At 57.3% G+C, this 69,224-nt stretch overlaps 1 protein-coding gene across 5 annotated transcripts; it reads left to right on the forward strand.

Annotated features, from left to right (window-relative positions):
• Nucleotides 1-3,578: 3,578 nt before the first annotated feature.
• On the forward strand, nt 3,579-49,150 carry AMPD2 (adenosine monophosphate deaminase 2). Of its 5 annotated transcripts, none has more exons than XM_075122099.1 (19): nt 3,579-3,728; nt 17,016-17,208; nt 18,767-18,897; nt 23,432-23,562; nt 24,414-24,482; nt 25,746-25,857; nt 33,380-33,566; nt 34,183-34,324; nt 35,283-35,372; nt 35,769-35,898; nt 37,071-37,265; nt 37,808-37,939; nt 38,756-38,919; nt 39,536-39,662; nt 40,036-40,199; nt 40,643-40,763; nt 42,891-43,064; nt 44,164-44,274; nt 46,337-49,150. In XM_075122099.1, the coding sequence occupies exons 3-19, from the start codon at nt 18,868-18,870 to the stop codon at nt 46,550-46,552; spliced, it is 2,295 nt and encodes a 764-aa protein (XP_074978200.1). In that variant the 5' UTR covers nt 3,579-3,728; nt 17,016-17,208; nt 18,767-18,867; the 3' UTR covers nt 46,553-49,150. The 5 variants fall into 5 exon arrangements, with proteins under 5 accessions (XP_074978200.1, XP_048682585.2, XP_074978201.1 ...); XM_075122100.1 differs by lacking the exon at nt 3,579-3,728 and adding an exon at nt 13,315-13,442; XM_048826628.2 differs by lacking the exon at nt 17,016-17,208.
• The last annotated feature ends 20,074 nt before the right edge of the window (nt 49,151-69,224 follow it).

A 69,224-nucleotide genomic window follows, 5' to 3' on the forward strand; every position in this document is an offset into this window, starting at 1 on the left:
GGCCCTTCCCCCTCCCGCCGTCGAGCCTCCCTCCCCCAGCCGGCCGCTGCTCTTCGCCCCTCCCGCGGCGGCTTTGCAGCCGGGGGGGGCTGCGGTCGGCCCCCCCGGCGGAGCTCGGCTCCTGGCGGAGCGTGTTCGGTTCCCCTTCGTCTTTCCGCCTCGCTTGTGCGCGGACACGCGGCGGGGGGGCTGGTCTCCAGCTCCCCCCGGCGAGAACGGAGGCGCTAAGGCCGGGGGCGTGTTGGTCCCACCGGCTCAGCCCAGGCGCTGCCCTCCGCCCGCCCGCCCGGCCGGGCCATGGCGCGCCGCCGAGGGGGCCGAGCTCTCCCCCGGGGCAGGGGGGCTGCCCAGTACCCGCGGGTCTGGGTCACGTTTCCGGCTCCTCGGTCACACCTCGCTGGGAATGATCCGCAGCTCTCCTGCAGCGGCTTGGAAATGGCCCTTCAAATCGCAGGGGCTCCTTGCTCCAGCCAAAGGCCCTGGCCGACTCCGCCCCTGCGCGGGGCTCGGCACAAGGGGCGGTGAAGAAATGTGCAAATAGAAACATTTCCCCCCGGGGCACCAAGGTTCCCAGAGGAGCTGAGCAGAGCCCGGCTGCTGGCAATTCCCCGAGCCAAAGGTGACGCAACCGGCTGTTGTGAAATCTCCAAGCCCCAGGCTGGAGCCAGAATCAGCATCTAGGCAGAGCGCCAGATTCTTCCTTTTATTGTTGTTTCTGTTAGGGCAGCGTGATGCTTTTTGGGGTGACCTGAGGTGTCTGGGGCAAATCACTCCCCTCTGCTTACAGAGGGCGAGGGCCTTGTCTGTGCCCACCAGGGGAAAATCTCCCAGTTCTGCTGGCTACTGGTACCGCAAGCAGTGGGCTCTGGGCGCCCTGAGCCCCCCTCTGTCCGCGGGCTAGCAATTAACATATCCCACTGTTACTTGAGAGCCTGGTTCCTTTGCCTTCTGGACACCCGCAAGGCACACCCATCCACTGCTCCCTGGATGCCCTGCACCTGGTTCCCCAGCCTCCCCTCAGCTCCCTGCTCTCCTTAGCTCACAGCACTGAGATGTGGCTATTCTAGAACCAAACAGGTTTATTTAACAGAGCTTGAGTTAAAGATTCAAATAAAAGGACACACTATGTCAAAGGAAAGGTAACATGCAGTCTACAGCCCACATGTATTAACAACTAAGGAGTCTCTTTCCTGGAATAAGGTATTCCTCAACCAAAGCTGAGTGCTTGTTCGGTTCACAAAGCTGAGATCCACCTTTCATAAGATGCTCCGGCTGGCAGAGTGTCTCCTCCATAATGGATAACTACTGGGGCTCTTCATCTCCAGCACAGTTACAGACTGGCTCTTCCCCCAGAGGTCCCCTGTTCAGAGACATTTCTTGGGGTTCTTTTGTCTCTGTAAATCTTCAAGCTTGCACCTGGTCCAGACAGTAAACACAGGGCTGGCTCCCCTGATGTCCATTGTTCTCAGTGTTGATTGAGTGGGACCTGCCTCGCCTCAGGTGACAAGTTTCATTTTGACAGGCCTGAAACCCAGCACCCTGCAGGTTACATGCTCTAAAACTCTCCCGTACAAATATCCTGCAATACCCCAGAAATCAGCTAGTGCTCGGCACCCAACCCCCTTCGGTGAAATAGCCAGAGGATGGTCAGACCCGGGGTACTATACCTGCCTGGGCATGTCGGTATGACAGGTGGTGCCACGGGTGGCACACACAGCAACAGACAGTCCTTGCCCCAAAGAGCCGACAGTCGAAGTCAGTCCCCAAACTTTTAAGGATCACACCCTCCTGTCCACACCCACCCACCCCCTGGAGCCAGTGGGGCCGCAGCTCCAGGAAGGGAGGAGGGACTCGGTAAGGGGGCTGCAGCTGGGGGTGGGTCTAGGGCTGGAGTGGGGCTGTGGCTGGGGGCTGGCAGTGGGGCCTGTGGCCGGGCGCAGCTCCACTCCTGGCCTTGCCCCCAGCCTCAGCCCCAGAATGGAGCTGCGGCCAGTGGTGAGACTGGGGGCTGGTGCAGGACCGTCAACGGAGCCTCACTGAGGCTAGGGCCAGGGCCAGGGCCGGGAGCAGGGCTGGGAGCTGGGGACGCAGCTGGGAGCGGGACTGGAGCACAGCTGGGGGTGGAGAGGGGATGGGTGTCACTCCCCCCCTACCCTTGTGGGGGCTGGCCTGGGTCCCACTGCGCTCCCCCAGACATTCCTCTGCACCCCCTTAGGGGAGCGTGCCACACACTTGGGGGACCTCTGGTCTAAATAGATATGACAGTCAAAGGGGGGGGAAACCGAGGCAGAAATGGGTGAAGTGTTGCCCATGGTCACCCAGTGGCAGAGTCAGCAAGAGAATTCCTAGTCCAGTGCTCTCTCCACTAGGCCATGCTGCCTTTTCCAGAGTATTTTTACTGATGATGACGCAGGTGGGGAGGACCTGTCCCAGCTGTAGCTCAGTGGTTTGAGCATTGGCCTGCTAGACCCAGGGTTGTGAGTTCAATCCTTGAGGGGGCCATTTAGGGATTGGGGGCAAAAATTAGGGATTGGTCCTGCTTTGAGCAAGGGGATTGGACTAGATGACTTTCTGAGGTCCCTTCCAACCCTGATAGTCTATGATTGATTGTTCCTATTCCACAGTGGATCCCCTTTTCATGACTCTTGTTCTAGCACTGCTCGGAGCAGAATGTATGGGATGGGGCTGACGCCCTCTGAAAATACCCTTTGGGGAAAGCAGAACATAAAGCGGTGTAAATCGTTGCCTGTCCTGCAGGTCAGGATGGGAGTGTGACTCCGTGGTTAGCACAAGGGGTGGAGGTGGCAGGACGACTGGGTTCCGATTCTGGCTCTGATGCCGATGCACTGCTGTGTGTGACCCCTCTGCGTCCCCAGGGAATGGAGTCTATCAGGGTGGGTTGGAAAGCGCAATGGCTGTGGGGCACGCCAGGATCCTCAGAGGAAATATACTGTTCTGTGGGGAGACCCCTGGCAGGGGGGCCTGGATTGCTCCTCTCCTGCTCCAATCCCTGTCTCAGTGTGGATGTGACTATCTGCCTGTAAGTGCCACCTAGGGCAAAGATACACCCCTGAGGCATGTGTTTGTGGAGGTGGGCAGGCACCAGGGTGGGGTGGGGTGCCAGGAGCCCCCATATTCCACAAGTGCCCATTGCAGAGTTCTTTCTCCTCTCCTCTGAAGCTGCTGGCCCTGGCCCCTGGCAAAGCCCAGAGACGGGGCTACAGGGACCCCGGGGCTCAGCGGGCCTGGAAACAGCTGTGATCAGACAGGCCTGGGTGGGGAAGCTGCGGGGGAGCCCCCCAGGGGCGCTGGAGCTTTCTTGCAGTGGGGGGTGCTGCCGATGGAAACCCTGGAAACCATGTATTTGGTGTCTGTTATTTCTACTTCGGCACCCCTAGTTCCAGCAGCACTGACCCCATCTCCATGCAGGCATTGCTCCAGACCATGCACCTCCCCTGGGAGCAGGGGGGCGCCACTTCTCGGCCGCCGGGGCCTGGAGGCGCGCGGGTTTCGCTCCAGCCCCGAGCTCGCCGCATCAATCACCAGCCAGGGGAGGGGCGAGCGGGCCGCGCAAGCTCTGGGGCGCCGCGGCAGGAAGAGCCGCCGCCGGCTCCGCAGCTCCGCCTCGCCGGCCGCGCACGGAAGCGGAATGTCGGCGGGCGCCGCGGCCCCCCGGGGCAAGCCCCCCTTCCAGAAGCGGGGCAGCCTGCAGGCCCCCGCCGCCGCAGGTGAGCGCCGGCCGGGCCCCACGCCCGCGGGCGGCGCCTTTGTTCCGCGCGGGGGGCCGGCGCTCTCCGCTCGCCCAGGGGCCGCGGGGACGGGCGGACGGGGGTCGCTGGTTCCCCTCGTGGCCGTGTGGGCCCGGGCGCCGCCGCCGCGGGGGATCTGGTGGTCGTGGGCGTCTGGCTGGGGGCGCCGCTGCGGGGAGGGGAGCAGCGGTGGCAAAGGCCAGGGATGGATCCGGGCGCGGGGAGGAAAAGGGGACCCCCGCACCCCCCTTTGCGCGCGAGTGTGGGGCCGGGAGCTGTGCAGGCACGTGTGTGGACGTGTGGCGCCGCCTGCGGGGGGAGCGGGCAGGAGGCAGTGACTGTCGTGTTGGGGGCCGGGGTTCCCTGCCTGGCTCTGGGCAGGAGTGCGCTGTCATGGTTAGAGCGGGGTCCGGGGTTCCCTGGCTGGCTCTGGGCAGGAGTGCGCTGTCATGGTTAGAGCGGGGTCCGGGGTTCCCTGGCTGGCTCTGGGCAGGAGTGCGCTGTCATGGTTAGAGCGGGGTCCGGGGTTCCCTGGCTGGCTCTGGGCAGGAGTGCGCTGTCATGGTTAGAGCGGGGTCCGGGGTTCCCTGCCTGGCTCTGGGCAGGAGTGCGCTGTCATGGTTAGAGCGGGGTCCGGGGTTCCCTGGCTGGCTCTGGGCAGGAGTGCGCTGTCATGGTTAGAGCGGGGTCCGGGGTTCCCTGGCTGGCTCTGGGCAGGAGTGCGCTGTCATGGTTAGAGCGGGGTCCGGGGTTCCCTGGCTGGCTCTGGGCAGGAGTGCGCTGTCATGGTTAGAGCGGGGTCCGGGGTTCCCTGGCTGGCTCTGGGCAGGAGTGCGCTGTCATGGTTAGAGCGGGGGCCGGGGTTCCCTGGCTGGCTCTGGGCAGGAGTGCGCTGTCATGGTTAGAGCGGGGGCCGGGGTTCCCTGCCTGGCTCTGGGCAGGAGTGCGCTGTCATGGTTAGAGCGGGGTCCGGGGTTCCCTGCCTGGCTCTGGGCAGGAGTGCGCTGTCATGGTTAGAGCGGGGTCCGGGGTTCCCTGCCTGGCTCTGGGCAGGAGTGCGCTGTCATGGTTAGAGCGGGGTCCGGGGTTCCCTGCCTGGCTCTGGGCAGGAGTGCGCTGTCATGGTTAGAGCGGGGTCCGGGGTTCCCTGCCTGGCTCTGGGCAGGAGTGCGCTGTCATGGTTAGAGCGGGGTCCGGGGTTCCCTGGCTGGCTCTGGGCAGGAGTGCGCTGTCATGGTTAGAGCGGGGTCCGGGGTTCCCTGCCTGGCTCTGGGCAGGAGTGCGCTGTCATGGTTAGAGCGGGGTCCGGGGTTCCCTGCCTGGCTCTGGGCAGGAGTGCGCTGTCATGGTTAGAGCGGGGTCCGGGGTTCCCTGCCTGGCTCTGGGCAGGAGTGCGCTGTCATGGTTAGAGTGGGGGCTGGGGTCCGGGGTTCCCTGGCTGGCTCTGGGCAGGAGTGCGCTGTCATGGTTAGAGCGGGGTCCGGGGTTCCCTGCCTGGCTCTGGGCAGGAGTGCGCTGTCATGGTTAGAGCAGGGGGGTGGGGGCCAGGGTGCCTGGGTTCCTTCTGTTCCTAGCTTTGAGCCATCCCCAATGAGTTAGTGGCTGTTTCCCCATTTGTGAAATGGGTGTGATGCTCCTCGCCTGCCTTCAGCGAGTGCTTTGAGATCCTGGGCTGAAAGCTGCCATGGAAGAGCCAAGTGTTATGTCCCTGTGAGCCCTGTCTGGTCTGTGGGGGTGTGTGTGTGGCATGGATCTGTGGGCACAGAATATATGGACCAAACCAAAATTTGGGGTCATCTCTGAGGCCTGGAACACAGCCACCACTACTTTTGGGGGCCACACAACATTCTCCCTCCATTGTATTCCAGGTCCCCCAGTCTGCAAAGGCAGGTTGCTGCGGAGATCCCAAGCCTTGGGCACACCTGGCTTGCGGGGCCCTGGGCAGCATCCTCTAATGTTGGGGGACCTGGTCCCTGACTTTGATGTCAGCTCTGCAGGCCAGGTAACCCTGGGTCCTGTTCTCTGGCTACAGGATACTAGTGATGCCTGTTATAGTCAGTGGGGGCTGCTTGTATCTTGCGGTGTGAGAATCATGCCACTTCAGCACAGACTTCAAAACTTGACCCCTAGGGGGACTGTGAATGTTGGGTGGGTCCCTGACACTTTTGGGTGTCAGGGACCCACCCAACTTGTCAGGTGTGGGTGCCCCACCGCGAATGCCTTGCACCCAGCTTGTCAGGTGTGGGTGCCCCACAGCGAATGCCTTTGTAGGTTAGATGAAATTCAGCTTAATACTGAATCTGGCCATTGTGCCATCTAGTTCACTGTCCTATGTCAGTCTTGGGCACCGTAGTATCTGAGCGCCTAAGCAGCTGGTATCCTAATGTGTCAGAGGCAGGCGGGGAGGGAAAAGCCCATAATGCACCTAGCTAATCTGCAAGTGAGTGTTGTGTTGTGCCCTCATGGTGCTGTGTTGCATGGACACATTATTCTTATTCATTTATTTATCATCTGTTACCATCGCGCCTAGAAGCCCAGCTGATGCTGATCAGCATGCTATGTCTTTGGGGGAGCGTGTATTCATATGGCTGTGTCAGATGGACACCCTGATGCTAACCTGTGTCTGTGTGTATGGGCGTGCGTGTATGTGCTGATTGCCCTGGCCGCATGGGGATAGAGATGTGTGTAATTCTGCGTGTGGATCAATACCTTGTTTTTCTTGCCTGTAATTATAATTCCTGAAATGGGTAGCAACCTCCTTAGTGACATGCCTGGCAGGCCGCAGCCCGACAGCGCTTGGTGAGGCATGTCACTGCTTTCCCCGCTGTCAGCTCCTTCGCATGGGGAGGTCAGGTTACAGAACCTGCACGGCTCCCACGAGACAGAGCCACCTGGGCCGGGGGAGTGGAGAGGCTGACTAGAGGAGGAGGAGGTCAAGGCAGACAGGATTCCAGCAGAGGAAGAGTCACTGGGTTGCACCATCCCTCTAGGGTGTGAGGAAGGTGGTGAAATCAGCATATCTGTGATGCAGCTGGTTCTGGGACTCAGAGCCGGTATGGACAGGGCACTGCTGTGAGGAAGCTCATGCTGGTGAGAGCCTACTGCCAAGGACACACTTTGCCTCATGCAGACAGCTGAGGTGGGTTCTGCGAGTCCCCTGGGCTGTGGGAGGCATCCTGCAGACAGGGAGCTGACTCTGACTTGTGGGGCTATAGATGTTCAGGTTTGGTCTGGAGTCCGGACTCTAGGACCCTGTGAAGTGTCTACACTACAGTTAAACAGCCCCTTAGCCTGAGCCCTGCGGGTCAAGAGTCAGCTGGCACAGGCCAGCTGCGGGTGTCTAATTGCAGTGTAGACACACCCTTAGAGGAGATTCCAGCTTGGCTGCGCCTCGGTGTGAAGCTGAGACCTGCAGCCCAGGGATGCTGGGCTTGGGCAGAAGTCACATGAGCTCCAGGGTAACTGAGGAGATGGGGTAAGGGTTGATGGCTGACCCAGGTCTTTGGGGCGCCTATTTGATATTTGCTGGCAGGTTCCTGGAGAGTCAGTGCCTAGGTGCTGTCTGTTCCCATGCATTGCGTGGATCCGTGGCCCCCGCTCCCCGAGGACGCAGCAGCAGAGCTATGTCACCTGCTGCCTAGACTCTGCCCCTACGCCCACCCCAGCCTGGGGAAGTGTGGGTTTGTGCCAGGCCCAGGGAGTCTGCTGGTTTCTGCTGAGCAGATGGTGGGCTCGAGCCCCACATTTGTGGTTGTTCTTAATTACAGGTTTCTCGGTGCCAATTCACCCTTCAGGACCCTAAATCTGAGCCTCTCCTTGTCCTGCTTCCTCCCTGTGCTCCCCTGAGATCCCTTCCCTGCCACCCTCCTGCCATAGTGCAGTCTCTGGCAAGCATTGCTCCTTGCCAGATTCCATCCACCTCCCCTCCCTTCACTGCCACTTCCCAGCATGAGATATGAGGGGGTGATAGGCAGCAGGGAGTGCATGAGGGGGGCCAGGAGCTGCACTGCTGCCTACTGGTCAGAGATGCCAGCTTTCACTCTAGGACAATGACTGCCCTTCGAGGTGTACAATGCCTTAGGCCTTAGTGGGGGATTGGTCCTGCTTTGAGCAGGGGGTTGGACTAGGTGACCTCCTGAGGTCCCTTCCAACCCTGAGATTCTAGGATTCTAAGGCATTTTATGAAGGGTTAAGGCCATTGGTTACTGACACAGCCTGGATTAGTAGAGAATTCTTTGCCGCATTCTCAGTGAGCAAACCCCGCTGGATGGTAATTATTCCAGGAACTGTTAATCAGATGCTGCCAGCGCTCTAGAAAGCGTGGGCTCCCAAGAGCAGGAGCACGCTAATATCACAGCTACCTGCTCGCCAGCTTGGGTTAAAGGTGCCGATGGGAAGCCTTCATGAGAAGATGTCCTGGGGTTTCTGGGACTTGGATCCTGTAGTCATAAGAACACTTAGCACTTATTAATTTCTCAGCCGCAGCTCTCAAAGCACTATGCGAATCGTAGGCAAGTAGCACTGTCCCCTTGTTTACCTGGTAGGGAAACTGAGGCACAGGGAAGCGATTCATCCCAGGACACACAGGTAGTTTGGAGCAGTGCCAGGAGTTGAACCCCAGGACCTGATTCTCTGTCGCTCTACAGCTCATGCAGACACTGGGTGTAGAACATTACTGTTCTGATTCACACTTATGTTGAACTGATGTAAATGATGGCACAAGGGAAGTGGGAATAATTGGGTGGATGGTCTTGTGACTACTAGTGGATAGGGAGTGGTCTAGTCGAATCCTGTGATACCCGAATGCTGCAGAGATGCTTTAAAGTGTCCCATAAACCCCTCACAGGCACTTCAAGCTATCCCAGATCAGCCTGTGGGGGAATCCCACACCCTACACACACGGTGCATGGGGACCCTACTGAAAGGCCTGTGGTGAACTTGCTCTGGTACAGTAAGCCTGCTGACTTGATTGGCCTATTGCTACGCTTCTGTGTTAGAAAGTTTTTCTCCCTGGCAGGAGGGCATGTTAGTAGCTACTTAGGCAGTGCAACCCCACAGTTAGTAACAAGGAACTGGAATCCAGGACTCCTGGCTCTGTCACTGGCTTGCGGTGTGACTGGGCGAGTCACTCATCTTTGCCTCAGTTTCTCAGTGACTTGCCTACCTCCCAGTGATGACATCATCGAGGAAGAAAACAATTGGAAAATGAAAAAAAAGAGTCTGTCTGCCAATGCTACTTGCAAGGCTGCCAAAGGGAGACAGAACATTAAGACCTGGGGTCAGGTCCTGGTTTGTTTGTAAAGTGGGCAGTGAAAGTTTAATAATCACACTTGAGTTCCGCTTGCAGCCATTTACTTGGCCAGTGATTTTCCACTGACTCAAGGGCTGGAAAAGACCCCTCAGGCTTCCCTGCTCCAGGATAGTCTCCTATGGCCTAGCCACCCATGGGATGGAATGGGAAGGGGAGGGGTAATTAGCTGTGTAGGATTTGGACTGTTACAAATCAAAGGTGTCGGGGGCAATGGCTGACAGGGGACTAGATTTTAGCTCTTTTAGGATTGGGGGGATTGTTGGATATTCTCCCCTGCAGCTGTGACAGCTACAATGGTTCACAGCTGCCCACCCCCACCCCGCAGTCCTTATCTGAAGCAAGGCAGGATTCAGTGTCTGGGATCAGTTTTCAAACATTGGCACCTAAATGGAAATCTCCATCCCACCCTTCAATGTTCCCACCTTGCGCAGTCAAAAATTATGGGAATTCCAGCCTAGCCTCTCTTCCTACTGGGTCCCACCTTCTGATGGAGAGATCTCTGGGGTCCCTTCCACCACATGACACCCCACTCCCCCTTACTCCAGCCTGTAGCTTCAGGATCTAGCAGCCTGGCTGAAACTTGATCTGTGCATGGCTATGAGACCTCTCGAAAGCTAAGGGCTCTGCAAGGACCCGGAGACTTTCCTTCTGGAACAGGGGAGGCCAGACGCTCCATGTGATTATATGCAAACCCTCTTCCCCTTGATGGCTGATACCAGCTGGAGTGGCCCGAGCACAGGATTGGGAGTTGGGAATGCCCCTGGCTCTGCCACTGACTCACTGGGATGTTGAGCAAGTCACATCCCTCCTCTGGGCCTCAGTGTCCTCATCTGTGCCATGGGGATGGCTACACTGGCTCTTTTTTGGAAAGGGCTATGAGACCACTGGCTGAAAGACCCTGTAGAAAGGCAAAATATACATGGAGCCTTCCTGGTTGTTGCTAGCACAGTGTAAACTGTAGCATGGGTAGGAGGCAGGAAGGGGACCATTCTGTCTGCACAGCCCTCCCTGAGCTGGAGCGCTGCAGAGCGTCATTTGAGGAACCTGACCTTGTGCAAGGGGCTGCAGCAGGAGGTTGCAGCTGGGTTGCATAACGGGGCTCCTTCCCCACTCTCTTTGCAGGAGTGGATTTGCGTGTGTGCTGCAAGCAACCGCTCCTGAGCTGGGGACCCCTGCCAGCTGGGCCCGGAGGCCAGCGAAAGAATCTGCTGAGAGAGGAAGAGGGGAATAGCCCAGGGGGACTGGGTTGGGGAGGGAGAGTGGGCATCTCCCATCGGGGAAACCCTCCTGGAAAAGAGGGTTTGGAGGGTGCCCTAAGGTGACTCTCATAAGGAGACAGGCTTGGCTCAGGGACGCTAACAGGGGCAGAATGGGAGCAGAGTTTGAGCCTATAAGGGGGGTCCTGCTTTGAGCAGGGGGTTGGACTAGATGATCTCCTGAGGTCCCTTCCAACCCTGATATTCTATAATTCTATATAGGCTGGAGTGAGAGGGAGGAGCTGGCGACCGAGGGCTCCAGGTGCAGCAGAGAGGCGTAGGATTTGTGGTGCGCCCCTTTGGTGGTGATGTGCTGCGGCCCCTTGGCTAGGCTCCAGGCAGGCTGCTTCTCAGCACCAGCCTGTTCCATCTCCGGGGACAGAAGCTGTTGTCCTTAATCCCTGCGTGGAGATAAACCAGCCATCTGGGAGCGGAGCCGAGGCCGCAGTTGCAGCGATGTGGTCCCAGCCAGGGCTCCAAACGCTGGCACTGGGTCCGGAGGGCCTCAGGAGCTGGGAGCCCAACTGGAATCACTGGAAAGGGGCCCGATTGTCACAAAAGATGAACACCTGCAACTCAGGTGTTCACTCCCTGGAACACCTGGGCCCTTTATGGTATCCCCAGATGGACACCCCAAATGTATCAGGGGAGCTGTGTTAGCAGTGGCTGCCACCTGCTTCCAGCTATCAGGGTCCCCCCAGACCTGTGTTTGTTCTGTGAACAAACAGAGCTGGAGCTGGGGCGTGGCTGCCAGGGTGGGGAGAGGGAACTCCTGTCTGTGACTCATTGCTTGCACCCCAGTGCTGATGGCCAGACTTGTTTGCCAGGATGTGAGGCAATAATCTCACCTCACAGGTGCTGAGCCTGGGGCTGTCCCAGCTGGTGCTTCCTCAGGGCTGCCCATTCTCTCTGACATGTGTACCTCAGTTTCCCCATGTGTTCAGTGACTTGCCTACCTCCCAGTGTGGACTGCAATGAATGAATGTTTATGAAGCCGTGTGAGAGCCTTGCAGTAGGTAAGAGAAGGGCAGTGTATTATTTTAATAGCATCTTTTTGCACAAAATGATGTCATTGCCAGGGGTGCTTGCTGCAGCCGCGCCTGATCGGCTCCCCAGGGGCTGTCCCCCGTGAGCTGTGCTCAGGTAGGAGGCGATGGGATGCTCTGTTGGGAAACAGTGGCACCTGACGTCCCAGCTCTGGGTCCTCCTCACCTGAGGGCAGTATCTTGGCATGGCTGCCCCGCCTCCCTCACCACTGTTGCTGGCTGTTGCTCTCCCAGCCCTGGCTGTCTCCCCTCCCTGTCTTGTTAATAAGCAAGTAGCGGCATGCTTGAAGGACAAATCTAAAGGCAGGGCCTGAGGCCAAGCGCTGCCTGATCTAGGCTGTTCAGAGCCCACTCGGGGTGCAGAGAGCAAAGGATGAATCTGTCCTGATATTTCCTTACCCTAGATATTGGGTAGATCATCCGATCCCAGCCCAGCCACTTCTCACCAATCCCCTGCCCCCTGCTTGGACCAAAAGATGCTAAATTAGAGCCAAATGCTGAGCACCTGAGACTCCCATCAGCTGAAGTCCAGGTGCTTCGCATCCCCTGCCCCCGGAGCTGAGCCTCTGTTCTTCCCTGGCTGTAACATGTGGGGGGGGGTCCAGCCGGGTTTAGGAGCTGTTGCCAGGTGTTGGGAGCAGGCAGTGGTGGAGTGCTGTGTCATCGGGGCGCCCCAAGGCCTCCCTCTCGCCATCCGGAAGGGAAGATGCCGCCCTAGGCTGGAGTCCAGCCCAGCTGCTGGGGAGCAGGGAGCTATGTAATAAAAGGCCTGTCCCTAGCTCCTCTGTAGCTTTACAGCTTTACATCTCGGGGACAGAGCGAAGTGTGGGCTGGGCACGTCCATTCCCTCCGCAGGGAGGGAGGCAGCAGCTGCTCCTTCTAGGTCCGTGTGAGTGTTTCATTGGTAGGTGGCTGCAGCACCAAGAGCCAGCCCTGGTAGCCAGCCTCACCCAGCAGTAGCCCCCACCCCCTTCAGCTACTGGGCCTCAGCCCTACAGGGAGAGCATTAAACCATACAATCAGAGTGAGACTTAATCTCCTCTCCTAACGCTAGCCCTGCCCTTGGCTTGTTCACTGCCTCCCTCAGTAACTCCAAGCCCCTGGGGGCTAGGGGAAGCCAGTGAGGTCAGACTTTGCCTTGTTCTGACTTGGGAGGAAATGGTGAGAGCAGGGTCGGGGCTGGGAGCCAGGACTCCTGGGTTCTGTTCCCAGCTCTGGGCAGGTAGGAGGATCTAATGGTCAGAGCAGGGAGGATGGGAGTCAGGACTCCTGGGTTCGACCCCAGCCCAAGGACGGAAGTGGAGTCTAGTGGTTAGAGTGGGACGGGCTGGGAGCCAGGACTCCTGGGTTCTGTTCCCAGCTCTGGGAGAGGAGTGGGGTCTAGTGCATCAGAGCAAGGGGTGTGGGAGTCAGGACTCCTGGCTCTTTGCTCTGGCTACAGGATAGGGTTTGGGGGTCAGATCGTTCTGTGAGTTGCACGCCCACCACTGGCCGGCAAGTGAGCCTGTGCTGAGGTAGCATGTTCTTGTGCCCCAGGCCTGGCCCGGCCCGGCCCTCCCGCCTGGGTAGCCTTGGCCAAGCTGGGACACAGAGCCGCACAGGCTGAGCCAGATGCTCCAGCGCTGGGTGCTGCCAGGCTGGAGATGGGCTAAGCTGGCACTGTGGGCTCAGGGCAGCAACCTTGGCGCTGGCAGGAGGGATCCTTGGGTATCGATGCTGCTTCATGGGTGAGCCAGGCCACGCATGCTGGCTCTGTGCCCAGTTCGCAACCCAGTGCTTCCGCCGCCTTGGGAGACAATGTCTCAGGGCTTTGTCTGCCTCTTGTACGGGGCTGAAATATTTCTGGTCTCCGCCCCCCGGCGCGTGGCTACGTTTGGTACAGCCCAAGCCGGCTTCAGAGCTGGAATCCTGTGGGATTGCAGCTGCACGGAGGAGGCTGTGAAACGCCGGCTGCAGCCGTGGCCGGAGCCGTGTCCAGCCCATGCCCCTTGTCTGCGCAAGGCTCCCCCCGGGGCCCGCGCTTGCTGCAGCTGCGCCTGATCGGCCCCCCTGGGGGCTGTCCCCCATGAGCCGTGCTCAGGTAGGAGGCGATGGGATGCTCTGCTGGGAAGCAGTGGCTCAGAGAGGCCCTGATGTCGCAGCTCTGGATTGTGTCTGAGCAGAGGAGCCTGCAGGTTTTGGGGGGTACCAGGTGTGAGGAGGGATGGGAGATGAAGCCCTGCTGGGGCACTGTGCTGTGGATGCTGGGGAGGAAGCCCTTCTAGCAGAGCCAGCCATGTAGGCAAAGGAGTGCGGGTGGGGGGCCGGGGTCTAGGAGTGGGGTATTTGCAGGGGCGGTAAGTCCCATGGGGGGGAGAGGCTCTGTTCAGTGTCATTGCATGGGTGGTACCAGGCTTCTGGAGCTGGACAATTATTTTTGGAGGGTGGTGGGGGCAGCCCATCCTTCCCAAGGGGCGGGGGTCGAGCAGGCAACAGCCGACAGACCCAGCTGCATTGGCTGCTGGAAGCCAGGAGCTTCTTGCGTGGAGTAGGTCTGTGCTGGGGGTGGCCTGCGCCCCGCAGCCGTGAGGGCTGAAGGACCATGGGGGTGCTCAGCAAAGGCAGCTTCTCTCACCACCCCACCCCCCGCCAAGATGGAGGCTGGGAGAGGGGAGCGTGGGTGGGGAGATGCAGCTGCATAGGGCAGGACTGGGTGCGGGGAACAGTGCAGGAGCATTCAGGTGTGTTTGGAGCAGTGGCGGAGGGCTGGGGGGGAAGGAGTTTGGGTTGCTGACACAGCTGAGGCTCTGCTGCAACACTGCAGGGCCTCCCAGGCGAGGCGGCTGCACTAGGATTTGGGATCCCCAAAGACTGATGGTGGAGATTTGAAGGAGTCCAGTGGATCTGGAGACCCTTGCCTGGAGGCTCTCTGAGCTGCAGCCCCTACCTGGCCCAGTGGCACACTCATTAGCTAACGACATGTTTGCTCTCTCTGGGCTTCCCAAGTGCGTGCTCGCAACCTAACGCAGGCACTGTCCACGTGCTATTGCCCTGGGGGGCAGAGCCAGGGGTTGCCAGGAGTCAGGAGAGCCTGGCCCTCATTGGCTTGCATTAGCCAAGCCCTGTCCTTGGGGCTGGCCCCACTGTGGCTGCCCAACACCAACTGGTTCACCGAATGAATTGATGGCGCGTGCTGTGCATGGAGACCATTAGGAGACACGTGAAGCCATTGACAGCTGGAAGAGGAGCTTTTCCTTTCAGCCAGTGCCAGGGTTGGCCATGGGGCCTGAAAGGAGAACTCCAGTGGGGTCCTTTGCAAATACCCCTCACCCACCCTGGCCAGCACTGAGCTAAAGCCCAGGGAGCACTCTGGGTTGGAGGTCTGATTTAACCCTTTCAGCAGCCCCAAAGGGGCATCTCCAGGGCCGCCCCATGCACAAATACACCCCCATTGAGCGATAATCTGGCTATGAAGCAAAGTCCAGATATAAAGGGGTTAATGGGTCTAAGGGCTCAGCCTTTTGGCATGAGAGAGCCTAGTTTCCCAATGAGCCCTGACTTATATCCAGAGTGGTGATCTCAGAAGCTGAGTAACTTCAAAGGGATTAAACCGATCCTCCTCTCGCCACCCAGACCTGCTAAATCAGTGCAGTGGTTTCAAAACCCACTGGATAGTTAAGAGGGGTAGGAAGTGTCCCTGGCTTAGGAGCGAGACACACTGAGCTGGTAGCCCAGGGGGACGCTGGCTACTGCATGCTAATAGCACCTTCCGTCCCCAAGGACCCCACAGCACTTGACATGAGGTATAAACAAGAATTGCCCACCCCCCCCACCCCCATCCCCCCGCCCATGCCGCTGCAATGCAGCCACCTGTTGGGTGGCTCAAAGCAGCCGTTTCCGGTGCAGGGCAATGTCACAGCCGCTGAGGACAGGAAATGAAAAAGAGTTGAAACTGAGAAGGGGGGAAGGACAATGGAGCTCCAGGCAGCCAGGGTTTCAGCTTCATTTCTTATCTGAAAGATGTTGCCCTAGGGACACAGCGCACCCCCCCCCCCCCCAGGTGTGGATTCCTCTGTTTGCAGGGGGAGGGATAGCTCAATGCTTTGAACATTGGCCTGCTAAACCCAGGGTTGTGAGTTCAATCCTTGGGGGGCCATTTAGGGATCTGGGGCAAAAATTGGGGATTGGTCCTGCTTTGAGCAGGGGATTGGACTTGATGACCTCCTGAGGTGCCTTCCAACCCTGAGATTCTGTGGTTCTATGACAGGGGCGGGGCGGGGAGGGAATCTCTTCCCAGTGGCAGCATCTCTCCTTGCACACTTCTGCATATTGTGCCGCCTTTTTTTCTTAACTCCCTCCCATCCATCTTCTCTGTTGAGCAGTTAAATATCCTTTCAGCCGCTCCCCAGCAGCACTGGAGATCAAATTAGTCCGCGCCTCAGCAGCGAGTAGGAGTTTCCCCAGAGAGCTTGGAGGAGAAACCAACTTCTGTAGAATTTAAGCTTTCATTTATAGTGTGTGTATTATTTCTAGCTATGGAACGAACCCCCCTTGAGTGGAACGTGGATGCACGGACAGAGGCCGACAGCTCCAGCTTCTCTGCCCCTGCTCAGAACTTTGCCTACCAGCCTCAGAGTGAAATTAACAAGACTTTAGTCAGTTCCATGGCTGCCCTTCAGAGTCCTATGCAGGGGGAGAATCAGGGCCATTTTGTGCTGCTGTTTGGGGAAGCTCTGAGCAGAGGCAGGTGCTGGAGTGGATCAGCTGAGGGCTGGGTAGAGTAGAACAGTAGCTGTCTCCCATCTCCCTTGCTCCCCCCACCTACACCTCACTGGCCACAGGGAGAATGGCAGAACTGCCTCAGCAGTCAGGAGGGTCTCAGGGGAGGGTGGAAAAGAGGTAATACACTTTTCTCCCTGCCAGAGGCCAGGCAGTGTCTGCCCCTCTAGTGAGAGACTGGAAAGAAAGAGGAGGCTCCATGAGGGGAACCTAGGACAGCCTCTCCGGCCGGGCTCTGGCCAGTCTCAGGCGATGGGGTTCCCATTCCTTTCCTTGGGGAGACTGTGCTGTTTTCCTTACTCTGTTGTGTGATGGTCCTTCTGCCTTTTGCAGGTGGGCATGTGACTCCAAGTGGCGTGAGGAAGCTGCTGCTGCACTAGTATTATCCCTTCCTTCTCCCTGTGCTGCATGGCACCTTCATGTTCAAGGAATTTAGAGTTTGATCCATGAGATCAGCCCATTAGCCGAGGGAGCTCAGCATCCACTGCCTAGCAGCAGTGCACCTGGCTAATTAACACAGGGCGGTAGATTAGGTGTAGGGGGATGGGTGGGAAAACCTTCCTGTCTGGAACTGTTTATAGCTTTCCTCTGCACTGCCCTCTCTGCGTGTGGAGTGGGAGCTAGAGGTGGCTGCACTATCTCAGCCCAGGACACAGGGAGGTGACTCCTGTTCCCATGAAATCCCAAGGCCGGCGAGTTTTAGCCAGTTCACCCATTAAAACAGACCCTCAGGTTTCTCTGTGGTTCGGTGCTTGCTTTTCCCTGGTGTGGGAGCTGACTGCTGGGTTTATATTCGTTCGGACAGGCTGAGACAGGAGAGAGTTCTCTCCCCGGGCCTGTCCTGGGTAGCAGAACAGAGACCAGGTTGTTCTTGTTACGCTCTCATTCTCTCCAGGGACCCTTGCAGTGAGCTCAGTGCCGGCTCAACAGCCCTGGAGCCTGAAGGTCCAAAACAGAAGCCCAGGGCAAGCTTCGTCCTCCACGACATCTAAACTGACCTGGTGGGACCAGCTGTAGGGAAGAGAGGAGACTTCGCTCTCAGCGTGCTGCTCAGTTCCTGGCCTCTCTGGGAGATGTTAGATGATCTGGTGGGTTTGGCAGTGGTCTGGCCCTAGGCCCTATTCCTGCCTCTGCCACGGAGTCCCTGTGTGATCTTGGGCCAGTCATCTCTCTGCTCGAGCCAGCGGCTTCCAAAGGGTCCATCCCTCACAGGAACTCAGGACACCGGGCACCTGCTGGGCTCTGGAATCACTGGCCTGTATTGAGCACTGGAGAATGCAGCCTCTGCCTCGGGCTCACCATCTGTGAGACAGGAGCGACGCTGAACTAACTCAAGGGGGCTGTGAGGTTAAATAGATGCTGGGATCCTGGTGCTGAGTGCTATTGCGGCCTGTCAGTGACCGTTGTCAGGTGGGGGCTGGTTAGTGCTGGTTAATGTGCTGTGGGCGTCTGTTCTCCCCAGGGGTTGGGCTAAGACCCACCACCCATTTCATGCTGGCCACTGACCCAGCCATTAGAAGGTAACATTGTCCCAGTCCTGCCAGGCTGGACTGGATTTGGAGCAGCAGCCCAGCAGCGAGAGCCTCCTTCTCCTATTACCCCTCTGCCATAGGTTTTTATATAGCCTCTATTACCATGGTGGCTGAACTGCCAGTTCTCTGAGCTATCCAGTGCCCTGGAGCCGTCCTGCAGTTTACTGCTGAGGGAAAGGAACAGCTTTAGGAAAAGCACTGGCTCCTCTGACAACGGGGCCGGGGACAGCATGTACTGAGATATTTCTGGGTGCTTTGTTGCTCACTCACACACCTCAGCCTGGATGCTTTAGATGTCTGAATTGCTGCCTCATGCGGGAGGTCAGAGTGAGGTACTAGGAATCAGGCCTCCTGGGTTCTCCTTTGCTGCCATGATCTGGAGCAAGTCACTCCGTGCCTCAGTTTCCCGAGCTGTAAAATGAGGATGACACCTCCCTCTCTCTCTTTCTCACCCGCTGTGTGGCTGTGAAGTGCATTGAGGCCTTAAAAAGCTAAGGAAGTGAAGGGTAGTACCATTGTTATTGCCCCACATTGACCCAGATGCCTCCTCCCCTCCCCCATCCACCCCAGCAAAGAAACAAAGCCAAACCGTGAAACAAAGAAATAAAATCCCATCCTTACTCCAGCCGAGCTGTTACCCCAAAATAGGGAGGCGTGCCAGAGACTCCATGGCATCTGCTAGGGGCTTTGCTGGTGCTGTTGATTTGATGTGGAAGGTGCCCAGATGCCACGGTGATGGGTAGGGAACCCTACTTTACACCGACAGATTGCAGTGACAGCAGGCAAAGGACCTAGGGGAGCCGGGCAGGGTTGTAGCACTATCGTTTATCTATTATTACAGTAGTGCTTAGGAGCTGCGGCTGGGACCCCTCTGTGGCAGGCGCGTTACAGACACAGAGACCCTCCTCGCTGATCTGCACTGTGCTAACTCCGGGGTCGGTGCTTTTCCCCCCCATTGTTAAGTGTATTTTTCCTCCACCCCACCCCACCCTTTTTTTTTTTTTAACTCTGACCAAAGTCTGCCCCTTTGTGTGGCTGGCGTCTGCTGCTCGCTGGGCCGTGAAGCCCACACTCTCCCTTCCCTGGCTGACTGGTCTGAATTGTGTTTCCACAGAGATCCATGGTGGGCTGGGGCCTCGAGCGCTGCAGTCTGCCCACTCCCTGCCAGGGACTCTGCATTGTCTGAAGCACTTCCCTGTCGACCTGCGCACCTCCATGGATGGCAAGTACAAGGAAATCGCTGAGGTAGCTGTCTGTCCTTCCTGTTCCATCTCATGCAACCCCCCATCTATTTACCCATCCCATCCCATGCATCTCTCTCTCTCCCATCCCATGCACACTTATCCATTCATCTACCCTCTGTCACCCACCCCACCCCACCCCACCCCACCCCAGTCTCCAGGCCCAGCCATCCATTCCACCCTATTCTACAGGCCTATCTATCTATCCATCCCTATACACCTCCATCCATCATCTTTTTGTGTTCCTTCTCTTCCCTTCCATCCCACTGCCTCCCATTTGTAGTCCCCTTAAAGAAAAGCCAGGGAGGGCTCCCCAAATCAGTGGAATGAGCAGGAGCCCACTTTCCATCAGCCTCTGTCTCCCAGGGTCTCAGTGCATTGAGTTGCCAGGGCTCAGCCTGATGGATCAGGTTTTCAGAAGTGTGGGTGACTCCTCAGCAGCCACGAGCTATTGGGACATTTCTGCCCGTCTGGATTAAGTTTAGAAGTGTGAGCAACAGGAGTGATGTAGTGGTGGGAGTCTGCTATAGACCACCGGACCAGGGGGATGAGGTGGATGAGGCTTTTTTCCGGCAGCTCGCGGAAACTATTAGATCACATGCCCTGGTTCTCATGGGTGACTTTAATTTTCCTGATATCTGCTGGGAGAGCAATACAGCGGTGCATAGACAATCCAGGACGTTTTTGGAAAGCGTAGGGGACAATTTCCTGGCGCAAGTGCTAGAGGAGCCAACTAGGGGGGGAGCTTTTCTTGACCTGCTGCTCACAAACCGGGTAGAATTAGTGGGGGAAGCAAAACTGGACGGGAATCTGGGAGGCAGTGACCATGAGTTGGTTGAGTTCAGGATCCTGACGCAGGGAAGAAAGGTAAGCAGCAGGATATGGACCCTGGACTTCAGGAAAGCAGACTTCGACTCCCTCAGGGAACGGATGGGTAGGATCCCCTGGGGGACTAACATGAAGGGGAAAGGAGTCCAGAAGAGCTGGCTGTATTTCAAGGAATCCCTGTTGAGGTTACAGGGACAAACCATCCCGATGTGTAGAAAGAATAGTAAATATGGCAGGCGACCAGCTTGGCTTAACGGTGAAATCCTAGCGGATCTTAAGCATAAAAAAGAAGCTTACAAGAAGTGGAAGGTTGGACATATGACCAGGGAAGAGTATAAAAATATTGCTCGGGCATGTAGGAATGAAATTAGGAGGGCCAAATCGCACCTGGAGCTGCAGCTAGCGAGAGATGTTGAGGGTAACAAGAAGGGTTTCTTCAGGTGTGTTGGCAACAAGAAGAAAGCCAAGGAAAGTGTGGGCCCCTTACTGAATGAGGGAGGCAACCTAGTGACGGAGGATGTGGAAAAAGCTAATGTACTCAATGCTTTTTTTGCCTCTGTCTTCACGAACAAGGTCAGCTCCCAGACTGCTGTGCTGGGCATCACAACATGGGGAATAGATGGCCAGCCCTCTGTGGAGAAAGAGGTGGTTAGGGACTATTTAGAAAAACTGGACGTGCACAAGTCCATGGGGCCAGACGAGTTGCATCTGAGAGTGCTAAAGGAATTGGCGGCTGTGATTGCAGAGCCATTGGCCATTATCTTTGAAAACTCGTGGCGAATGGGGGAAATCCCGGATGACTGGAAAAAGGCTAATGTAGTGCCAATCTTTAAAAAAGGGAAGAAGGAGGATCCTGGGAACTACAGGCCAGTCAGCCTCACTTCAGTCCCCGGAAAAATCATGGAGCAGGTCCTCAAAGAATCAATCCTGAAGCACTTACATGAGAGGAAAGTGATCAGGAACAGTCAGCATGGATTCACCAAGGGAAGGTCATGCCTGACTAATCTAATCGCCTTCTATGATGAGATTACTGGTTCTGTGGATGAAGGGAAAGCAGTGGATGTATTGTATCTTGACTTTAGCAAAGCTTTTGACACGGTCTCCCACAGTATTCTTGTCAGCAAGTTAAGGAAGTATGGGCTGGATGAATGCACCATAAGGTGGGTAGAAAGTTGGCTAGATTGTCGGGCTCAACGGGTAGTTATCAATGGCTCCATGTCTAGTTGGCAGCTGGTGTCAAGTGGAGTGCCCCAAGGGTCGGTCCTGGGGCCGGTTTTGTTCAATATCTTCATAAATGATCTGGAGGGTGGTGTGGATTGCACTCTCAGGAAATTTGCGGATGATACTAAACTGGGAGGAGTGGTAGATACTCTGGAGGGCAGGGATAGGATACAGAGGGACCTAGACAAATTGGAGGATTGGGCCAAAAGAAATCTGATGAGGTTCAATAAGGATAAGTACAGGGTCCTGCACTTAGGACGGAAGAACCCAATGCACAGCTACAGACTAGGGACCGAATGGCTAGGCAGCAGTTCTGCGGAAAAGGACCTAGGGGTGACAGTGGACGAGAAGCTGGATATGAGCCAGCAGTGTGCCCTTGTTGCCAAGAAGGCCAATGGCATTTTGGGATGTATAAGTAGGGGCATAGCGAGCAGATCGAGGGACGTGATTGTTCCCCTCTATTCGACATTGGTGAGGCCTCATCTGGAGTACTGTGTCCAGTTTTGGGCCCCACACTACAAGAAGGATGTGGATAAATTGGAGAGAGACCAGCGAAGGGCAACAAAAATGATTAGGGGTCTAGAACACATGACTTATGAGGAGAGGCTGAGGGAACTGGGATTGTTTAGTCTGCAGAAGAGAAGAATGAGGGGGGATTTGATAGCTGCTTTCAACTACCTGAGAGGTGGTTCCAGAGAGGATGGTTCTAGACTATTCTCAGTGGTGGAAGAGGACAGGACAAGGAGTAATGGTCTCAAGTTGCAGTGGGGGAGGTTTAGGTTGGATATTAGGAAAAACTTTTTCACTAAGAGGGTGGTGAAACACTGGAATGCGTTGCCTAGGGAGGTGGTGGAATCTCCTTCCTTAGAAGTTTTTAAGGTCAGGCTTGACATCCTGGCTGGGATGATTTAATTGGGGATTGGTCCTGCTTTTGAGCAGGGGTTGGACTAGATGACCTCCTGAGGTCCCTTCCAACCCTGATATTCTATGATTCCTGTCAGGACTGTTTGGTACGAGCCCCTCGGGCACGTCAGGGAGCCCTCTTGCCCCATGCTGGCTCGGCCAAAACATTCGCCTTGACCCCAGTGGCTTCTGGGAAGCGGTGGCGGAGCGTGGGATGGCGCTCCTCCCGAGTGGAGCCAGTGCAGGCAGGCGTCAGCTGGCTGGTTAGGAGGAGAGTCAGACCTGGGGCTCTTTGGGGGACATTTGCAAACTGCGGGGCTGCTGGCCTCTGTGGCTGTTGCTGGGACTGAGGGGCTCTGGTGCTAGCACCTGCAGGGAAGAGAGCAGTAAGGGAGCAAGGGAAGGCAGCAGCTCCGGCCCTGCAGGCTCCTGCAGGATTGCTCCAGCTTGGACGCTGCGCTGGTCTTTGATGAGTCCTTGGAGACCTTGCGCGTCAACGGAAATGATCGGCCTTTGTGCCTGGGCTCAGGGAAGAGCCTCTCGAGTGTCCAGCCAATATCTCCCCATCTCCTTTCTGGATGAGGCCCAGTATGTCTTGGGGAGCCCAGCACCTCCCCGCCCCAAAGCATTTCTGAGGCACCAGGGACATCCCTGCAGAGCAGGCCCCACTCAGCCTGGAGCTGCTTTTCTCTCCGCTCAGGGCACCTCTCTCAGTGGGGAGAAGCGTCCCTAAGCGAGCGCTCTCGTGGCATCCATCGCTGACCATGTTCCCTCGCACGGCCAGGTCCCGATGCTGGGCCGAGAATCTGCTGAGGCACGTCCATGGGGATCGGTAACACGCTGACCCCCGGGGGCAGATTTATCATCATCCAGATGAGAGGGATCAACGATCCTGTCAGGAGCCTGGATCCTGAAGGCAACTGGGCTGGGCAGGCAGCACGTGGGGGAAGAGGAGGGGAATGCTGAGAGGCCCTGCCCCAGCCCTGTCCCCTCCGTATTGAGCCTCCCAGGCAAACCACACCAACTCCACTCTGCTTTGAACAAGCGTCCTGAGCAGGTTGAGTGCCAGCCTGTGACCCCCGCTGGATTGGCAGCCCTGGGCTCTGAAGATGCAGCAGCAGTTGGTGGCTTCCTCCGTGCTTCCCCACTCCAGAGAGGCCACTTCTTGGGGTCGAGGGCCCCGCGTGGGCCATGCTACCTGTGCCCTTCCGCCAACAGATGGACATTCACTCGCCGGCACCTGCACGGAGGCTACCAGTCAGTGCTGGCCTTCCCTGGCTTTGAGCTACTCTGCTGTGGCTGGTTCCCATTGCCCTGAGCCAGGCAATCTCTGCTTGCTCATCTGTTTCCTTTTCCACCCCTTTTGCGGACTCACCTCTCGCGCCTCGGGGCATGACTTCCCTGCTGCTGGGAAATCTGGTGTCCCCTGGGAAGCCTCCGGCAGCTTCCCTGCGCCAGCTGAGGATGGGAGGAATTCGTCACACTGCTGCACACCAGCGATCGGCCACGGTGCACCAGGCGGGGATGACTGGAAGGCTGCACTGGCAGCTCCCTTCATGGCTTGTCCTGTGCTGCTTTGCCCCCAGGAGCTGTTCTCCCGCTCGCTGGTGGAGAGCGACATGCGCAGCGCCCCCTACGAGTTCCCCGAGGACAGCCCCATTGAGCAGTTGGAGGAGAGGCGCCAGCGGCTGGAGCGGCAGATCAGCCAGGACGTGAAGTAAGGCGATTCCCCCTCTCTGTCCCCATCTCCCCACGTCTCTCTAGGTCCTGACCCCATTGGGCCCCGCTTGGGGCAGAGCAGAGGGAGTATCATGGAGTTAACGGGCTAACCGGCTCCACCAGGGAGCTGGGACTAGACAAGGTGGGAGGGTCCCTTCCAGGGCCAGCTCTGAGCTGTGCTGGTCAGAGGCCTGAGAAACTCACTGCACCCCAGCCAGGAGCACTCACACACGCCCAGGTCCCTCAGGATTGTTCTTAGACCCACCTGCTTGGTCTTCAGGCCAGGTCTGCTGTCATGGAGGCCAGCAGGGCAGCTGATGGGCAACCCAGGAGCAGGGTGAGCCTCTGGCTGGAGCGGGTGCTTGTGCAGGGCTGGCAGTGCCAGGCTGCCCTATCCTGCCTGGAGTTTGTGCAGCCGGAAGCATCCTGGGCTTCCTTGGGGTCCCCGCTAGGGGAATAGCTGAACACGCTGCCCCCACCCCGTCCGTCAGGCAGAGCAGGCTCTGTCTCTCCACCTCGCTCAGGCCTCAGGATTGCCAGCGCCCCGAAGAGCAGAGCTGGGTTGAGTTTGGGGGAGGAGGGGCTGGGCTCTAGGGTTGCTATGGGTCTCCTGGGTCCCCCAGCCCTGGTCCTTCTCTGGTCTCCCAGGCACCCCGGGCTCTTTTGGGTCTCTTCACTCTGGGGTCCCCTTCCCCATCCCGGTGAGTTTCACTTGGTTGCGTCGGTGGTGCCTGGTGTTGGTTTCTGCATTAACACCCGTGTTTTCTTTCTTCCTCTCTCCTCCCTGTCTGTCTCTGTCCGTCCATCCGTCCGCCCCTGGCTCTGCCTCTGCTTCCCGTTTGTCCTCAGACTAGAACCCGACATTTTACTCAGAGCCAAACAGGACTTCCTGAAAATTGACAGTGCCGCTGACTTACAGTGAGTGTCTGGCTTTTCCCCTCGGCCAGGGACGTGGGGTGAGCTGGGAGCACCCTGGGGCTGCGGCTCCACCCGATCCCAGCCCGGCCTGGGAGCAGCATCCTCTAGGGGACCCACCAGGATGGTGCGGGATATCACAAATGAGCTCTGGGCGCTCCGGTCCCTCCTGCAGTAACTGCTCAGCTGGTGCCAAAGGGGCCAACCTGGGGGCTTTCCTGCACCCCCTCCCATTCCTGAGTGATGGTGTGTACTGGGGGCTCTGCAGGTAGCTCGGCGTGGGTGGGGGAACGGAAGAGGAAGGGATGGGGCCATGCATATCCTTCTGGGGAGCTGCTAAGCAGGGCGCTCTCTCTAGGGTGGGGAAGAAGGGGCCCAGCTAGGGGAGAAGAGGTGTGAGCTGGCTTCCCCTTCTGGAGGAGAAGGGGGAAGGGTGGGGTGTCCCCTCTGGACAGTGGCTAAGGAGGGCGCTTCCTCTAGGGTGAGGAAGGCAGGCAGACCTGGCATCCCTGTGATGGAAGCTTGTGATCCCATAGCTCTAGCAGCAGCCAGGCCAGCTGGTGCAGTGGGGTGGGTTTTGCTCCTGTGCCCTTTGGGGAAGGTGCCCGCCTCAGGGAGGCCGGGCTGGAGAGCTGGTGCTGGCCGGATCACTCGTCCCGCCGGGCACTCGCCCTCACTCTGAGCTCCCTTCCCACCTGCCTTTGCTTCCAGATGCTGCGGATGAGGCCAGTGGTGCCTCTTGTCTCTGTTGCGGTTTGTTTCTGTCCCCCTCGTTGCTCGTGCGTTCCTGGGCTGAGCTGCATGGGGCAGGGGGCTCAGTCAGAACCAGGTTCCCAGGAACCCAACCTCCAGCAGCCAAGCTGAGTCCCGATGCCCGGTGAATGGGACCCTCTTGAGTGCCATCTTCGCTACAGGCTGCTGCCCGGGAGATGGCACCCGTCTGGGCACTGGCTTCTCTCTTCAGCTGAGTGCCACCCCCTGGTGCACAGCGTGGCTGAGCTGTGAATCGGGTACTGGGTAACAGTGGTCGCACCTTTGCTGCTGTGTGGCTGCTGAGATCCCAGGGGAGCTCCCCCTGCCCTGCGCTTACCCCAGCTGTCCCCCCGCGGTGGGGGCCGAGTCCATGTTGCACATCCCCATGTGCCGTGTGTCTGTCTCTGGATAGCTCCACGGGCCTGTGTGCAAGTGATGGGGAGCAGAGGCGTGGCCAGGGCCAGACACCCGCCGTTGCCCCCTGACCCATCTTTTCCCCCCTCCCTCCCCCAGGCTGTACAAGGAGCAGAATGAGGACCTGGTGGATCATCTCCCCAAGGAGCGGGATGCGTTGCTGGAGCGGGAGTTCCAGAGGGTCACCATCTCCGGGGAAGAGACGTGTGGGGTGAGTTTGCCTGGCACAAGGGGCTGCCTAGGGGGAGTGGGAACTAAGGGTTACTTGGGTTACCCTTCCTCTCTCTCAAAGACCCCAGGAGCCAGCCACTCCCCTCTGTCTTGGGGCTGGATCAGAGCCAGTGCCCCCTAGAGGGGAAAGGCTCCTTGTCACAGGCATTGGCTGGCTAATGGGACTTGGGGTGGGATTGGAACTGGCACCCCCTGTGTTGCATTCTCTGGTCTCCCTGAGCCCACCAGTCCCTCTCCCCTCTCTGAGGTATATCTGTGCTGCAGGCAAAGGTCTGACCACACCTGTGATCTAGCGCGGGTAACAATAACAGTGAAGATCTGAAAACACAGACCCTGACACGGGCCAGCAACCCAAATACATCCCCCGAGTCTCTGGTGGGCTTGTAGAGGCGGCTAGCCCACACCACCATGTCCTCGCTGCGCTGTTCGCTCTAATCCCGCTGGCGCAGGCCATGCTGGTATGCCAGCCCATGCCGCAGTGACGCCTTCACCTTCATGTCACCGGGCACCTCGCTGCACCTGGTCTCGAGGACTGGGCCACAGCATCTGTCCCCAAATCCCCTCGTCTTGGGTGACGGGCAGCACACCTGCCCCTGAGTACCCGAGCCAGGGGCTGGCCTTCCCCTCTCCAGAACCAACAGAGTCCAGTGAGATCCTCGTGGGATCCCCTTGAACCCCATTCAGGGTCACCACTCCCCAGCTGGAGTCAATTGGCACAGTCCCATTGGAATCCACAGAGTGATGCTAGTTTACATCAGTTGAGGATGTGGCCCATTCTTCTCTCTCCCTGTCTCACTGGATCAAGGTGACATCTAAAAGTAGTTCCCAGCACAGTTCTCCGTGCTGAAATAGCAATGGGGACTCATCGGCCGAGCGTCTTCCCTTCCACAGCGTATCGCTGTGCAGCAGTGTGATCTGGCTAAGGAGTTCTGACCTGTACGGTGCCAGCTGCTTTCGTCTGGGAGAATCCATTGCTCCTTTATTAGCCCGTTAGTATTGCGGAAAGGGACCTGGCCCCCACTGTAATGGCTTTTACCAAACCTGCTCTAGATTGGATGTGTTCCTGTATTTAAAAGGTCGGGGGTTATTTGTGCAGGCAGGACAGAGAACCTGCCTACGACCCCTGAAGATCCGAGAGCAAAACTGACTGATCTAGGGAAGGAAATGCAAAGAGAAATCTGATAGCAGATGTAAGTAAGCAGGTGACGCTTGAATCCGCTATAAAGTATTGTTAGGAGCAAGAGGAAGTTTTAAAATACAAGGGGCCAGCTTCTCCGCTGGCAGAAATTGGTGTCGCTCCGCTAACTGACCACCAGCTCAGGATCTGGACCATGATTTCCATCTGGACAACGTCTCTAGAAACCCAGCCCACTGTGAGCCTGTTCTAACACCCACTGGAGTCAGGAGGGTCCCAGATCTGCAGAGGCATTTAGGTAACTCCCCAGTGGGAATCAGATGCCTAAATAGATTTGAGGATCTGGACCCGGGAGCCTTTGATTTCCGTGAGTTTTGGATTCGATCCTGTGTGTGCGCATGCATATGCATGTGTGGACACTAGGAATTCCGCTCCCGTGGTGCGAGCAGTGATGGGAACGCTCATGTCATCAGGAGCTCGCCGTGCCGTGCAGCCCTGTCGTCTTAGGGTGCGTTTACATGGCGAGCAGCAGCCCATGGCAGCCAGTCAGAGCCCTGGTTCGCAGAGCTTGCTGGGCCCACGCTATGGCCCGAAAGCAGCTGTTTAGAGATTTGGGCTCTGAAGCCCAGGGACCGGGGTGGGTTTCAGAGCCTGAGTGCCAGCCTGAATGTCTACGCAGCGAGTTTTAGCACTGTAGCGTGAGCCCCGTGGACCCGAGCCTGTAAACCTGAGCTCTGAGACTCGGTGCTCACTGTGTAGGTGGACCCTAAGAGACACTGCAGTGGTACGCTCCAGGAAGTGAAACGGCTAGTGGGCCCATTGCCTTGGCCTTTCTCTAGCCCTTTTTCCTCTCCTCCCCTGCGAGGCTAAACGTACCGATGCTGGTAAAGCACGTTATGATGCGTGGGTAGAAAAGAGCAATGTACTATGATTTGTCCAGCCAGTTCAATCCCTCCACTACTCAGCGTCCTCCAGCTCTGTATGGTTCTTCTTTCTCTTCCTGATCCTCTAATTCCTTGTCTCCCATCACCTTTGGCTTGTTGGCTGTGGGCTCTATCTGCCTCTGAACGTGCCAGGCAGAAAGAGCTGAAAAGGACAGCAGATAGGAAGTTACAGCATCTGGGGAGAGTCTGCAAAGCCACAGGGGACAGCACATCTCCTAGCACATCTATAACATATACAGCCTCTGCGTGGGAGATCGCCCGGCAGCGTGTCTGTAACGTGTACGCTCTCTGCGTGGGCGATCATAGAATCATAGAATATCAGGGTTGGAAGGGACCTCAGGAGGTCATCTAGTCCAACCCCCTGCTCAAAGCAGGACCAATCCCCAATTAAATCATCCCAGCCAGGGCTTTGTCAAGCCTGACTTAAAAACTTCTAAGGAAGGAGATTCCACCACCTCCCTAGGCAACGCATTCCAGTGTTTCACCACCCTCCTAGTGAAAAAGTTTTTCCTAATATCCAACCTAAACCTCCCCCACTGCAACTTGAGACCATTACTCCTTCTCCTGTCCTCTTCTACCACTGAGAATAGTCTAGAACCATCCTGACTGGAACCACCTCTCAGGTAGTTGAAAGCAGCTATCAAATCCCCCCTCATTCTTCTCTTCTGCAGACTAAACAATCCCAGTTCCCTCAGCCTCTCCTCATAAGTCATGTGTTCTAGACCCCTAATCATTTTTGTTGCCCTTCGCTGGTCTCTCTCCAATTTATCCACATCCTTCTTGTAGTGTGGGGCCCAAAACTGGACACAGTACTCCAGATGAGGCCTCACCAATGTCGAATAGAGGGGAACGATCACGTCCCTCGATCTGCTCGCTATGCCCCTACTTATCCATCCCAAAATGCCATTGGCCTTCTTGGCAAGAAGGGCACACTGCTGACTCATATCCAGCTTCTCGTCCACTGTCACCCCTAGGTCCTTTTCCGCAGAACTGCTGCCTAGCCATTCGGTCTCTAGTCTGTAGCGGTGCATTGGGTTCTTCCGTCCTAAGTGCAGGACTCTGCACTTATCCTTATTGAACCTCATCAGATTTCTTTTGGCCCAATCCTCCAATTTGTCTAGGTCCCTCTGTATCCTATCCCTGCCCTCCAGCATATCTACCACTCCTCCCAGTTTAGTATCATCCGCAAATTTGCTGAGAGTGCAATCCACACCGTCCTCCAGATCATTTATGAAGATATTGAACAAAACCGGCCCCAGGACCGACCCCTGGGGCACTCCACTTGACACCGGCTGCCAACTAGACATGGAGCCACTGATCACTACCCATTGAGCCCAACAATCTAGCCAACTTTCTACCCACCTTATAGTGCATTCATCCAGCCCGTACTTCTTTAACTTGCAGACAAGAATACTGTGGGAGACCGTGTCAAAAGCTTTGCTAAAGTCAAGAAACAATACATCCACTGCTTTCCCTTCATCCACAGAACCAGTAATCTCATCATAGAAGGCGATTAAATTAGTCAGGCATGACCTTCCCTTGGTGAATCCATGCTGACTGTTCCTGGTCACTTTCCTCTCATGTAAGTGCTTCAGGATTGATTCTTTGAGGACCTGCTCCATGATTTTTCCGGGGACTGAAGTGAGGCTGACTGGCCTGTAGTTCCCAGGATCCTCCTTCTTCCCTTTTTTAAAGATTGGCACTACATTAGCCTTTTTCCAGTCATCCGGGACTTCCCCCATTCGCCACGAGTTTTCAAAGATAATGGCCAATGGCTCTGCAATCACAGCCGCCAATTCCTTTAGCACTCTCAGATGCAACTCGTCCGGCCCCATGGACTTGTGCACAGCCAGCTTTTCTAAATAGTCCCTAACCACCTCTTTCTCCACAGAGGGCTGGCCATTTACTCCCCATGTTGTGATACCCAGCACAGCAGTCTGGGAGCTGTCCTTGTTAGTGAAGACAGAGGCAAAAAAAGCATTGAGTACATTAGCTTTTTCCACATCCTGTGTCACTAGGTTGCCTCCCTCATTCATTAAGGGGCCCACACTTTCCTTGGCTTTCTTCTTGTTGCCAACATACCAGAAGAAACCCTTCTTGTTACTCTTGACATCTCTTGCTAGCTGCAGCTCCAGCTGCGATTTGGCCCTCCTGATTTCATTCCTACATGCCCGAGCAATATTTTTATACTCTTCCCTGGTCATATGTCCAACCTTCCACTTCTTGTGAGCTTCTTTTTTATGTTTAAGATCCACTAGGATTTCACCGTTAAGCCAAGCTAGTCGCCTGCCATATTTACTATTCTTTCGACTCATCGGGATGGTTTGTCCCTGTAACCTCAACAGGGATTCCTTGAAATACAGCCAGCTCTCCTGGACTCCTTTCCCCTTCATGTTAGTCCCCCAGGGGATCCTACCCAGCGTGTCTGGCCCGGCAACGTGTCTGTAACGTGTACGCTCTCTGCGTGGGCGATCGTTCGGCGCCCGGCAGCACCTCTGTAACGTGTACGCTCTCTGCGTGGGCGATCGCCCGGCAGCGCCTCTGTAACGTGTACGCTCTCTGCGTGGGCGATCGCCCGGCGGCGCCTCTGTCACGTGTACGCTCTCTGCGTGGGCGATCGCCTGGCGGCGCCTCTGTCACGTGTACGCTCTCTGCGTGGGCGATCGCCTGGCGGCGCCTCTGTCACGTGTACGCTCTCTGCGTGGGCGATCGCCTGGCGGCGCCTCTGTCACGTGTACGCTCTCTGCGTGGGCGATCGCCCGGCGGTGCGTCTGTCACGTGTACGCTCTCTGCGTGGGCGATCGCCCGGCGGCGCATCTGTCACTTGTACGCTCTCTGCGTGGGCGATCGCCCGGCGCCCGGCAGCGCGTCTGTAACGTGTTCGCTCTCTGCGTGGGCGATCGCCCGGCGCCCGGCGGCGCGTCTGTCACGTGTACGCTCTCTGCGTGGGCGATCGCCCGGCGGCGCGTCTGTCACGTGTACGCTCTCTGCGTGGGCGATCGCCTGGCGGTGCGTCTGTCACGTGTACGCTCTCTGCGTGGGCGATCGCCCGGCGGCGCGTCTGTCACTTGTACGCTCTCTGCGTGGGCGATCGCCCGGCGCCCGGCAGCGCGTCTGTAACGTGTTCGCTCTCTGCGTGGGCGATCGCCCGGCGCCCGGCGGCGCGTCTGTCACGTGTACGCTCTCTGCGTGGGCGATCGCCCGGCGCCCGGCGGCGCGTCTGTCACGTGTACGCTCTCTGCGTGGGCGATCGCCCGGCGGCGCGTCTGTCACGTGTACGCTCTCTGCGTGGGCGATCGCCCGGCGGCGCGTCTGTCACGTGTTCGCTCTCTGCGTGGGCTATCGCCCGGCGGCGCGTCTGTCACGTGTTCGCTCTCTGCGTGGGCTATCGCCCGGCGGCGCGTCTGTCACGTGTTCGCTCTCTGCGTGGGCGATCGCCCGGCGGCGCGTCTGTCACGTGTTCGCTCTCTGCGTGGGCGATCGCCCGGCGGCGCGTCTGTCACGTGTACGCTCTCTGCGTGGGCGATCGCCCGGCGGCGCGTCTGTCACGTGTACGCTCTCTGCGTGGGCGATCGCCCGGCGGCGCGTCTGTCACGTGTACGCTCTCTGCGTGGGCGATCGCCTGGCGGTGCGTCTGTCACGTGTACGCTCTCTGCGTGGGCGATCGCCCGGCGCCCGGCAGCGCGTCTGTAACGTGTTCGCTCTCTGCGTGGGCGATCGCCCGGCGCCCGGCGGCGCGTCTGTCACGTGTACGCTCTCTGCGTGGGCGATCGCCCGGCGGCGCGTCTGTCACGTGTACGCTCTCTGCGTGGGCGATCACCCGGCGGCGCGTCTGTCACGTGTACGCTCTCTGCGTGGGCGATCGCCCGGCGGCGCGTCTGTCACGTGTTCGCTCTCTGCGTGGGCTATCGCCCGGCGGCGCGTCTGTCACGTGTTCGCTCTCTGCGTGGGCGATCGCCCGGCGGCGCGTCTGTCACGTGTACGCTCTCTGCGTGGGCTATCGCCCGGCGGCGCGTCTGTCACGTGTTCGCTCTCTGCGTGGGCGATCGCCCGGCGGCGCGTCTGTCACGTGTACGCTCTCTGCGTGGGCGATCGCCCGGCGGCGCGTCTGTCACGTGTACGCTCTCTGCGTGGGCGATCGCCCGGCGGCGCGTCTGTCACGTGTACGCTCTCTGCGTGGGCGATCGCCCAGCGGCGCGTCTGTCACGTGTACGCTCTCTGCATGGGCCATCACTCACTTGCACACGCATCCACGATGGGGACGTTAAACTGCCAAGGCAGCGTCGCCGTTGCAGCCTCAGCCACGTGCCTTCCTGCTCATTCACAAGATTCCTGGTGCTCGTCCGGATGGTCCTCAGCCATCGGTAGATGCAGTGGCAGCGTTTCCCTTTGCGTGGGTGTGTTACACGCTCGAGAGGATGTGGCTGTGCACAGATCCTCACGTGCAGCAGAGACGGAGTGGGCGTGTGTGCCCAGGAGGCTGCACTGACACGAGGAGTGGAGAGGCATCTTGGGGGAGGGGAGGAGAGCCCCCCCCGCATGTGTCTCTCCCACTGGCTGCTGGCCTAGAGCTGGGACGGATGTCACCTGGGCCAGGCAGGCTTTGGTCTTACGCCTCCAGCAGGCTTCCCTGCTACAGGAGAGGGGTAGATGGTGATTGGAGCTGGGATGTGGGGATGCACCCTCCCTTCTCTCTGTCCCCAAATCCCCCCTCTGGGAGATCCTTAGCCCCCTCCACTCTCCTTGGCTGAGGCCTGTAGCAGAGAGTTCATCTTCAGGCCACAGCCCCCTGTACATCCTCCCAGACTGGCTCAGCACCAGCATCCAAGGAAGGGACCCAGGCAGGGCGAGGCACCGTATCCTAGCACAGCTCCTGCAATAGGGAGGGTGATGGCTTCTATCTAGGGTGGCCGAGGAAAACCCTAAGATAGGAAATGAAGAGGTGACCAGCTGGGTCTGGTAGATCTTCAATCCTTGACAAGGACATTTGTGTGTGTGGGGGGGGGGGGGGGAGTGAGAGGGAGAGATCAGTGAAATTAAAAGGTAACATTTAAAAAGGATGAAACTCTTACTAAGTTAAAACTATTATTATTTTAAATCCACCGTGTATTGTTATCCTGCGGAACTTACTGCTGCAGGATATTACTGAAGAAAACCTGCTTCCAGATCCCAAACCTGCTGATCATTTTTTAACCCTTTACATGTGAGCAAGATATTCCCTCCTCCCCATGGGGAAAACCCAGACCCTATTCTAACCCCTTAAAGCACTGGCATTTACATCTTCCAGCATACCCCATAGGATGGATCCTCCCAGACCTCAGTGTTGGGAATGGAGCATGTTCATCCATGGAAACCTGCCCAGGTTGGTTCCAAGCCGTGTGCCTGACCCTGGTTAGAGCCCGTGTCTCCTGTTCGCCCTCCAGGTGCCCTTCACAGACCTGCTGGATGCAGCCAAGAGCGTGGTGAAGGCACTGTTCATCCGGGAGAAGTACATGGGGCTCTCCCTACAGAGCTTCTGCAAGACCACCGCCCGCTTCCTGGAGGAGCTCTCTGGGAAACCACTGGAGACCCGGGTCTATGAGGAGATCCCGGAGACCCCCGTGGCTGCAGGTGAGACCAGGGCTGCGGGGGGCAGGGGAGCAACGAGCGGCGGGGTAAACCCTGAGGTGCCCCAGGGTGGGAGCGTGATGGATGGCTGGGAGAGGGTGGGCTGCAGAATGGACTCCTGGGGGGATGGGGGGGAGGGGAAGAAGCCTCATCCCTTAGAACAATCCTGCCCAGGAATGGGGGGGGGGTTGAGCTAGTTGGGCTTTCCCAGCCCCCCTACACCCCTTCCCAGCCAACATCTCTCAGCTCACTGGGCAACCCGCCCCTTCACCACCTGCTGGCACTTGCATCCTGGTCATGCTCCCCCTGCCCCTGTTAATTAAAAGGGGGGGGGTCAGATGGGGGGGCCCTGAGGGAGGAGCGTCCCTGGTGGGGGGGAAGGGGCAAAAGTCTGGATTGCAAGATGGAGGGAGTCCCGGGGGGAGGGCGCGGCACTGAGCAGGCGAGAGACGTATCTGGACTGGGGAGGCCTGCTCTCAGGCTCCCCTCGCCTTTGCCGAAGATTCCTGTGCCTTGCCCTGGGGTGCCACGAGGGACCTGGTCCCAGGCTAGCGCTAGGGCCTGTCCAGACCCCAACCCAGTATGAACGCTCCCTGCGCTGCTGCTCCTCCTTTTGCAGATGCTCCTGTGCACCCCCCATTCACAGACCAGCACCCCTACGAGACCTGCCTCCCCGAGGCCATGCCGCCTGACCTGGGCTTCGGCCTCAGGATGGTCGGCAGCGTGATCCATGTCTACACCAAGCGGGATGTTGTGGACAGGTGAGGGAGGGGGAAGCGCAGGTGGGAGGGCGTCCGGGGCATGAACCCAGGTGTAACCCAGGTGCCGGCACGGCGAGAAGCAAGACCTGGCGGGTCTGAAAGGAGCCAGGTCTCTGCTGGAGAGGCAGCCTCTCTGGGGCACGTGGAATGGAACCCTGCCCATGGGCCCAATCCTGCCCCTTCCCCGCAGGCTCTCCCAGGCATTGCATCGCATGGCATGTGCAAATCCCCTTTTGCATCTGGGTGCCTTCCTGGGGCTAGCCTGGGGCCAGCAGGGTGGCCTCCCCTTGCCATCCCTTTGGGGTTTCTTCCTCTCATTCGCCCCACTTCTGCAAGCCTGGCTAGCTGGCTTTCTTCAGGTCGCCCAGAGAACCAGGGACAGAGCCCAGTCCCTGGTCCCAGCCTGGGCTCTAAGCACTGAGTGGCCACTGCCTCTCCCGGGAGGAATAATATTATTCATGGGAGGTTTTTTATTACATTGCATCGAAAGATCCCAGGGAGCCCTGTGAACTGTCACGTCCCTTAGAATCTAAGGGTAGCCGCCTCTGGGGTGGGTGTAGCCACTGCTTAACAGCCCCTGGCAACATGACCCAATGTGGGTGGGGAGGGGAGGTGACAGATAACACTGCCACTTGAAGTGGCTTGAGGGTTTGGGGAGGCAGCTGGAAACAACCCGTGTGAATGAGGCCTGGGTACTGGATTAACTCCCCTGCCCTTGGGAAAGATCTGAATGGCAGGGCAGTACCCTAGCCACAGGGCTATGGGGTACTCTGGGTGGGGATTTCTCTGCCTCTCCTCTGGAGCTTGGCCACCTTGTAAATAGTTCCTGGAGCAGGGACTTGACCTTGGGTCTCCCACATGCCAGCTGGGTTCCCTGCCCTGGCTGCTCCCTTTCCCTGTCCCCATGACTGTGCTTGACATGTCGGTGTGGCCAGCCCTGTGCTGTCTTCTCCCGCAGGAGCACGGAGCTGGACCTGCCGTACCCCAACCTGCAGGAGTTCATAGCCGACATGAACGTCTTGATGGCTCTTATCATCAATGGCCCCATGTAAGCAGAGCAGTTTCCCTTCCTGCCCGCTCCCCTAGGGCTGCACGGCTTAGGCAGCTGCTCCCACCCATGAAGCTGCCTGGCCCCTCTGTCGGGCTGGCTGCTGCACCGTTACAGCTACAGAGCTGAACTGAGGGCCGCCTCGTGTGTGAACGGGACCGGTCCAGCCTCAGGCTGCAGGCGGTACAGGATGCCCCCTCTTCAGACTCCAGCCCAAGAGTTGCAGTTAATAACACCAAGGCCACAGAGTGGCAGAGCCAGGGATCAAACCCAGGGCTTCTGGGTTCTAGTCCAGTGCTCTACCCACTAGGAAACTGCTGCCCTGCAGTGAAGGGGGTTTAGGCACAGGGGGTTGTGAACAGAGACCCCAGATCCGTCACCTGTTCGCTTGTCTAGAAAATCCTTCTGCTACCGGCGGCTGCAGTACCTGAGCTCCAAGTTCCAGATGCACGTCCTGCTCAACGAGATGAAGGAGCTGGCGGCTCAGAAGAAGGTTCCCCACCGGGACTTCTACAACATCCGCAAGGTACCATCAGGGCTGGAATCATAGAATCATAGAATATAAGAGTTGGAAGGGACCCCAGAAGGTCATCTAGTCCAACCCCCTGCTCGAAGCAGGACCAATTCCCAGTTAAATCATCCCAGCCAGGGCTTTGTCAAGCCTGACCTTAAAAACCTCTAAGGAAGGAGATTCTACCACCTCCCTAGGTAACACATTCCAGTGTTTCACCACCCTCTTAGTGAAAAAGTTTTTCCTAATATCCAATTTAAACCTCCCCCACTGCAGCTTGAGACCATTACTCCTCGTTCTGTCATCTGCTACCATTGAAAACAGTCTAGAGCCATCCTCTTTGGAACCCCCTTTCAGGTAGTTGAAAGCAGCTATCAAATCCCCCCTCATTCTTCTCTTCTGCAGGCTAAACAATCCCAGCTCCCTCAGCCTCTCCTCATAACTCATGTGTTCCAGACCCCTAATCATTTTTGTTGCCCTTCGCTGGTCTCTCTCAAATTTATCCACATCCTTCTTGTAGTGTGGGGCCCAAAACTGGACACAGTACTCCAGATGAGGCCTCACCAATGTCGAATAGAGGGGAACAATCACGTCCCTCGATCTGCTCACTATGCCCCTACTTATACATCCCAAAATGCCATTGGCCTTCTTGGCAAGAAGGGCACACTGCTGACTCATATCCAGCTTCTCGTCCACTGTCACCCCTAGGTCCTTTTCCGCAGAACTGCTGCCTAGCCATTCGGTCCCTAGTCTGTAGCTGTGCATTGGGTTCTTCCGTCCTAAGTGCAGGACCCTGCACTTATCCTTATTGAACCTCATCAGGAGCATCAGATTCAGGAGCTCACCCCGACCCTGTCTGCCCCGAGGCATCATCCCATGTAGCCAAGCAAATTCCTCGCTGGACTGACCGCCCTTGGGAGGGAGGTCCCTGTCCCCTGGGCTGGGGCAGCAGCACTGCTAGGTAGCAGGGGCCGCCTGCATCAGCGTCCATGACCCAAGTCGGTGCCAGTCCTCTCTGCTGTGCAGAGGCCATGAGCACCTCCCCACTGGGACTGAGACCCACCAGGCGGAGACGGCTTTCCGGTCCTCTGACCTTGGCTTGGCTTCCAACCTAGTGGTCAAGGGCTCCTGCTCCCTGCCCATGCTGGTGGGAGGCCTCAGTCATGTGTGTCCCTCCCCCCACGCAGGTGGACACGCACATCCACGCCTCATCCTGCATGAACCAGAAGCACCTGCTGCGCTTCATAAAGCGCACCATGAAGAAGCACCTGGATGAGATCGTGCACGTGGAGAAGGGCAAGGAGCAGACCCTGAAGGAGGTCTTCGAGACCATGAACCTCACAGCCTATGATCTCAGCGTGGACACGCTGGATGTCCATGCGGTACGTTGCCCTTGGGAGGTGCTCTGGCTCTGCTGCCCTCTGAGGACGGCCTCCTTGCTCTGGGCAGGATTGTGGCTCCCACCTGGGATGCCGGGAGAAGGTGCAGCACGGGAAAGCAAACCCATTCTGGGTAGAACCTGCCCCACTGTGCTCCCCAAGGGACCCGACTCTTGAGCTGGGGCTCCCGCGCCCAGTGCCTGCTCAGGCCAGCTGTCCCAGCACTGGCCTGCAGGGATGTCCTGCAGCTGAGGTAAGGGGATGCTCCAGCCCTGTGGCCTTTGCTGAGCTGAATGATGGATCCTCCGTGAGACCTGGGCAGCCGGGGCCCCTTGGGAGGAGAAGATGTTAGGTCTGGGGGAGAAGGCGCTGGAGGCAGGGGATGCTCGCCCCTGCCATGGGATGGGCACTAAGAGGATGGGTCTCTGCAGACTTGCTCTGGTGGGAGCCAGGGAGGGGCAGTTGGATCACTGGGCTGGGCTGGGTCTGTGTGTGCTCCTCACATGGCTGCTTGTGTGCTGATGTGTCCCTCTGCCCGGCGGCAGGACCGTAACACCTTCCACCGCTTTGACAAGTTCAACACTAAGTACAACCCCATCGGGGAGTCCATCCTGCGCGAGATCTTCATCAAGACAGACAACCAGGTCTCGGGGAAGTACTTCGCCCACATCATCAAGGTGAGAGCTGCCTCTGGGCCTGTGCTCCCAGGAGGGGCATCGCCCCGGGCCCTGGCACCTCTGCCACCCTGCTGCGGAGACCAGTCCCACTCGCCTGCCAGCCCCCATGAGCGGGCAGCCTGGGAAGGAAGCCAAAGGCCGATTCTGTCATGGCGGCAGGGTCACCAAGGGCGAGTGCAGCCTGGCAATGGTGCCTCCTTCCCTGGCACCGGCTCACTGTTCGAATCTGTCTCTTGCTTGATCCCGCTGGTGAATGGCGAGTGGATTTAGTGTCCGGGATGCTCAGTCTTATTGACGTGTTTGCAAGGCCGGGTGTCGGGAAACAGCAGCATAGAGATGGGGAGCACATGATGGAAATGGAGCTAAAAGACTGTTTGAGGGAGCGGGGGTGGGGGATCCAGAGAAGAGAACCTCCTGGGGTGAAAACGTGTGTGCGCACGGAGGGTGGGGGACATATAGGATGTGCCCGATGTGGGGCTGGCTGTCTCCCCTAGTGAGGCCTGTTTGTGTGTGGGGGGGGTTGGGGGAAGAAGCTCATGTTTCATGAGCTGCATGTGGGGGTCTTACATCACTGTAGCATGCACACGCGTGCCTTTGATTCAGGAGGCAAAATGCGCAGACATCCACGTTGCAAGTCCAGACTCACACTTGCATTGCTGTTTTGCAAACTGAGACATGCACGAACATGTGTGTCTCCCTGTGTCGCACGTGTGTGTCTCTCCTCGTGTCTCACGAGCCGAGGCTTGCGTTTCCCAGCCAGCCCGCTGGCTGGTAGGGCACTTTCCACGGCGAATGTGCTTGTTACCCTCTCCGCAGGAGGTGATGTCCGACCTGGAGGAGAGCAAGTATCAGAACGCGGAGCTGCGGCTGTCTGTCTACGGCAGGTCGCGGGATGAGTGGGACAAGCTGGCCAAGTGGGCCGTGAGTCACAAGGTGCACTCCAACAACGTGCGCTGGCTGGTGCAGGTGCCGCGCCTCTTGTGAGTAGTCAGTCTGCGGGGCCAGGGCAGCAGGGCTGGTCACATGGGCTTTGTGCCAGGGACTGACCCTTCCAGCCAAGGATGACAACAATGATTCGTTGTATTCCAGTAGCCCTGCTCTGGGGCCTGGGCTTGGCTAAACCTGGACAGTCCAGGAGCTCCCTGGTGGGGCAGTGTCCTGACCCAAGTGGCAAGGGATCCAGCTGGAGGGGGAGCCATCCTGCATCTCCACACCCAAGCAGGCATCAGGCTCATTGGGAAGCCTGGTTCCAGGGCCCAGGAGCTAGGTGAACCCAACCAAGGGAGGGATGGGACTGGGGGAGGCAGCAGGATGAGGGAGCCTGGAAGGGGGGGAACTGACAGCTGAGTCTCTTCAGGGAGCAGAGGAGTCAGGCTCCAGCATCTAGAAGAATCCTACGCCCACCAGCCCAGGGATAGCAGGGCTAGTGGCCTGATGCCCTGCCCTGTGTAAATCAGGACTAGCCCCATTGAAGTTGGGGGCGTTAGCCTGGTGTAAGCGAGAGCAGGATCCGGCCCCAGGGAGCAAGTTGGCCGTGGTGGGGAGGCTTCCCGGTCTGAGCCTGCCCTCGGCGGGGCCCCTCTCTGTCTCTCTCAGCGATGTGTACCGCACCAAGAAGCAGCTGGCCAACTTCCAGGAGATGCTGGAGAATATTTTCCTGCCCCTCTTCGAAGCCACCATCCATCCTGCCAGCCACCCGGAGCTACACCTCTTCCTGGAGCACGTGTGTGCCGCCCGCAGGGCTTGGGGACCGGGTTGGACTGGGCTGGGGGCAGCGGGGGGGGGGGGGCAGGGACTGTCCAGCGCAGGCCCCTGTGTGTGGCACAGTTGAGTGCTTCTGTGGGGTGACAGGAGCCTTCTGTGGGAGGGTAACATGCCAGATCTGGGATCCATCAGACTCCTGCTTCTGTGGTGCCCTGCCCCTGACCTGGGCACATCAGTCCCTCTTCTGCCAGCTCGCCTGGGGGATGGGCATGGGGTCTGTAGTCACCCGGGAGGGGGCAGCACTGCCTCCAGCAGGGGGGGCCCTGGGAAGGTCCTCCTGCCCTGAGCCGTGCGCTCCTCGTCCAGCTTCCCGCGCTCCCTCCCCACGGCAGGTGGACGGCTTTGACAGCGTGGACGACGAATCCAAGCCGGAGCATCGCATCTTCAACCAGGACAGCCCGCTGCCCGGGGCCTGGGTCGAGGAAGACAACCCGCCCTACTCGTACTACCTGTACTACATGTATGCCAACATGACAGTGCTGAACCACCTGCGCAGGTAGGAGCCCCCCCCCCTCCCGCGTGAGCCCCCCGTGCGGGGGAGGAGTTATCTGTGCAGGTAGAGGGAGCCCTCTCTCCCCACCTGGCCCATCCCCACGGCACTGGGGGTGGGGGCTCCTGGCAGGTTGCATGGACCCATAGAGGACATTACTAATCCGTCTGTTCGTGTCCTGCCAGGAGGCTGTCTGTTACACCCCCCGTGGCTATGGAGCGCCCCTTTGTGGCTGGGGCATTTCACAGCAGGGTATGGGATGCTGTCTAGAGTGCAGGGTCTGTCTGGGGATTCCCTATCCAGGAGAGCCCGCTCCTGGGGGTTGCATTTGGGTGGTGGCGGTTCCCAGCATCCCCTCCCCCCGTGGCTCCCTGGCTCACGTGCTGTGGGTCTGTGCCCACGACAGGCAGTGGCCGGTCGCTGACCTGCTTTTGGCAACCTCTCTGCAGGAAGAGGGGCTTCCACACTTTTGTACTGCGCCCTCACTGCGGGGAGGCGGGCCCGATCCACCACCTGGTGTCAGCCTTCATGCTGTCGGAGAACATCTCGCACGGGCTGCTGCTCCGCAAGGTAAGAACCCAGACACCCATGCAGTCGGCTCTTGTCGGGTACCGGCAATCCTGACACACCAGTGGAGCACGAGACGGGCGGGCAGGGGGCTGTGATGTTACCGGCACAGATGGCTGCATCTCCATCATGGCAGGTCTTGGGGAAGGCCTTGGCTGGTGGGGAGCCTGGATACCATGGTGATGGGCACGTTAAGCGAACTTAGCTAGGTTAGGGTGCTACAAATGCCAAGACAGAGGGACAGCTGCTGCCTGATCCTGCTGACTATGCCACTGTGACAGGCTGGGTCACAGAAACCCACTTGGGACTGCCACCTGATGTGCCTAGACTACCTGGAGTACTGTGTCCAGTTTTGGGCCCCACACTTCAAGAAGGATGTGGATAAATTGGAGAGAGTCCAGCGAAGGGCAACAAAAATGATTAGGGGTCTGGAACACATGAGTTATGAGGAGAGGCTGAGGGAGCTGGGATTGTTTAGCCTGCAGAAGAGAAGAATGAGGGGGGATTTGATAGCTGCTTTCAACTACCTGAAAGGGGGTTCCAAAGAGGATGGCTCTAGACTGTTCTCAATGGTAGCAGATGACAGAACGAGGAGTAATGGTCTCAAGTTGCAGTGGGGGAGGTTTAGATTGGATATTAGGAAAAACTTTTTCACTAAGAGGGTGGTGAAACACTGGAATGCGTTACCTAGGGAGGTGGTAGAATCTCCTTCCTTAGAGGTTTTTAAGGTCAGGCTTGACAAAGCCCTGGCTGGGATGATTTAACTGGGAATTGGTCCTGCTTCGAGCAGGGGGTTGGACTAGATGACCTTCTGGGGTCCCTTCCAACCCTGATATTCTATGACTCTATGATACCTCTGAGCCCCTTTTTCCCTGGCAGCTTGGGACTTCAGTGCCCTGCCTGGTTGTGCCAGACACGCCAGCCTGCTGCAAAGACAGACCCAGGTCTGAACCACGTCCCCCAAAAGCTGCAGGCTTAACTGAAAACAGCTTACAAAGTGCTCCTGTCTCTAGCACCCAGATACCCAGTTCCCAATGGGATTCAAACCCCAAATAAATCCATTTTACTCTGTTTAAAGCTTATACAGGGTAAACTCATAAATTGTCCACCCTCTATAACACTAATAGAAAGATATGTACAAGTGTTTGCTCCCCCAGGAATTAATTGCTTGCTCTGAGTTAGTTAATAAGTAAAAAGTGATTTTATTAAATACAGAAAGTAGGATTTAAGGGGTTCCAAGTAGTAACAGACAGAACAAAGTGAATTACCAAGCAAAATAAAACAAAAATGTGCAAGTCTAAGCCTAAAACAATAGGAAACTAAATGCAGGTAAATCTCACCCTCAGAGATGTTCCAATAAGCTTCTTTGACAGACTAGACTCCTTCCTAGTCTGGGTCCAGCAATCACTCACACCCCTATAGTTACTTTGTTCCAGTTTCTTTCAGGCATCTCTTTGGGGTGGAGAGGCTCTCTCTTGAGCCAGCTGAAGACAAAATGGGGGGGATTTCAGGGGCTTATATAGTCTTTCTCTTGTGGGTGGTAACCCCTTTGTTCTCTTGGGTAAAATCCCCTCCACAAGATGGAGTTTTGCAGTCACCTGGGCAAGTCCAATGTCTATGAATGATTCAGCTTTTTGCAGGCCGACGCCATTGTTTACACGTTAGTTTGAACGTTCCCAGGAAAGCTTAGATGTGGACTGGCGTCTTCCAAGGTCCATTGTTAGCTTAGCACTCCCAATTACTTGAATAACCCCTTCTCACCATGTTGACCAAATCTACTTTATGTGCTTTCTACAGCAAACGCTTTAAATCCAAGCATAGAGCCAACGCTCGTAACTTCAGATATAAACATGATCCATGCCCACAGATAGGATGAAGACGTTCAGTGGAGCGTAACCTTTGCAGAGAGATGTCACGTGGCATGTCTAGCTGAAAGCATATTCCAGTTATGTCACATATACACTCAGAAGCATCTCTCTCTAAAGTCTTATGGGTGCAACGTCAGCGGGATAGCGAACGGGCGTGGCGCCGTGGGGTCTGACCCGGGCTCCGCGGGGGGTGGGGAAGTCGGGCTCTGAGGGGAGCTGCTCTGCCCCGTTAACCACGCTGCCCCCGGCTCGTCCTGGCCAGGCGCCGGTGCTGCAGTATCTCTACTACCTAGCCCAGATCGGCATCGCCATGTCCCCGCTCAGCAACAACAGTCTCTTCCTGAGCTACCACCGCAACCCGCTGCCCGAGTACCTGTCCCGCGGCCTGATGGTCTCGCTCTCCACGGACGACCCCCTGCAGTTCCACTTCACCAAGGTGAGCAAGTCGCAGCGCCCAGGGCCGAGAGCCCCGCTGCCCCAGGCGGCTCTGCAAAGCGCCCTCTGGGGGCCCTGTGTCACTCTCGGGGAGACGCCAGCAGCCGGGGGGGCCTGGGAGGGGAGCAGGAGCAGCAGGTGCTGACCTTTGGGGAAAGATGACCAGAGCTGGATGTGTCTAGCTTGGCCCAGGGTGGTAGCTGGGGCCATGAGACCAGCCTTGGTGCGCATGCAGGCTGTGACCCCAAGGCTCGGGAGGGCTTGCAGGTGGCACAAGGATGCATCGCTAGGGTGGAAAAGGTGAGAAGACCCTTCTTGCCAGGGAATGGGCTGGGGCCCCTGTTCTGTGTCAGGAGCCAGAGGGTTCTGTGTGGGGTGCCTGGAGCAGAGGTGGCGCTGGTGAGAGCAGACACTTGGCTGCAAGCAGCCACCTGTACCGTGATGCAGGAGACGCTGCTCCCAGGGCTTGCTTTGATCCTGCTGCTCCCGGGCCCCCCAGTCGTTCCCAGATTTCTGTCTGCCCTGCCTTTTGGCAGCAAGTCCAGCTCCAGCCAGCTGGGGGACTGTGCCCTGCCCCCAGGCCGGGATTCCTCTGGCTCCAGTGCCAGTCCCCAGCAGGTGAAATGCCAGGAAAGCTGGGACTATCGGTGCCCTTTCCCCTCCATTGTGGGCCCATTCAGGGCCAGGACTCCTCCCCAGTCTCCTGGCGCCCGGTGCATGCAAACAGGAGATGCATGCGCCATGGCCCCGGGGAGAGGCGTGAGGGGTGGAGGCGGTTGCAGAATTCTCCCCACCAGGAACCAGCTGTGCTCACCAACGGCACTTTAGGGCATGAGGAGCCCTCCTGCTGCCCCCTCATGGGAAGCGTCTGCACTGCGGCTTCCCCTTCCCCTGGCAGGGCAGGGCGGAGGCTCACGGGGCAGGGCAGTGTGGAGGAAGCATGCTGTGGTGCTGCCCAGGCTGGTGGTTCGCTGCAGCGATCAGCAGCCCACCCCACTCTCCTGCCCCGCTGCAGGCAGGGACGGGGTGAGAGGATGCTCTGGGGAGCTGGCTGCTCGGGGGGCAGCCGGGGCCAGTCTGATGCGGGCGTGCCGTTGCAGGAGCCCCTGATGGAAGAGTACAGCATCGCCACGCAGGTGTGGAAGCTCAGCTCCTGTGACATGTGTGAACTCGCTCGCAACAGTGTGCTGATGAGCGGCTTCTCCCACAAGGTGACGCCAGGGCCCCCCACCCCCGGGCACGGCCCCCTTGTGCGCCGGGAGCCCAGCACGCGCTCAAAGCCTGGGCCGCTCAAGAGTGTACAGGCCACGCTGCGGGACCTCAGCAGGTTCCTGCCCCCAGCCTGGCGTTAGGGGGCGCTGTGCTCTGTACCCCACACCCCCCATCTCCAGCCCCCCAGCCTGGTGTTAGGGGGCGCTGTGCTCTGTACCCTAAACTCCCCATCTCCAGCCCCCCAGCCTGGCGTTAGGGGGCGCTGTGCTCTGTACCCCACACCCCCCATCTCCAGCCCCCCAGCCTGGCGTTAGGGGGCGCTGTGCTCTGTACCCTAAACCCCCCATCTCCAGCCCCCCAGCCTGGCGTTAGGGGGCGCTGTGATCTGTACCCTAAACCCCCCATCTCCAGCCTCCCCCCCCCTCAGCCTGGCGTTAGGGGGCGCTGTGCTCTGTACCTACACCCCCATCTCCAGCCCCCCAGCCTGGCGTTAGGGGGCGCTGTGATCTGTACCCCACACCCCCCATCTCCAGCCCCCCAGCCTGGCGTTAGGGGGCGCTGTGCTCTGTACCCCACACCCCCCATCTCCAGCCCCCCAGCCTGGCGTTAGGGGGCGCTGTGCTCTGTACCCTAAACTCCCCATCTCCAGCCCCTCAGCCTGGCGTTAGGGGGCGCTGTGCTCTGTACCCTAAACTCCCCATCTCCAGCCCCTCAGCCTGGCGTTAGGGGGCGCTGTGCTCTGTACCCTATACCCCCCATCTCCAGCCTCCCCCCCCCGCCTGGCGTTAGGGGGCGCTGTGCTCTGTACCCCACACCCCCCATCTCCAGCCTCCCCTCCCCCCCCCAGCCTGGCGTTAGGGGGCGCTGTGCTCTGTACCCTACACCCCCCATCTCCAGCCCCCCAGCCTGGCATTAGGGGGCGCTGTGCTCTGTACCCCACACCCCCCATCTCCAGCCTCCCCTCCCCCCCCAGCCTGGCGTTAGGGGGCGCTGTGCTCTGTACCCTACACCCCCCATCTCCAGCCCCCCAGCCTGGCGTTAGGGGGCGCTGTGCTCTGTACCCTAAACCCCCCATCTCCAGCCTCCCCTCCCCCCCCAGCCTGGCGTTAGGGGGCGCTGTGCTCTCTACTCTAAACCCTCCATCTCCAGCCTCCCCCCCCCCCCAGCCTGGCGTTAGGGGGCGCTGTGCTCTGTACCCTACACCCCCCATCTCCAGCCCCCCAGCCTGGCGTTAGGGGGCGCTGTGCTCTGTACCCTACACCCCCCATCTCCAGCCCCCCCGCCTGGCGTTAGGGGCGCTGTGCTCTGTACCCTAAACTCCCCATCTCCAGCCTCCCCTCCCCCCCCAGCCTGGCGTTAGGGGGCGCTGTGCTCTGTACCCTAAACCCCCATCTCCAGCCCCCCAGCCTGGTGTTAGGGGGCGCTGTGCTCTGTACCCTAAACCCCCCATCTCCAGCCTCCCCTCCCCCCCCAGCCTGGCGTTAGGGGGCGCTGTGCTCTCTACCCTAAACCCCGCATCTCCAGCCTCCCCTCCCCCCCCAGCCTGGCGTTAGGGGGCGCTGTGCTCTGTACCCCGCCCTTGCCCCATCTCCCAGCTGCTGCAGAGGGGCCTGTGGTGCTGGAGGGGAGGTCCTGCCGAGTGGCACACGCTGCTTCTGCCAGAGTCCGTGCCGCAGCGCGGTGCCAGGGGCTCTGTGCTTCCGGAGCTGCACTGCCTTTCAGGCGAGAGACAAACCAGAGGCTGGGACCTTTCGTGCCTGTTACTGAGCCCCTGGCACATCGTCCGGAGAGTGGGGGGTTGGCCAGATTCCAGCTCTAGCTATTCCATGCCTGCTCCATGAATCCCCCAGCACATCTTGGATACGGGGTTCTTGTTCACTCTCCAGCCGTGACTGTTACATAGCATTGCTGCACTCTGTTATACGACTGCTGCTCCCCACCCCAGAGGTGGCTGCATTTCAGCAGTGGGTAAAGGCACCCCTCCCAGCCAGCATGTGATCCATCAGGCTGAAAGTCTCATCCTGAGACCTCCTGAGCATCCGTCTCTGCCCTCTTTCCCAGGTGAAGAGCTACTGGCTGGGGCCCAATTACCTGAAGGAAGGGTCCGAGGGGAATGACATCAGACGCACCAACGTGCCGGACATCCGGGTGAGCTACCGCTTTGAGACGCTGTGCCAGGAGCTGACACTGATCACGCAGGCCGTGCAGACGGCGGAGCTGGAGACCATCCAGGAAGAGGACTCCCTAACCATGAGCTCCAGCCTGGGCACGCAGTGAAGGACGCTGGTCTGCGCGCTCCCCGCAGGGGGCTGGCCTGGCGCATGAGAACCCCCTGCTGCCTTTCATAGCATCTGCACTCCTGGCCCCGGGGATCCTGTCCGTTCCCTGTCGTTGGGTTCGCTGCATTCCCCTTTGCTTGGTGTTTCCCCGAGGAAGGGGCTCATTCTCTTTCCTGAGCGGCTGCCCTTGGGAATGGGCTGGGGCCTTTTTAGTTGGTTGCTTTGGGTTGTTAGTTTTCTTCTGCGTTTGTTCTTTTTTTTTTTTTTTTTTACTCCTGCTGGACTCTAGCGTGAGGGTCTGCGGGGCCGTTTGGGGGCACTAGTGCAGAGGGAGCTGGGTGGAAGGCCGGGCGTGTGGATCCTGGCACCATGGGGAGAGGAGACACGAGGGGGTTGGCGTGTAACCGCACAGGCCCCGGTGAGAGGCTTGGAGGTGCTAGTGAGCCTGCGGCAGGCAATTGTGGCGTGAGCGTGCTGGTGTGAAAACTCTGGTACGTGTCAAGGGGCTGGCGCCCCTCTCGCTTGGTGGGGATGCACGTGGGTGGGGGCTGCTGGAGCATGGTGCTCTGGGCAGGTGCCATGCCCAGTGTGGCTTATGTTACGCCTGGGAAAGGTGTTGCCTTGAGATTATCAGTCCGGTGAGTTCTGTGGCTGGATGTCTCTGTGTCTGGAGCTGTAGCCATGAGGGCAGGTGGTTGAGAGCTGGGCTTGCCCTTGCCCAGTACTCCAGCCTGCTGCAGCCATGCCCCCTGCCCCACACGGCTGAGCTCTATGGGCCACGGTGCCGGGGGCTGGCTGGGTCATGGACTTCTCAAAGAAAGGAGGATCCACCCTCCAGATTCCTCAAACAGTGACACCTGAGTCCTCCGACCCGGCCTGTGGTCCTGCCCTGGGTTGGCATGGGGGGAAGGCCGGGGCAGAGGTATTTTTAACTCCGTACGCATCTGGTGTCAGTCTGAGCTTTTCTCTGTCAGTGGCAAGGGAGGGCCCTGGGCGTCTTTATTAACCTTCTAGCTCCTGGGAACCGCCCAGTCAGGGCAGTCACAGCCAGCCTCGTCTCTCGGGGGCAGTTCCTGTGGGAGACCCCGGGAGCTCCCTGGCAGCAGTAGGGAGCGAGGCCCCAGTTGTCTGTGCCTGGTGCCCAACTTCATCTGGGTGTGTTGGGGTGCAGAACCATCCTCCCACACGCGCTGCTTCGCAGCTGTCCCCGTCCCCTGCTGGGCCACCGCGGCCCCGCCTGCTCTGCTCCCATGCATCAGGGGCCGGCCATGGGCTTGCAGAGCGCTCTGTGGCCAAGTCCCCGTGGCATTACCCAGAGGGGCCCTAGATCTGACGGGCCCTCCCCCCCCCCACCTCTGTTCTAGGGTCCTGGACTACCGCGAAGGGACAGTGCCAGAGTCCAGGGGGTGGGGAAGGAACCGTCTCTGGCCCCCCATGGAACGGCTCCAGACCACGTGCTCCCCGCCCCTGTGACTGCTGTGAGGAAGAGAGGCCCTGCCTGCTCTGCTGGGGTGCAGTGCAGAGCTCAGGCCCCAGGTCCCCTGGAAGGGAAGTTTGTATAGGTTGGGGGGTGACCCCTTTGCTGGGGAGGGGCTGGCTGTACGTGGCAGGGGCCAGAGCTGCCCCCCCTGCCCTAGAAACAGGCCCCTGGACTCTGTGCCCTTGTCTCTCTCCCCTGCATTTGGGCCCCGGGTAGCCAGTACAGCTAGGCAGCCCTGGTACCACACCCATCTCGCCGCCATGGTGAGAGATCAGGGGGTCGCACATGGGCGGGAGGTTCCCTGCCCCCACTGGCTCCTGGGAGCAGCCCCCTATGCCGGGGCAAAGCTCAGCTCCCTCCCCCCTTAACTCTGGTCACAGTCACTGCCTGGGCCCATATGTGCGGGGCACTCTCCTCCGTCCATCCCCGTCCCCTTGCTCCTCCCCACACGCCCGCTCAGCCCGGCTCCCTCCAGGGCTGTTCGGTCAGCTGGACCTGTTCCCCCAGAGCCCCGGCCACAGCAGGCTGCTCCCGCTCTGACCCTCCAGGTCCTGTCAGACAATTCCAGCCGCCGCACCCTGGCCACTGGTCTAGCTGATGTCTGGGGGGCCCCAGGCCCTGTCCCAGAGCATTCACGGTGGGGCTGGTCCATGGGGGGTAGGAGCTCTCCGTCCATGTGTTAGTCCTGCCCCATGCCCCTTACCTGGGGTCCTGGTGCCGGAAGCTCTGAGGAGCCGTCGCTGCCCTGCAGGCTCTGGCCGGTGCTGGCCCACAGAGCAGTGCGGATCAGAGCCACAAGCAGGGTCCAAAGCAGAGGGACTCTGCAGATCCTGGCTAAGGAGTGGGGACGGGGACTATCCACCCAGTGGCCAGGTTTATCAGTGGGGGATTATCCCCCATACTTGCCCCCCTGCTTCACCGGAGCCTGTCCCACTTCTCCGTGCTGCCTAAGCCGAGAAAGTTTTGATTTTTGTGTACCTTAGAGCTGTATTTTACCCTCCCACTCACACTCTGGTGTTGCTGTGTCATTCGATTAAACAGCCAGCACGCAGTTGTCGTTCTCCATTGTCATGTCAAAAAAGAGCATGATCAATAAATACAAACTATTTAAGTAAACTCCCGGGGTGTGTGTGACTCCCTGAGTGGGGTGGGGACATGGGACCCGCCTTCACCGCGATTCCACTGCTCATCGCTGCGCCGATTTCTACGTGCAAATGGCTGCAGGAGCCGTGAGTCACTAATAATGCTCAGGCCTCGCTGTGGCTCTGGCTCCCAGTTGCCTTCCAAACCTGAGATTAAACCCTGGTGCCTGTGGGATGGGTTATTACCCCTCATCTTCCAGATCAGGAAACAGGCGCAGCCCGAGCCAGTGGCACAGCAAGGATTGACCAGGCGCCCAGCACACGCTGCTCTGTCACTCAGCTTGTGCTCAAGCCTGGTCCTTGGAGAGCTCAGAGCAGCAAAGGGGGAGGGTAGGTACTAAAGAGGAAAGCACCAGGCTCCTGCCTCTTTCTAATGTGCAGGACACAGTGAGTTAGTGGATTTTGACCCTCGGGAACAGTTCACACCGAGGTAGGGAAGCAAACGGGTCTGTCATAGAACATCAGGGTTGGAAGGGACCCCAGAAGGTCATCTAGTCCAACCCCCTGCTCAAAGCTGGACCAATTCCCAGTTAAATCATCCCAGCCAGGGCTTTGTCAAGCCTGACCTTAAAAACCTCTAAGGAAGGAGATTCTACCACCTCCCTAGGTAACGCATTCCAGTGTTTCACCACCCTCTTAGTGAAAAAGTTTTTCCTAATATCCAATCTAAACCTCCCCCACTGCAACTTGAGACCATTACTCCTCGTTCTGTCATCTGCTACAATTGTGAACAGTCTAGAGCCATCCTCTTTGGAACCCCCTTTTAGGTAGTTGAAAGCAGCTATCAAATCCCCCCTCATTCTTCTCTTCTGCAGGCTAAACAATCCCAGCTCCCTCAGCCTCTCCTCATAACTCATGTGTTCCAGTCCCCTAATCATTTTTGTTGCCCTTCGCTGGACTCTCTCCAATTTATCCACATCCTTCTGGAAGTGTGGGGCCCAAAACTGGACACTACTCCAGATGAGGCCTCACCAATGTCGAATAGAGGGGAACGATCACGTCTCTCGATCTGCTCGCTATGCCCCTACTTATACATCCCAAAATGCCATTGGCCTTCTTGGCAAGAAGGGCACACTGCTGACTCATATCCAGCTTCTCGTCCACTGTCACCCCTAGGTCCTTTTCCGCAGAACTGCTGCCTAGCCATTCGGTCCCTAGTCTGTAGCTGTGCATTGGGTTCTTCCGTCCTAAGTGCAGGACCCTGCACTTATCCTTATTGAACCTCATCAGATTTCTTTTGGCCCAATCCTCCAATTTGTCTAGGTCTTTCTGTATCCTATCCCTCCCCTCCAGCGTATCTACCACTCCTCCCAGTTTAGTATCATCCGCAAATTTGCTGAGAGTGCAATCCACACCATCCTCCAGATCATTTATGAAGATATTGAACAAAACCGGCCCCAGGACCGACCCTTGGGGTACTCCACTTGATACCGGCTGCCAACTAGATATGGAGCCATTGATCACTACCCGTTGAGCCCGACAATCTAGCCAGCTTTCTACCCACCTTATAGTGCATTCATCCAGCCCATACTTCCTTAACTTGCTGACAAGAATACTGTGGGAGACCGTGTCAAAAGCTTTGCTAAAGTCAAGAAACAATACATCCACTGCTTTCCCTTCATCCACAGAACCAGTAATCTCATCATAAAAGGCGATTAGATTAGTCAGGCATGACCTTCCCTTGGTGAATCCATGCTGGCTGTTCCTGATCACTTTCCTCTCATGCAAGTGCTTCAGGATTGATTCTTTGAGGACCTGCTCCATGATTTTTCCAGGGACTTGAAGTGAGGCTGACTGGCCTTTAGTTCCCAGAATCCTCCTTCTTCCCTTTTTTAAAGATTGGCACTACATTAGCCTTTTTCCAGTCATCCGGGACTTCCCCGGTTCGCCACGAGTTTTCAAAGATAATGGCCAATGGCTCTGCAATCACAGCCGCCAGTTCCTTCAGCACTCTCGGATGCAACTCGTCCGGCCCCATGGACTTGTGCACGTCCAGCTTTTCTAAATAGTCCCTAACCACCTCTATCTCCACAGAGGGCTGGCCATCTCTTCCCCATTTTGTGATGCCCAGCGTAGCAGTCTGGGAGCTGACCTTGTTAGTGAAAACAGAGGCAAAAAAAGCATTGAGTACATTAGCTTTTTCCACATCCTCTGTCACTAGTTTGCCTCCCTCATTCAGTAAGGGGCCCACACATTCCTTGGCTTTCTTCTTGTTGCCAACATACCTGAAGAAACCCTTCTTGTTACTCTTGACATCTCTGGCTAGCTGCAGCTCCAGGTGCGATTTGGCCCTCCTGATATCATTCCTACATGCCCGAGCAATATTTTTATATTCTTCCCTGGTCATATGTCCAACCTTCCACTTCTTGTAAGCTTCTTTTTTATGTTTAAGATCCGCTAAGATTTCACCATTAAGCCAAGCTGGTCGCCTGCCATATTTACTATTCTTTCGACTCATCGGGATGGTTTGTCCCTGTAACCTCAACAGGGATTCCTTGAAATACAGCCAGCTCTCCTGGACTCCTTTTCCTGTCCGAAGAACGCCTGCAGCTGACCGTCACCATCAGCAGCCTTGTCCCAGCAGTGGTGTTCAAGGGAACCAGTACAAGGCAGTAGGTTTATGGCCCTTGTGTGGCATTTGTGCCATGGTGAAATGTCCGAGGGCTCCAGCAAAGCCGGACGCATCCAGCCTTCAGCTCTCGGAAGACACGCAGGAGAATATGAAACCTCACGTCCTTCAAGCCTTAATGGAAAGCCACAAAAAGGGGCATAATCCCAGTTTGTTTGTTAACTCCGGTGCAGGCCCCCTCTAAACTGGTTCGGCCTTTGGGGTAGATGGGCCCAAATCATTGCAGCACTGCTCGGGGGGGAAGGGGGGACTGAGCTGGGAGAACAAGGGCTCTGGTGGGAGCAGCCATTGCTGGCAGCCCTTTTCGGGGGGCATCATGTCCTAGTGTAGCTTGGGCCTGCGAGGGTCTGTCTGCACTGCCATGCCAGGCTGGGATTACAGCATGGGCGGACCTACCCGGGCGAGCTCTAATCACACACTGCAGCATAGACACCCTAAAAGAGTGGTTTTCAAAGTGCGGGTCGCGGCCCAGTACTGGGTGGCAGTGGCTCTGGCCAGCACCGCAGCCTGGGCCGTGAAAAGTCCCGTTGACAGCGCTGCCGGCTAAGGAAGGCTGGTCCCTTCCTGTTCCAACACCGCGCTGGCCCCCGGAAGCAGCCAGCAGCAGGTCTGGCTCCTAGAGGGGGGCCATGCACAGCCCCCGCCCTGAGCACCATCTCCACACTCCTGTTGGCTGGGAACTGGTCAATCGGAGCTTTGCGGGGACGGTGCCTACAGGTGAGAGCCGCGCGCCTCCGCCTAGGAGCCGAACCTGCTGCTGGCCACTTCCAGAGTCGCGGTGCCAGGACAGGCAGGAAACCTGCCATAGCCCCCCTGCTGACCGAGGTAAGCCTGTGTCCCAATCCCCTGCACCCCAAACCCCTCATCCCTGGCCCCACCCCAGAGCCTGCACCCCTGGCCCAGAGCCCTTACCCCCTCTCGCACCCCAACCCCCTGCCCCAACCCTGAGCCCCCCCAAACCCAGAGCCCCTCTCCTGCACCCGAAACCCCTCATCCCTGGTCCCACCCCAGAGCTTGCACCCCTGGCCCAGAGCCCTTACCCCCTCTCGCACCCCAACCCCCTGCCCCAACCCTGAGCCCCCCCAAACCCAGAGCCCCCTCCTGCATCCCAAATCCCTCATCACCAGCCCCAGCCCAGAGCCCTGACCCCCTTCCCCAGCCAAGAGGTCCCTTCCACACCCTGAAGCCCTCATTCCTGGCCCCACCACACAGCCCTCACCCCGGCACCCCAACCCTTTGCTGCAGCCCTGAGCCCCTACTAAACCCCTCATCCCCTCACTGGGTCACGGGCATCAACAATTTTCTTCTACTGGATTGCCGGAAAAAAAACTTTGAAAACCACTGCCCAAAAATACCCAGTTTGCACAGGGTGAGTGGCTGATTCCGAGAGTGATGCTGACAGCAAGGAGCAGAGAGTCGAGTCTCAGAGGAGATATTCCAAAAGGCTCTGTTAGTTTGAGTGAGCGTTGTGTTAGGTTAGGTGCCTACGTTGCCTTAGTCTCAGCTAACCGAGATGTAGTCAGTTATTAAAAGTTTCCCAGGGTGAGCTGCATATGCTCAGCACCTGTGCAAATCAGGCATGGGGGTGGGGAGGGTCTTGATTTGGGCATAAGAAAAGGGCCATCCAATCCAAAATGGCCTCCCCCCACACTTTTCCCAGTTCTAATGAGCCATAGATTCTAGCTTGCAGTGTTGTTGTAGCCATGTTGGCCACAGGATTGATTCCAGGGCTAGAAGAGACCATTCCTGTCACCCCCCCACCCCCGATCTCCTGCAGACCACAGGCCTGAAAACCCCACCCAGTGACTCCTGCATCCAGCCTGTATCTCGGGGGTTACAGCTACCCCATGTTCCAAACAGCATGTGGCCGATTCACACCCCAGCTTGCCAGGGACTGCCAGTGGGATTGCAAAACTGGCTAAGCGTCTATGTAGTCCCTCCTGAGGTGCACCAACAGTTCGCTTTGATCTAGTCCTGCTTCATAGAATCATAGAATATCAGGGTTGGAAGGGACCTCAGGAGGTCATCTAGTCCAACCCCCTGCTTAAAAGCAGGACCCATACCCAATTAAATCATCCCAGCCAGGGCTTTGTCAAGCCTGACCTTAAAAACCTCTAAGGAAGGAGATTCTACCACCTCCCTAGGTAACGCATTCCAGTGTTTCACCACCCTCCTAGTGAAAAAGTTTTTCCTAATATCCAACCTAAACCTCCCCCACTGCAACTTGAGACCATTACTTCTTGTCCTGTCCTCTTCCACCACTGAGAATAGTCTAGAACCATCCTCTCTGGAACCACCTCTCAGGTAGTTGAAAGCAGCTATCAAATCCCCCCTCATTCTTCTCTTCTGCAGACTAAACAATCCCAGTTCCCTCAGCGCCTCCTCATAAGTCATGTGTTCCAGACCCCTAATCATTTTTGTTGCCCTTCGCTGGACTCTCTCCAATTTATCCACATCCTTCTTGTAGTGTGGGGCCCAAAACTGGACACAGTACTCCAGATGAGGCCTCACCAATGTGGGGTAGCTCAAAGCGTGCTAAGGAACTGTTCGTGTGGGGAAGGCTCATGTGGGGGGGATTCACACCCCAGCTTGCCATGCACTAAGCGAGCTCTTTGAGCCGACCCTTTCAGTGCTAATCTAGTGCACTAGTAGAAGCGGCCCCATGGCTGGTGAGGATGCCAGGTGCAGAGCGCACCTCCTCCCCGGCTCTGTTCTGCTAACACCTGCCACCAGCAAAGGCTTTGCAGGGCTCGGTTGGAGTCTGCTCCCCAGGGTCCGGACCCGCTTGGGGCCGTATACTGGACTGGGAACCGTATGCTGCAGCCAGAGCCGGTTACGCTCTCTGCTAGGGTTATGTTCCCCTCTGAAGATTCCCAGGTGGGACAGAGGCTCTAGTACGGCTGGGGAACCAGACCGTTAGGGGGAAGGTCACAAGCAGTACGACAGCCAGCGTGAGTCCAAGAGAGATGACGCGTGAGCGAGAACACGGGGGATCATGGGGGGACTTGGGCTGAGCACTGGCCGCCCAGTGGAGTCACAGCCCCTGCCCAGATGCCCAGGCTCCCCGTACAACGTGCGGGGAGAGCCAGGCACTGAAGGGGGAGGGGGGCAAAGCCGTTTCTAGATCCAGCCCCTAAGTGCCACAGCAGGGGCCTACGCCCAAGATTTAGATCCTCAAAACCCCAGGGTGAGGGGACCTGCTGGCTCCAATCAGTGGAGTGCTGAGGCCATGGCAGATCCCCAATTCGAAGGGTGTGATCATTTCTGCCCTGACATGGACGAGACCTCGTGTCCTGGTGTTAGGGGGCGCTGTGCTTCATATCCGACGCATCTCCCAGCCTCCTGCCCGGCGTTAGGGGCGCTGTGCTCTGTACCCTGTACCCCCCACCTCTCAGCCCTGCCTGCTCGGCATTAGGGGATGCTGTGCTCTGTGCCCTACACATCCCCAGCCCCCCTGCTCGGTGTTAGAGGCGCTGCATTCTGTACCCTGTACCCCCCATCTCCCAGCCTCCTGCCTGGCGTTAGGGACGCTGTGCTCTGTACCCTAAATATTCCCCTAGTCCTCCTGCCTGTCATTAGGGGGCACTGCAGTCTGTGCCCTACATATTCACTCATCTCTCAGCCCCCCTGCCCGGTGTTGGGGGACGCTGTGCTCTGTACCCTACACATCCCAATGGGCTGTGATGGGATATTAGATGGGGTGGGATCTGAGTTACCCAGGAAAGAATTTTCTGTAGTATCTGGCTGATGAATCTTGCCCATATGCTCAGGGTTTAGCTGATCACCATATTTGGGGTTGGGAAGGAATTTTCCTCCAGGGCAGATTGGAAGAGGCCCTGGAGGTTTTTCGCCTTCCTCTGTAGCATGGGGCACAGGTCACTTGCTGGAGGATTCTCTGCTCCTTGAAGTCTTTAAACTACGATTTGAGGACTTCAATAGCACAGATATAGGTGTGAGGTTTTTTGTAGGAGTGGTGGGTGAAATTCTGTGGCCTGCGTTGTGCAGGAGGTCAGACTAGATGATCATAATGGTCCCTTCTGACCTAAATATCTATGAATCTATGAATCCCCAGCCCCCCTGCCTGGTGTTAGGGGCGCTGTGCTCTGTACCCTGTACCCCCCATCTCTCAGCCCTGCCTGCCCGGCGTTAGGGGACGCTGCACTCTGTACCCGGTACCTCCCCATCTCCCAGCCTCCTGCCCGGCATTAGGGGCGCTGTGCTCTGTACCCTGTACCCCCCATCTCTCAGCCCTGCCTGCCCGGCGTTAGGGGACGCTGCACTCTGTACCCGGTACCTCCCCATCTCCCAGCCTCCTGCCCGGCATTAGGGGCGCTGTGCTCTGTACCCTACACATCCCCAACATACTGGATGTTCCGGAGTCTATCAGCACATGCTGTGGGTGTAGACAGGACCCGACGCTGGAACCTGACCTGAAGGTGGGATTGGCCACTGTCCTGGCAGTTAGGACACAGGCAGGTAGTAGAGGGGCTCTGCGCAGGGACCCGATTCTGCCTTTCTGTCCCACCACATCCCCTCTAATGAGGCTGAACCCGCCCATCTCCCCAGACTCAGCATAGCACAGGACTTGGGGGGCACCTGCTGGCAAAGTGGCGTCAATCCCCACCATACAGACAGGGTTCCTTCAGCCAACGATAGCCCTTCTCTCGAGCCCCAGGCGCCTGTGTGTCATGGCTGCCTGCAGGAGTTCAGGGCCAGCAACTTCCTGGCGGGGAGGGAACAGGGCCTGGCTAGTGTGAAGTTATTGACGTAAACTGTGACCATATATATCATTGTTGCAACCACTGTTCTATATTTGCAGCAAATATTGTACAAAGGAAGTCCCTATGGAAAGGTTATGCTTTGCTGGTTATGATGATGCTGTCTGTCTGTGTGTATCACTTTTGTAGTTGAAGTTGGTCAGCTTCTTGAGAAGGGACTATTCTCAGTAAGTGCCCAATCAAGAAACACTTAACTGACAATGGACTTTGGGAGACGCCAGTCCACATCTGAGCTTTCCTGGGAATGTTCAAACTAACATGTAAACAATGGCGTCAGCCTGTAAAGAACTGAGTCATGCAGGGACATGTGACTTGCCCATGTGACTCCAAACTCCATCTTGCTGTGACTTTGCACAGGAGGACCAAGGGGTTTCCACCCACAAGAGAGAGAATATAAAAGGCCATGGAAACCCCTCCATTTTGTCTTCAGTCCTGCTTCTGACTTCTGGAGGAACCTTGCTGCAAACTGAAGCTCTGAACAAAGGATTCAATGACACATCCTAGCTGGGGACGTTCTCCAGAGACTTGATTTGAACCTGCAGTTTATTCCATCACTGCTGCAAGCCTGAACCAAGAACTTTGCCATCACTGTATGTCATTGATTCCAATTAACCAATTCTAGCTCTCATCTATATTTCTTTCTTTTTTTGAATAAAGCTTTAGATTTTAGATTCTAAAGGATTGGCAACAGCGTGATTTGTGGGTAAGATCTGACATGTATATTGACCTGGGTCTGGGGCTTGGTCCTTTGGGATCGGGAGAACCTTTTTTCTTCTACTGGGATATTGGTTTTCATAACCAGTCATCCCCATAACGAGTGGCACTGGTGGTCATACTGGGAAACTGGAGTGTCTAGGGAATTGCTTGTATGACTTATAGTTAGCCAGTGGGGTGAAACCAAAGTCCTCTCTGTCTGGCTGGTTTGGTGTGCCTTAGAAGTGGAGAAACCCCAGCCTTGGGCTGTGACTGCCCTGTTCTAAGCAATTTGTCCTGAATTGCTACTCTCAGAAGCGTCCCACCAAAGGCTGCATTGTTACAGCTAGGCAGAGTGTCAGTTTGGATCCCAGCTAGCCGTAGGGGTGCAACAGGGGGGCAGGGGGATCAACTCCAGCCGGTTCGTCATAAGCCTTGTCTCTGAGGCCTCAGTGGAAATGGGGATGTTCCCCTGGCAGCATGCAGGTGCGAAGGACTTGGGAGGGAGGTGGCAGACGTGCCCTTTTGATGCCCGAGCTGGAGCACACGGGGAGAGCAGGGTCGCGGGCACTGCTCCATGGTGCAGTTGGCAAATGTCTGCGACTCGCGTGTCCTGGGTGCACACGCCCCGAACGTGGAACGTGTACAGGCCCAGCCCAGCCTGAAGAGTACCAGCTCCTGGGTCAGGGAAGTCACCGTTTTTTTTACAAGAGCTGGAAACTGACATTGGATAAGCCAGGAACTCCTGATCGGCACTTTTGACCCACCTTATGCAGAGAAGGGGGGGACACAAAGGCTGAGCTGAAGTTAGATTCATGCTCTCCAGGATGCCGGAGCACCCTCATGCTCTAGCTGAAGATGGCCTGGGGGTTCCCAGCATTGCCCTCCTGCTGTTTCTCTCTGGGAGCCCTTGCCCTTCAGCCTGGCTTGTCTGTTCTCAGGAGGCTGCGTGCTGCCAGGTGCACATCCCCAGCGCGGAGTCCCTGGTTTAATGCCAGGGGACAGTGACTGGGAAGGAAATGTACCGCCATGCCAAGACTAGGAACAGGCTGGTGATAAGGCCCTGGGGCGCCTGGCATGTCAGTACCCAGCAGGAGCCAAGTGCCCCCTGGAGCCATCTGTCAAGCGCTGAGTCCCTCCTGTGCTGGGCTCCAGACAAGCCAGGAACCGGCCCCATGACTCGCAGAGCTGGTATATCAGTCTCACAGCAGCAGCTCATTCTGCTCAACATGACTCCAGGGCCAGGAACTCGCTCCTGCCTGACACTGGCAACAGTCTTAGCCTGCTCCAGCCCTGGTCTCACTCCAGCCTCACTCCACCCACGCCCTGGCCTCCTGCCTCCAGCTCTGACCACTAGGCATGACCACCTCCATCATCTTTGCTGACATCACCACGTCCAGAGGGGAACAGGCATTCTCAGGTTGCCAGGAGCCGTTGTTCTAGTTACCAGGCCAGTCCCCCTGAGCTCTGGAGAGGGCTGGGGCTGCATTAGGACACCTGCCGTGCAGCTGCTGGAGAGTCAGCGGGAGACATTGTGTGAGGAATGGACCCCCCAGGACAGGGGCCATTCAGGAGACCCAGCGTGGGGGGAATCAGGCCTGGGATTCTCTGCAGCAGTTGCTGCCACCCAGACCTTGGAGAGATGAGCCACAAAACCCCCACACACCGTGGCCCCTGGCACACAGCTCTGTAGCACAGGGACCCCATATGCGTGAGGTGCAATCCAGCAGGGCCTTGGGCAAGCCCCACCCAATTGCCCTCTCCCACTGCCCCGCATGAACATGCTGGGCTTCCCCCTTCGCGCGGCCCAGCAGGCCAGCAGGGGCTTTGGCCAACCCAGCGTCCCCACGGGGGAAATGGAGCATGGTGCAGGGAGGTCAGTCCCCAGAGCGAGGGGGTGGCCAGGGGCCTGGAATGAGCGGCCCTGCTCCGCCCATCCCAGTGCGAGGGCACTATTTACAAACCAGCCGTTGCCAGACGCATAGTGGCCCGCCCAGCCCTGTGCTGCCAGCATGCCCCTTCCCCTGGGGGGTGGGCCCATGCCGCACCACACAGCCCCCTCTACCCAACACTGGAGCAGCCCTCTGATTCCCTATGGCCAGAGCCCCCCTGGACTCACTATGCCCAGCGCTCTAACCAGACCCTGCCACAAATGCCCAGCACCCTGCACACCACCACCCCTGCCCAGCGCCCCCCTGCCCACAGCCCCACCACAACTGTCCAGCACCCCAAACAGAACCCCCACTCCCTAGTGCCCCAACACACACACATCTTCCCTGCCCCCTTCACAGCCCAGCACCACACACCCCCCCCCCCCAGGTCCACCCCCACGCCCTGCCTCCTGGCCGGGAGGTGACTGTCTGCCAGGTTGAATCACTCTGGTCCCCCGGGGGTGGTGCAATCAGCCAGGCCAGGACCTGTCCCAGCTGGACTCGCTCAGGACCCACTTACCTGGAGGGGCCCACCCAAGCCCCCCACAGTGTCCCGCCCCACACACCTGGCTGAGACTGGCCAGGCTTCTGCACCAGTCCCAGGTGGCTCAGCGCCGGGGAGACAGGTGGGACCCCACAGGTGGTGGGAAGCAGAGACTGCCCGGAGCTGGAGATGCCCTGGGGTCTGGCCGGGGGGCAGAGAGAAGCTGGCGGGTGGGGTCAGGGGGTGAAGAGAAGCCCTCAGTGGGCAGGGCTAGAGAAGCAAGTGGTGGGTGGGGTGGGTGAGCCAGCGGGTCTCGGGGTGCAGGGCAAGTGGAGCAGACTGGGGCCCCTTCTGAGCATGGGCCCAGCTCCATGGCGCCATTGTGAACCCGGCACTGCCTCTGGGACCCCGCAGGCGATGGCTCTGGGGGGAGAGGGGCAGTTGGGCGCTGCTGGAGCGGAGCAATCGGAGTCGCCGCCAGCTATGCCAGCTGCATCGCACCGGCAGCTCAGCGACTCCCCGTGGCTGAGAGGCTGGGCAGGCTGAGCCCTGGCACGTGGCACAGCCTGGGCCATGGGGGGGCTCTCTCTCAGTGCCGCTGGGGCCCTGCTCTGAGCGGCCCAGAAGCCTGCCCATCAGGACCCTGGAGGGTGGCGGATGCTGCGGGCTGGAGCTGGGCTCTCGCTGTTGGCTCGATAGGTTCCCAGGAATGGGAGGGGGGGGAGGGGCAGGCGCTGGGGCGGCTCTCCCCACTGGACACGGGCTTCCTGAGGGCGGGGCAGGCGACAGCATTGGCCACGATCCTGTCTCTGCAGGGGCCGAAGGGGGTGATTTGTGTCAGCAGTGGGTGTAGCTGTTCCTCACTGGCTGCCACCCGCCACGAGGGGCACAGCTCTGTCCTGCAGGGGGCAGCTCGAGTGGTCACCTGGCACCTCGTTGCATGTGCTGGGGCCATGCTCTGGCAGTGGGGGTGAAGGGGTTAATGCCGTATGGGTGGTCCCCACCTTCCTGAGAGCAATGGGCAGGGGCAGGGCAGCATCTCTCTGCTGGCCCGGACTGTGCAGCTGCAGTGCAGATGGCTGTGATGGGAGGTGTGACAAAGTGGGACTGTTCTTAATGTTTCCTCTGAATAGTGTGGGGGCGCCTCAGTTTCCCCTAGGCAGTTCTTAAGTCTCTAGGGGGTGGGGTAAGGGTGTATGATCCTTGCAGAGCCCTAGAGGGCAGGTGTGTGCAGGGGTCTGGACACAGAGAATGGCCAACACCCTGTTTCCTGGCAACTGATGGCCTGGCCCTTCCCCCCTGCAAGGTGAGAGCTAAAGGGTTGGAGATCAAAGGAATCCGGTGACCTCCTGGCCCGGGAAAGGGACAAAGCCCAGAGGAGGAGGGGCTGAAGAGAGTTTCAGTTTGGGGTTGGCTGGGACATGGAGTGAAGGGCAGACGTGGTTGTCTGGCTCACTGCCCCCCAAAATGGACCCAGCTGTGGGGTCCTGTTCTCTGCACCTGCAAGCTCTGTGTTAGACCGTGTTCCTGTCATCTAATAAACCTTCTGTTTTACTGGCTGTCTGAGAGTCACGTCTGTCTGCGAAGTTGTGGGGCAGGACCCTCTGGCTTCCCCAGGAGCCCCGCCTCAGCGGACTCGCTGTGGGAAGCGCACGGAGGGGCAGAGGATGCTGAAGGCTCCGAGGTCAGACCCAGGAAGGTGGAAGCTATGTGAGCTGTGTGTCCTGCAGCTAGTCTGCTCCCAGAGAGGAGACTTCACCAGAGTCCTGACTGGCTTCATGGGGAGCAGTTCCAGAGCATCGCCCAGGGACTCCGTGACAGGAGGGTCTCTTGCCCCCAGCGGGGCAGGACTGGCAGACTTCTTTGCACTGTGGCTGCTGGGTTCAGAGGCCCTTTGCTGGCAGCAGGTTCTAGTCTCCCGTCCATGCCATTTGCGGGATGTTGTTTCTCGGAGAAGCGCAGCGCTCTATTGGGGTCACTGCAGACAGCTGCAGGCTACACTAAGTCCCTGCCTGCTGGTATGGGAGAAGGCAGCACCAGCTCCCTCCACCACCCCCTGTTCTCATCCGCCACCCCCCAGCTGGAGCCCCCGCAGGTGTTTCCATGTCCTGGGAGCCTGCGGCCAACGTTAGCGCATCAGTCCCACCTCAGCCCTCCAATCCGCCCGTGTCGCTTCTCTTAGCGAAGTGAAGCCACTGCTGCGGGGCCTGGAACAATCCAGTCTGCTCACCACCTGCTTCTGCAGCGTCTTCTCCCTGCCTCCAGCAGAGACCACCCAGGGTGTGGAGGCTGCTCTGTACACCAAGGTAAGCCCCAAACCGGCCTTGCGCAGCTGCCCCAAACCGAGTGGGAATCCTGACAGTCACTCATGTCCCTGCCCACTGGGTTTCCTGGCACTGGCATAGGAGCGTAATAATCACAGCTCCTTGGAAGGACTTCAGCTCAGGACCTGCAGCACCAAAGCACAGGCCCCACGGCCAGAGAGAAAGGAGTAACTCCCTCATAGGGTAGCAGTAGTAGGCATTTATCCTTCACATGCACTGGCAATTAGTGGGGAACAGACACTCCCTTCACAAGAAGAAAAGGAGTACTTGTGGCACCTTAGAGACTAACCAATTTATTTGAGCATGAGCTTTCGTGAGCTACAGCTCACTTCATCAGATGAACATCTGATGAAGTGAGCTGTAGTTCACGAAAGCTCATGCTCAAATAAATTGGTTAGTCTCTAAGGTGCCACAAGTACTCCTTTTCTTTTTGCAAATACAGACTAACACGGCTGTTCCTCTGAAATCCCTTCACAAGCACATTCATCCCCAGTGCGTGGCTGGGGGCACAGGCCTGAGATCGGCTGCCTCAGATGCACACAGGCCAGGGGACCTGAAGCTTGGCTGGAAATCTCCCCTCCCCCTCCAATGTGGAGTCCTTCCTGACTCTTCCAGTGGGTTAGACTGTGTGCAGTGGCCTTCCTGGGGACAGCAAAGGCAGGTGGGGTCCTGTTGCCAGGAGGAGTTTTCAGTAGGTCCCCTATGGGTACAAGTGAGTGGGTGAGCTGGAATACCGGGGGCTGCAATGGCCTGGGGGGGGGGGGGGGGGGTGTCACACGCCAGGGCATTGGTTCAGCTCCTGGCTAGGTAATGCCACTTGCTCTGGTTTCTCCTCTGCTCTGCACATAGACTCTGAAAGTCATGGAGGAGATGCTGAAGGCCTTGGTGTGCGAAGATCAGAAGCCCCACCTTCTGGTGCTGCAGAACATCCTGGAGGTCTGGAGGCATGGGGGCAGGAAGGGGACTAGTCCTGTAGCTGGGGTGGGGCTCGGGGACCAAGGCTCCATTTAATCTCAAGCATGGGACATCCCTGTGCCTTCTGCTCCTCAGAGTACGTTCTATACAAAGGTTCTTGGGCTGGAGGACCAAGTGCCCCAGCTATATCTGAGCGATGTCTGCATGGGGGCGGGAGGTAGAGGGACACAGGATCTGCCGTGTTCTCCACTGAGCCCCCATCTGACCCTGGTGTTCATGCCCTGCCCTTGGCTGTGTGCAGGGCCTTGCCTCCAGAGCCCATCAACACCACAGCTGAGCTGCCTTGGGGCAGGGCGGGGCTGCAGAGTGATGGCAAAACTCTCACGGCCCTTCCTGGGCCGAGAGACCCCCCCACCCAGCAATCACACTGGGATCCCTGGGCTGTGGGCCTGGAGCACTACCCATGGGCCCCACCAACCTGGCCAGAGCCTACAGCTAGATTCCCCCAACGTTCTAGTTCTGGGGCCACAGGAAGTAGATTCTGTGGGTGGTTTGTGGTCCAAAAAGAGAGAAATGTCCTTGGCAGAGACTCGATCTCCTCGATCCCAGAGCCTGGGAAGAGGGAACCTAGAAGTACAGGGCTGGAAGGGATCTCAAGAGGTCATCTACTCCATCCCCTGCACTGAGGCAAGGCCAAGCATTCCTCGACCGTCCCTGATGTTTGTCAAAAACCAAATACAGAAACGACTGAATCTGGCTTTTTGTATGCAAAATCAGCTCCCTCCCTGAGGCCAGGCTGTAAGACCCGGGACTCAGGAGAACCCAGGTTCAGTTCCTGCCAGTTCAGTTCAGGCTCCCTGGGTGACCGTGGGTGAGTCACGTAGCCGCTCTGTGTCTCAGTTCCATGTCTGTACAATGGGGATAGAAATCCTTCCTTTGTGTGTCTAGCCTGTAAGCTCTGGGGCAAGGACCGTCTCTTACTGTGCCTGGAAAGCCCCCAGCACAAGCCCTGATTGCAGATAGGCCTTCGAGGTGCTATTCTAACCCCTATAACAATAATACACTTGATTTGTTTGGGCTCAACGTGTTGTGCAGAGAAGTTTCCACAGATGATACCTGCTAATAAATACCATCCCCTGAGATCTGGGGTACAAGGAAGCAGCTGCTTATGTTGCAGGTAGCTGGCCCCGCTGCCCGTGATCCTAGCTAGCTGTGCAAAGGCTTTGAGGCTCTAACATGTCATCTGGAGGCAGGGGCGCTGGAAGACTTTTTATAGTGGAGGTGCTGCACCCCCCCTTGCCCCTGTCCAAACCCCCCGCCACCCCTAGAGCTGGGATCAGGAGCAGGGCCATGGCTCCGGGGGGCAGGACGTGGACAAGGCAAGGGGGACGAGGCTGGGGCCACAGCTGGGGGTTGGCCCAGGGCTGGCAGCTGGTATCCTGTGTGTGGGGCCAGGAGCAGAGCCCTGTGTACAACCTGGGAGTGCTGCGGCACCCCCCACACCCTTAGTTCCCATGCCTATGTCTGGAGGGGAGGCAGACGTTCTTTTGGAAATGGCTTGTTGGGGCACTGGAGGGTGTTTCGTAAAGCAGCTCCTCGTTTCACACAGCTGGGGAAACTCCAGCGTCTGCTGCCAGACATCCGGGAGTGGCTACATGAGGCAGACAGGGACCATCATTGCCAAGGCCATCACTGTCCTGAACCTCATCCTCACTGGCCTGGACAGGCAGAGAACCAGCCCCGCGGCTATGCAAGTGGCTGAGAAACTCCTGCCGTTCTTTGATGATGTAAGGCCTGATGGGCCACGGGAGACCCTTCAAGCCAGGGACGTGTGAATGGGGTCTGGTGCGGGGGCTAACGGGGCCTGTGCTATGATTCTAGCCAGAAAAAGGATTGTTGTAAATGACGTGAGCCCATTCCCGCCTTCCTCTGCTACCCCACTCTCCATCAGGGCGTATGGCAGTAAGGATGGGAACCCTGGTGTCCTGCAGGCCTGCTGACAAGGATCAGGGCAGCCTGGGGACGAGGCTCGCCTTGGGGAAACACAAACCTGCTCAGGATTTAGCTGATCACCATATTTGGGGTCAGGAAGGAATTTTCCTCCAGGGCAGATTGGCAGAGGCCCTGAGGGTTTTCGCCTTCCTCTGCAGCGGGGGGCACGGGTCACTTGCTGGAGGATTCTTTACTCCTTGAAGTCTTTAAACCATGAGTTGAGGACTTCAATAGCTCAGACATAGGTGAGGGGTTTGTCATAGGAGTGGGTGGGTGAGATTCTGTGGCCTGCGTTGTGCAGGGGGTCTGACAGGACGATCACAGTGGTCCCTTCGGACCTTGGAGTCTGTGGCTCTGTGACTGAGCCTGCAGGCAGCGAGGGGCCTCTGCACCACAGGGTGCTGCAATGTTCTTGCTGGCTTCCAGGGCGACAAGTGATGGTATCTGGTGAAAATCCTGCTCCTCCCCTCCCTGGCCAGGAATCCCACAGCTGGCCTGTCAGCGCCGTTTGTAGGTTCTGCCGCTACCACCCTTTCCTCTCCCCTTCGTTCTCAGGGCAGGGCAGCATCAAAGGAGGGGCTAGTTCTCCCCAGGCCTTTCGTAACCACACACTAGCCCCCGCCAACGTGTTCACCAGACTGATGTTCAGTCCCCCACTGGATGGCGAGATCCAGCAAAGCCTGTGGGAGAAAGGGACCCATCCATTACTGCCTTCCAGGGTGTCAAGGTTCCTCCCCGACTCTGAACTCTAGGGTATAGATGTGGGGACCTGCATGAAAAACCTCCTAAGCTTATCTTTACTAGCTTAGGTCAAAACTCCCCCAAGGTACAAAATATTCCACCCTTTGTCCTTGGATTGGCCGCTACCACCACCAAACTAATACTGGTTACTGGGGAAGAGCTGTTTGGACACGTCTTTCCCCCCAAAATACTTCCCAAAACCTTGCACCCCACTTCCTGGACAAGGTTTGGTAAAAAGCCTCACCAATCTGCCTAGGTGACTACAGACCCAGACCCTTGGATCTTAAGACAATGAAAAAGCATTCAGTTTTCTTACAAGAAGACTTTTAATAAAAATAGAAGTAAATAGAAATAAAGAAATCCCCCCCGTAAAATCAGGATGGTAGATATCTTACAGGGTAATTAGATTCAAAACATAGAGAACCCCTCTAGGCAAAACCTTAAGTTACAAAAAAGATACACAGACAGAAATAGTTATTCTATTCAGCACAGTTCTTTTCTCAGCCATTTAAAGAAATCATAATCTAACACGTACCTAGCTAGATTACTTTCTAAAAGTTCTAAGACTCCATTCCTGGTCTATCCCCAGCAAAGACAGAATATAGACAGACACACAGACCCTTTGTTTCTCTCCCTCCTCCCAGCTTTTGAAAGTATCTTGTCTCCTCATTGGTCATTTTGGTCAGGTGCCAGCGAGGTTACCTTTAGCTTCTTAACCCTTTACAGGTGAGAGGAGCTTTCCCCTGGCCAGGAGGGATTTCAAAGGGGTTTACCCTTCCCTTTATATTTATGACATGCTCCCCAAATCTCAGCTAGGGTGAAACACTGGCTGGGATTCTTCCTGGAGCTCTAGGAAAACAGAGTTAATAAGACACATGTATCTCTAAATATACTACCAAGTACATAAAGACTAACAATATTTTCTACATCTCAAGGACGATTTTAACCAGTTGATTCTGGGAAACTTTCACGGGAGAGTGCATCAGCCACTTTGGTAGAAGCTCCTGAGATGTGTTGGATGTCGAAATCAAAATCTTGGAGAGCTAAACTCCACCGAAGAAGTTTTTTGTTAGTTTCTTTGATGGTGTGAAGCCACTTCAGTGCAGCATGGTCGGTTTGCAGGTGGAAACGCCGTCCCCAAACATATGGGCGTAGCTTTTCCAGAGCGTAGACAATGGCGTAACATTCTTTTTCAGTGACTGACCAGTTGCTTTCCCTCTCAGACAGTTTTTTGCTGAGAAACACTACAGGGTGGAATTCTTGATCAGGTCCTTTATGCATTAAAACTGCTCCCACACCACGCTCGGACGCATCTGTGGTTACTAGGAACGGTTTGTCAAAGTCTGGGGCCCTTAGTACAGGGTCAGACATGAGTGTCGCTTTAAGCTTGTTAAAGGCCTTCTGACACTTTTCGGTCCACTGAACAGCATTTGGCTGTTTCTTTTTGGTTAGGTCTGTCAGTGGGGCGGCGATTTGGCTGTATTGCGGTACAAATCGTCTGTAATAACCGGCCAAGCCTAAGAAGGATTGAACCTGTTTCTTTGACTTTGGGACAGGCCACTTTTGGATGGCATCCACTTTGGCCTGTAGGGGGCTGATAGTTCCTTGACCCACCTGGTGTCCAAGGTAAGTCACTCTGTTTAGGCCTATTTGACACTTCTTAGCCTTAACAGTTAGTCCTGCCTCCCTTATGCGCTCAAGGACTTTTTGTAGATGTTCCAGGTGGTCTGCCCAGGAATCCGAAAATATGGCCACATTGTCAAGGTAGGCGACTGCATATTCTCCTAATCCCGCTAGGAGACCATCTACAAGTCTTTGGAAGGTGGCGGGTGCATTTCGCAGCCCGAAAGGGAGTACATTAAATTCATACAGCCCGAGATGTGTGGTGAAGGCTGACCTTTCCTTGGCAGATTCATCTAGCGGTACCTGCCAGTACCCCTTGGTTAAGTCCAAGGTAGAGATGAACTGGGCCCATCCCAGTTTCTCTAATAGTTCATCTGTGCGTGGCATTGGATAGTTGTCTGGGCGAGTTACAGCATTTAGCTTACGGTAGTCCACGCAAAAACGTATTTCCCCATCTGGTTTGGGAACTAGAACCACTGGAGATGCCCATGCACTTCCAGAGGGGCGGATTACACCCATCTGTAACATATCCTGGATCTCCCGTTCTATAGCAGTTTTAGCTTGAGGAGACACCTGGTAAGGTTGGACTCTAATTGGGTGAGCATTACCTGTGTCAATGGAGTGGTATGCCCGTTCAGTCAGTCCTGGGATGGCTGCAGAGGCACACATGGATCGGACAGAGATGTCTCTTAGAGGAGAGTCTATTGAGAGAGATTCTCTAGGTTTTAGTCAGGAGGAGGGGATGGAAGAGGATCAAGTATGGGCCAGATCAGATGAGAAACATTCACATAAAGAATCTGACACATCAGAAAAGGGTAGACAAATAAACGGTGACAAGTTTTTAAAGTGCTTGTACACAAATGCTAGAAGTCTAAATAATAAGATGGGTGAACTAGCGTGCCTCGTGTTAAAGGAGGATGTTGATATAATAGGCATCACAGAAACCTGGTGGAGTAAGAACGATCAATGGGACACACTCATTCTGGGGTACAAAATATATCAGAAGAACAGAACAGGTCATGTGGGGCGGCGGGGTGGGGGTGGAGTGGCACTATCTGAGAAAGAAAATGTAGAATCAAATGAAATAAAAATCTTTAATGAATCCACATGTTGCATAGAATCTCTATGGATAGTAATTCCGTGCTCTAATAAGAATATAACAGTAGGGATCTATTATCGACCACCTCACCAGGACAGTGAAAGTGATGATGAAATGCTAAGGGAGATTAGAGAGGCTATCAAAATAAAGAACTCAATAATAGTGGGGGATTTCAATTATCCCCATATTGACTGGGGACGTGTCACCTCAGGACGAAATGCAGAGACAAACTTTCTCGGTACTTTCAATGACTGCTTCTTGGAGCAGCTGGGACAGGAACCCACCAGGGGAGAGGCAACTCTCGATCTCGGCGTAATGGAGCGCAGGATCTGGTCCAAGAGGTAACTATAACAGGACCACTTGGAAATCGTGACCATAATATAATAACATTTAACATTCCTGTGGTGGGAAGAACACCTCAGCAGTCCAACACTGTGGCATTTAATTTCAGAAAGGGGAACTATGCAAAAATGAGGAGGTTAATTAAACAGAAATTAAAAGGTACAGTGACTAGAGTGAAATCCCTGCAAGCTGCATGGACACTTTTCAAAGACACCATCATAAGGGCTCAACTTAACTGTGTACCCCAAATTAAAAAACACAGTAAAAGAACTAAAAAGAGCCTTTTTAGTGGCATAACAACCATGTAAAAGAAGTAGTCAGAGATAAAAAGGCATCTTTCAAAAAGTGGAAGTCAAATCCTAGTGAGATAAATAGAAAGGAGCATAAACACTGCCAAATTAAATGTAAAAATGTAATAAGCAAAGCAAAAAAGGAGTTTGAAGAACAGCTAGCCAAAAACTCAAAAAGTAATAACAAAATGTTTTTTTAAGTACATC

This window comes from Caretta caretta, chromosome 21 (assembly GCF_965140235.1).
Source record: "Caretta caretta isolate rCarCar2 chromosome 21, rCarCar1.hap1, whole genome shotgun sequence".
Taxonomy (NCBI): Eukaryota; Metazoa; Chordata; order Testudines; family Cheloniidae; genus Caretta; species Caretta caretta.

What these genes read in the sequence shown, in the direction of transcription:
- AMPD2 (XM_048826628.2), top strand. Translation starts at nt 3,650, where the DNA reads ATGTCGGCGGGCGCCGCGGCCCCCCGGGGCAAGCCCCCCTTCCAGAAG. An exon ending in GGAGACCCCCGTGGCTGCAG is followed by an intron (nt 33,567 to 34,182) that starts GTGAGACCAGGG and finishes CTCCTTTTGCAG; the next exon opens with ATGCTCCTGTGCACCCCCCA. An exon ending in ACTTCTACAACATCCGCAAG is followed by an intron (nt 35,899 to 37,070) that starts GTACCATCAGGG and finishes CCCCCCACGCAG; the next exon opens with GTGGACACGCACATCCACGC.